The 72089-nt window shown below is 37.5% G+C and overlaps 1 protein-coding gene and 1 long non-coding RNA gene across 4 annotated transcripts; both read left to right on the top strand.

The window, feature by feature from the left end:
* Nucleotides 1-11318: 11318 nt before the first annotated feature.
* LOC135447260 (uncharacterized) lies at nucleotides 11319-15796 on the top strand. Its single transcript, XR_010440043.1, has 3 exons — nucleotides 11319-11353; nucleotides 14984-15010; nucleotides 15738-15796. It is a non-coding gene; the product is annotated as an uncharacterized LOC135447260 (long non-coding RNA).
* Nucleotides 15797-32569: 16773 nt separating this feature from the next.
* On the top strand, nucleotides 32570-68068 carry GUCY1A1 (guanylate cyclase 1 soluble subunit alpha 1). 3 transcript variants are annotated; one of them, XM_064710798.1, is made up of 9 exons: nucleotides 32570-32727; nucleotides 54823-55217; nucleotides 57802-57863; nucleotides 59467-59525; nucleotides 60321-61030; nucleotides 62089-62574; nucleotides 63096-63239; nucleotides 65079-65233; nucleotides 66402-68068. In XM_064710798.1, exons 2-9 carry the CDS (start codon nucleotides 54969-54971, stop codon nucleotides 66601-66603), a joined length of 2067 nt encoding a protein of 688 aa, XP_064566868.1. In that variant the 5' UTR covers nucleotides 32570-32727; nucleotides 54823-54968; the 3' UTR covers nucleotides 66604-68068. The 3 variants fall into 3 exon arrangements, with proteins under 3 accessions (XP_064566868.1, XP_064566870.1, XP_064566871.1); XM_064710800.1 differs by lacking the exon at nucleotides 32570-32727 and adding an exon at nucleotides 32898-33161; XM_064710801.1 differs by lacking the exon at nucleotides 32570-32727 and adding an exon at nucleotides 53814-53833.
* The last annotated feature ends 4021 nt before the right edge of the window (nucleotides 68069-72089 follow it).

The following is a 72089-nucleotide window of genomic DNA, read 5'->3' as shown; positions in this document are numbered from 1 at the left end:
TTTACTTCTCATTATGCTGCTCTGATTTTGATTGGTAATAAGGTCTATTAATTTCCCCAAGTCAAACCTGCTTTGCCCATTATGATAATTGGTGAGTGATCTCTGGCTCTCCTCATCTCAGCTTGTGAGCCTTTTGTTTTATTTTCTCTCGCCTAACCAGGTACAGAGGGAGTGATAGAGTTGGCTTACTGGGTACATAATGTCCAGCCAGGGCAAACCCAACACACAGCACTTGCTCTCTTCCTGGATATTAGTTTATTGCTAGTATTGATGATCAAGCACCAGTATTGTCTACAATGTTTATCTTTGCATTTCGAATGAGAACTTTGCAACTCACCAATATGATAGCAGAAACAGAAACTGAGAAGTTGGTGCTTTAGCCAGATAATATTCAGCCTTTTCATCAGTTACTCTAGCAAGTATTTCCGCTGCCAGCCTGTGCTTTGCAGCTTTCCTTTGGATTTCTGCATTTATCCTGAGCTGTAGCAAAGGTATGGGAACACAGTCCCAGCCATAGCTGCTTTTCACAGTGCTCTGTCCAAATTTACAAGCTAGCTGCAGTATCAAGAACCAAGGCTTTCACATTTAACTCTACTTTTCATAGACTTTGAATATCATCCATCCTGTCAAAGACAGCAACTTGTATTTTTTCACTGAATTTCATTATTCTGAATATATAACTTGATAAAATGCCAATATTCTGCTCAAGTTTGGCTGCAGTACAGTGCAATTACTTTTGTAAAGGAATTACACACTGAGCTCCCTTCTATTTAGTATAAAGATGTGCACATCCTGGGCTGTACACATGAGGTGACAGTCTAACATATTGGAGCAAACCTGAAAGGACTTATTCAATATGAAGATGAGTATTAACTTTCCTGTCCCAGACCCTTTAAGATTTTTCCATGAAGCAGAAAAACAGCTCTCAAAGACAGAACCTTATAAGAACCAAGTTCTCTCATGCTGGTCATGAACATATATTTTTCTATCAACAGATACAACAGAGTTCTATTTTTACTTGGTGGAAGGATAAAAAATATACTTTCTTGCCTTCTTTTAGCTTTAAAACTCACACACACAATTCAGTTGTAAAGGTTGCTGATGGTGGTCATTTTAGAATATTCATCCCCCAAGGATGGTAAAAAAATGCCATTTTTTGATACCTTTTGCCTGTGACATTCTCCAATATTGATACTTCCTTTGCTTATTTTTTTTTTCTTTTTTAAAGTGAAACTAATAACTGAATCTGAATGGTAAGATGTTAAGTAATGATAGAAAGAGATTCATGGAGCGAGACAAAATCTGAAGACTGTTTTGAAGTGTCAGGTCTACCTGGCTGTCAGGTAGAGATAAATTAATAGATTCAGAGTAAAATTCAACAGCACAGGTCTCAAGCGTGCTGCTTTTAATCTTAACCAACATTTACTTCTGCAAGCGTAAAATTCTGCTTGTTATGCAGAATGATAAAACCCTGGATGTTTTATTTATACTGATATTTGGTAGTGAATTTAGAAGGCTAGTAAGTATATACTGCAGCTTGAGCTAATGTTCCATATGTGCCTCAGTTTCCATATGAGCCTGAGCACAACAGTTTGTGGATGGCTGCATAATCGGTGAGTTTGGCATATGATGGATGTGAGAACAAGCTTGTGAAACAGCAGAGATATGCAGGGAACCAACTCCTTAATGTACCAAGATTAAAACACATTTTTGAGACTGATGGAGTTTTAGTTATGGCATGTATGCAAACCTGGTGTCAGAATTAGTGATGGGATGGGCTACATGTCCAGGGAGGCATATATTAGACTGGTTCACTTAACTTAGCACAACAAAAATGGAGTGCTCTTTTTAGACATACTTCCTGATGTGTCATGGTGTACCAGGGAAGAAAAGAGCTACCAAAGTTATATGAGAGCTATATAAACAGTGTAGGAAAATTTTAAAAGCCAAAAACTTGCTCTGCATAGCTTCAGGAAATAAGACAAAAGTTTCTTACCATTTTCAGTAGCAAAAGAATGGGACAGTCCTCCAATCGGAGTTGTGCTAGGAAAGCAAAACCACCTGAATTGGTTTAAAGTCTCTTAAACTTATCAGCTTAAGAGGAATCACAAAAGTGTGTATCGTGCAATAGCCTGGTTTCAGCCTCCTGCTCCTCTTACAGCTCTGGGCTCCTTTGGGAGTGTATTAGCAAGGTTTAGAAGCATTTGAAATGCCTTTGTGGTGTAAGTGGCCAAACTTTCCCCAGGAGAATCAGAGAGGGCTGGCATTTATCTTCTCATATTTGATTGCCTGCCTCAGAAACCACGGAATAAAATGTGGCAGCCTTGAACCCAGTTCTGTTTGTTTTCAGAGTAATTATCACTGTTGGCAACTCTGACAGGAGAGGGAATGACTCAGAGTGAATCAATATGTCCACAAGCAAAAGCAGAATGTTCACAGCCTAAACAGGACACAACCACAGTTGCATAGGCACAGCTATACTACAGTCATAATAGAGCAGCCTATTATACATGATGCAAACCAGAGATCAAATTTGCCTGCCATTAACATGTCCAGTGCACGCCAAACCTTAAACATTATTCTATTTAAAAGTTTAACAAATAGCTACCTATTAATCTGGTCGAAGCGAGTGTAGCCTGCAAGCAATGCCAGCAGTTTTTACTGAAACAGATGAGGATTTGCAAATCTGAAAAATTTTTAAAAATCACCTCAGGACTAGAAATAAAGTTCTGGTAACTGTGGCCATGAGTTGTGAATATAATACAGCCCAGCATAAATTATTGGCCCTTGCACTTGGAGCAGTCCACATTAATCTACTGAATAATGTAAAACAGATTTCATCTTGGGATATTCTGATGCATTGGAGTTTCCTGCACTGTGGCTCAGTTCAACCAGGGGAAAAAGAATCTGTCTCAGATAGCAGAGGATATAGCTAGTGAGAATAGTATTCTAATGCAAAGAGGAAAATTTGAATTGGAATACCTCCAGATCCAGGATGATCTGACACTAGGTTGACTTTCTGGTCTCGCCCCTTGGCTATGAAAAAAAGAGTTATCATCTGCTACAAGACACATGAAAGAAGTGGCTGGACATGGCTAAAACCAGATAGATGTGGACTGTTGTAGCACGGCTGTGTCTGCAAGGACCTTAAAATAAAAAATAATGTGCAATGGGCTTGAGGGATTGAGCAAGTTGTTGGAATATAATAGTTAAAGACTTAGAGAGAATTTACATTTCTAGTTCCACTTCAGACCAACTCTCCTATCCCTGTGTTTTATTATGTAACTCTTATGAGCCCTGTGGCACTCATTAAAAATATAAGATGTCTGGTCTGCCCTGAATTTGCTGCAGGGCTTTGTTGCCTGCCACATTCCAGAATGCTCCTTACCATCCTTGGCAAGATATGTCTTAAGTAAGTCTGGGATAGGAGAGCTATGTTTCAAATTACTATTAAGGCTGTTTAGCCTTTTAGACATTTTAGAAGCAAAAGAAATTTACAGTGAGCTACTCCATCTAAAATGGCACACATCAAATATTTACTAAGTAAAGCACAATCTTAATGAAAGGCCATTTTCAGAGCTACTGCCTAACATTTAATATGCAGTGATGGGTGCATAATTTGTCAAATTAAAGGCTTAAATATCTTCACATCTTCTAATTCATCATACCATTATTGAGAGTTGAAATAAGGGTAATGCTTCTTTTTTGGTCTTTGTTTGTTGGTTTGTTCTATCAAAGAGAAGACAAACTGCTTGCAAAAAAAAAGGACAAAGTCACATCCAAATGAAATGTTGAATTAATGGTCACCAGGCACTTGCCATGAAATCTCTACTGATAGGAAAGCTCACATTGCTGCAATTTTTGTTTTTTTCGAAACCACAGATATTTAGTGCAGTGATCAAAAATAAACACTTCTATAGTGCTAACACTTACCTGAAACCTTGGGGTACCATTTTTCACACAGATTTCTTTTCTGAAGATGCTGTGAAGGGTTGGAAAACAGTTCTACCACCAAATAATTCTAAAGAATTTATAGCAAGTTCTTAACATATGAAGAATCCTTCATACTTTTGCTGTTTTGCTTTTTTTTTTTTGTTTGTTTGGTTTTTTGATTGGTTGGTTGGGTTAGTTTTTTATTTTTTCTTGTTTTGGTTTTGTTTTGGTTTTTTGTTTCATTTTGCCTTGTCTGTTTCTTCATTGTGTGGGGTTTTTGTTGGTTTTTTGTTTTTTGTTTTTGTTTTTTTTTTTGTTTGTTTGAGGAGCCCCAGCAATCTATGTGCAGCATAAAAGAAAGCTCAGTATATAAATAAGAATATTTTTCCTCCTGCAGTGGATGAGCACCAAAGTGAACTACAGAGCTACATGCTTTGACTCTAAAAATTCCTCAATGCACATATACATGACCCTACATCACTGCAAGGAGCTGTTGGCATGCATTACCACACCACTGAGGAATTGATCCTGCTTCTCAGAGACTGCCCTGGCAAAGAGGCACGTCCCAGTGGCACCACTCTTTCTTCTTTCTACCAGCTCAGCATCACATTCAACAGCACAGATGCAGATTCCATACAACAGGGCTTTGGCTTTATCTGACTCAATGTGATAAAAAAGATTCACCAAAAGAGGGAAAAACAAAGCACCTGGCCACACTGGAGATGGTCACATCACATTGTTGAAATGTAATTGCAGACTGCTCTGCAGACATCCTCTTCCAAGTGTATTACCCATATCTGCTTTTCAGTTCTCTGCAGTGGAGCTGCATCATTGAATCTCCACAGCCCTGTGTCAAGAAGGCCAGTCCCATGCAGGACAGAAAAAACACTCCATGCCTATGCAGCCACAGCTGGCAGCAGCTGATTGATAAGAAAACCTGGCCATGCCCATCCACCCCAGAACGTCACAAAGGCACCAGCTAAGGAGAGAAGCTTCCTTCAACCTCTGTCAACTGAACTGGCACCTCTCCTCTGCAATAATTTTGAAAGTAAATAGGAGAGGGTTATTTAAATCTACAGCATCCTCCTAACACTTCCTTGGCCAATGTGGAGTCCGTATTCCTCATAGGGGAATATTTCCTACTTCAGTGTTGTGCCTTTATTGCAATGCTACTGACCTTTGCTGTTGGCGAACAACCTGTTCCATAACTACACCATCAGCCTTTTTCACTGTCTCTGAACACGCTGAATCAATACCTAGGGCATCCCAAGTGAAGGAAAATGCATATTTTTGAATCTGCTTCCTATATCAGGTGACCACCTCCCATCAAAACCAGTGAGTGCTTTCTGTTGTCTTGAATATACTTTTATCAAGATGAGTGAATTGTCACCTTCTTGCTGGAAAGTCTGTTTCTTCCATGTAGAATATTATAGTTTTTAAACTTTGAATGATTTTAATGACTTCAGAAAAAAAAAAAAAAGAAAATAAAAGAATCCTAGCTATTTTTTGCACCTTCTTTTTACTTGTAACTCTGGCAATCTGGCAGCAAAGTTACAGAAAGCACACTGAAAAAAATGCTGTGGTTTATCTTCATTAAAAAAGTACAAATATGAACCTCTTTTTCAGAAATGCAGTTTCCACAGTGACCATGCAATATCATCTGCTGTTTGTCATATGGTGGTGTAAGACACCCACTTTTGCTTGCTGATGTCAAAACAATAAATGAAAACTGAGAAATCCTGGCATGCATTGCTACATATTCTTAATATAGATGTGAAAATAGATACCACTCACAGTTTTGTTTAGTATAATCATTTGATCCTCTGACAGAGAAATGTCATAGATAAATATATATAGCCTGATCATCAAAGTTATTTTATATGCCTTCTGCTATGAGCTTCAGTAGGATGTTTGCACAGGCAGTGGAAGCAGTTCTAGTTATATTCTCCTTATCCCATTTCCAATGCTTATTCTCTGGAATATGAGCATTGTAATGCTGGCAGTGCCCAACAAGGCCAGGCAGGTTCCACCCTGTACCAAACAGTCACTGATGAGCCCCATCTTTCCAAAGCTATCAAATGCATTTCTTAAGTTTCTTTGTAGATCTAACATCAAACTCATTTCTGTAAATAGAATTCCTGTATTTTTTGTGAACCAAATAGGGAAAAAAATGACCCTATGGGACAAATCTGCCTAATTTTTTCCACACAGGTTGGTAATTTTGTATATTCTTAGCCTTTCCAAATTACTATGCACCTCTCTCCTTTCTCACTGAGTTTTCACTTACTCATTGCTTTTATGACAGTATGCAACCTTTGCTATCAGGTGCAGCTATCCAGGATTTGTGATTTTGGAAAGAAGGTCCAGCAAATACCATAAATTTAGACATTAAACGTGAATTTTCTGTCCCTGAATAGCAGGGACATAGTTTTGCTAGACTGAAGATGTTGCATTTTTACTTAGTAGGAAAGACTAATTATTAGTAGGAGATACTGATTGGATTCAAATTTCCAGATATATTTGATCAATAACTGGAAGCAGAAAGTAAGACTCTCATATTTGATCCTCATTCACAGGCAGCTCATTTCCACAGGAACAGTCAATGCCATTTTTACATGAAAGAGGTGACAGCCCTTGCTGGGGGCTGGATTTAGTCTCAACAATCTTTGACCTGGTGCCTTGCACAGTGCTTTGAATAGTGCTCCAGGAATGAAACAGTCTCATAAACTGCAGGTATAAACCAGCCAATTTTATATCCATGCCTTTGAGGAGGCAAACTGCTTGCTTTTGGATCTGCCCATTACCTGCTGGGTTGGGGGGCACTTAAGTGCAAAAATAACTGTAGGGAAATGAAAATGCTATGTTTCTGTGCCAGCTACTTGTATTATTACATCTAATTATTGTGAAAACCTTTCCCCAGTTCTCAGCAGTAATTTTTTCACTGAAATATCATGTCATAATAGCTGCTATCCAAACTCTTTGATTCAACTATAGTTATTTTAAATTCCCTAAACCACATATGGAACTGTCTTGAGACAAGTTTACCGTGACATATGCGCTGCACAACTCTGTCAGAGGCAAAGCAAAACCTGACTCTATGAGTCAATTTAATTTTTTTTCTGAAACTGATTATACTGTCATGCTTTATACTATAGATAGGGTAGGAAATTCAAGTTTTAGTGCTAGACTTAGATGTTAAAGCCGCAGAGGACATGGACTTGCCTGAAGGTATAAATTTTTAATTGCTCTTAGTGTGTTTTCTTGTGCTTTGCCCTCACTTACTTCAAATACCAGCAGGCTTGTGGAAGTACTCAGCTGGTTACTATGCAGTTTTATTCATTTTTACTGAGACAATAACCTAGAAAGTAGGAGCTTGGCTTGAAAAAAATACAAGTTTCAGAGAGAATCAGCAGAAAATTTCCAAGAGACTTTCCATAAAGATTGTGAAGAGTTATTTAAATACCTGATATCCTCCAATGTGACCACCAGACTTGAGTTTCTCTTATGATATGATATACCTTTATTTCCCTAATAACTGAACAAGTAAATTATATGGCTGGTAGTTTGTTTTATTCTGAGCTGTTTTATGCATACTGATGATACTCTAAAATCACAGTTTCCCAGGATTTCACTCAATAGAATCCAATCTAATTGAGTCTGACTATTTTAACTAAGAGATGAATACTCAAAAAGCAGCAATTTAGGCAGGTTACAGACCAGGTCCAGAATAGGTTTTGAGATTTTTTTTATTTTTGAAAATTGTCATTTTTTATTCTGACTTATAAAAATGTAAATTTTCAGACTACTTCTAATGTCTTCTAAGAAGATAAAACCAGGTACAAATATATTGACTACATTGCAGTATATTGTTGCAGAAGGAGAGGGATTGTCCCAGCTTCACAGGGCTCCCAGGAAGGCAGAACACTCTTGCACAGGCCCCTTGTCTCTGTGCCCTGGCCATAGAGTCTTGCTCTCTTAGCCCTCGAGTTTTGGAATACAAAAATCAATGAGCTATAAAATATGCAGACCACCGATGACAGCTTTCTGTAGAATTAATCAAATTTTATGTTCCCATAGCTGCTTTCCTGCCATGTGTCTAGGAACTGTTAAAGCCTAACACTTCAGAAACAACCTAAAAGGCAGGTCCTCTATCATGTTTTTACAATCAGTTGCATATTTTTATATTTTCTCATCTTATGTCACCCATAAGGCCCTATATCCTTCTCTGACTATATATTGCTATATCAGCTTCAGTAAATTCTTTCCTTAATAGGCTCTACTACACAATATCTTAAGAAAGCTTCTGGATAGTCTCTCTCGGTCTGTCAAAAGGACTAATAAAGTTTACTTAGCAGTTTGTCAGATTATGATTATTTTTATGTGGGTTGAATGCTACTCCTGTTATATTTAATCATGTCATGTTTGAAGAGCTGCAAGTGAAAAATCCAGTTGTAATCAAGAAACAATGTTTGCAAATCTTGAATAAACAATTTATACAATTTAAACAAAACTGGAAACCAACTCTGGCATTTTAGTGCCTTCCACAGTGCTTTTTCTTTCTTAAGACAAATTATGGTTTCATAACTTCCCATAATCCAGAGTACAACAAGCATGTGAAATGAAATTTACTTTTTGTTATTATTTTCAGATTTATTCCACTGCAGACATGAACAAAAGACCAAAATACTGACACTGGTTTTAGAGGATGGCAGTGCAGGTAGCCATGGCAACAGAGAACTAACTCTGTGTGCTCCCTCCCAGGTGTTTCCTGGGTTTGACAGGCGATGTCAACATGCCCCAAGTTACTGCTGCCACAGGAACATTTGGTCTGTACCAAGGATGGTGAGATGAGCACTGACTCAGCCACAGCCCCTGAGCAGCCCAGGTGTACTAAAATCAAAGTGTTTTCTTCTTCCAGGACTCACAGTCAGCTGTGCTGACTCTCCTGTGCACTCTGATGCTCAGGCAGAGAGTAAGCTGCCCTAGCTTTATTGAAGGCAGTAGTTCAACCAGGAAAGCCAATACAGAGGAAATAAATTAGGCATTTGCTTCCATAACAAGATATCTGTTGCACCATTGCAGACCTCTCCCTCAGCCCTGGAAGTAGTGAAGTGACAAATGTTAAACATTTGGAGACAGTCAAATGAAATACAGTATTCCAATTCAAGTCAAACAATAGGAAAAGAAATGCAGTGTTTTGATATTCCCGATGAAAAATGAAAAAAGAAAGAGAAAGTAGTCTTTCTGAGCATAATTTCAATGCTGTGTTCTCTGGGTTTTGTTAAGAAGTATTATTTTTAACTGGGTAATACTATTTTTAATTATTTTCAGTTGCATTGTTTGTGTACCTGAATGAATGGAAATTTATGTGAACATAAATTTGTCTTTGCTGAGACAAAGGTTTTCTTGCATTTTTCCCTCATGCAAAGACTTTATTTTGCATTTGTCACTTCCCAGTGAATCACAGAATGGGTGGGATTGGAAAAGACCTCTGGAGATCTCTAGTCCAACCATCCTGCTAAAGCAGGTTCAACAGGTTGTACAGGATTGCATCCAAATGGTGTTTGAATATCTCCATGGAAGAAGATTCCACAGCCCCTCTGAGCAGCCTGTTCCAGTGCTGTTGCCCTCAAAGGAAATAATTTTTTAATTCATTTTCAGATGGAACTTTCTGTGTTTCAGTTTGTGCTTGTCACCCCTTATCCTCTGAGAGGGCACCCCTGGAAAGAGTCTGGCCCCAGTCTCTGAACATCTGCCCTCAAAGTATTTGTATGCCTTGATAAGATCCCCTCTTCTTCAAGCATCTCTTCTGGAGGCTGCACAGGCCCAGCTCCCTCAGGTTTCCTCTTAAGAGATGTCTCCAGTCCCCTCATCCCCTTTGTGATATGGTTAAACTCTCATGGTGAGACTCTTTCAGATGACTCTGAAGGTGGGCGACTCCTTTCCCTTTCTGGGTTGTGTCCAGTAAAACAGCTTTGAGAAGGGGCAGGGAAGGGAAGTGCTGCAAGATTGAACTGTTATGTTAATACTTGAAAACATCCTGCACTCCAGTAAAGTCTAACACATAAATTCTAAAATTTTGACAAATAGGAATGTTGTTTACCTGACACCAGGTGGTTTCCCAGGGGCACTGTGGAGGAGTTCTTAAATTAATGATCTTTGAATATGGATTTGAGGAAGATTCAGGTCAGTCATAGCTGTCAGTGTAAACAAAGACCTATTCATTTCAAGGCCAGGGGTATTCTCACATGAGTCAAATACTGATAGAAAAATCATTTGATAGAAACAGAATACCAGGTTGGAAGATATTAAGGATCATTTGATCCAACACTTCTTGGTAAATAAGGAATAAGACCCAATAACTGCCCTTGAACTTGCAACCCTAAATGAACACTAGCAGATTCAGAATTCCTTACCCAACCATATTCTTCTGTTTTAAATTTAGTATATAAGCAAATTAAAATAGTCAAAGGAGTCCTATCAATGATTGTGCATGCCATCCATTAGCAATATGACCAGGGGATCTGCCGATTTATTTTTTTTTTGCTATCTCTGAGGTCTGCTTCACAATTAGTCAATGTAAATAAAAGCTTCAAATTACAAGAGAAAATATTCAGAATGTGCATTGTTCAGCACGTCTCATTACCACAAATGTGCTATAGTGTTTTCCTTGCAGATTTTCAGCAATCACCATGAAATTTCCTACAGATTTATTAAGTAGCTTGTCTCAGACAACTCAGTGTGTGTATTCCAGCTAATTTGGTGATATTCTATAACTGTTCTCAAATACTGTCATCAGTATCCACTACAGACATGGCAATAGCCTAGAATAGATATTATATAGCTATTTAGCTATTATTAGCTAAATATTTATTGTATTTATTAGCTAATATATATTATTATATAGCTATTGTACTATTAGCAATTTATATAGCTCTATACACAGAAATGTACTTGGGGATATTAAAATGTTCAAAAATATATGAATATTACATTGAAATAAGTAAGTACACTGTTTTCTTAACCAAGTGACTTAAGGTGGGTTGTTGGGAGTTTGCTTTACTTTCTTTTAAATCATATTATGGAAAAGTTATTTATTTTAAACAGTGGCAAATATCCTAATATGTTGCAGAACTGCAAAAGTTAAAAAAACAAAATGGAAGTTTTAAGCTCATTGTTATTTTTAGTTATTTGTCAAACTGTATGAAGGATTTCAAAAGTTTGACCCTTTGGAGCCCCTTCCATCTACGTAAACCTCTAACCCAGTTTTTCAGTTCACAGAATGCATTTTTCTCTTCTGTTTTACTTGGCTTGAATTTCAATTGGAACTTCTCTTTCCCACAGTGTACTCTGAAATGTCAAATGAGAGAGAGAGAGAGATCAAGCATTTTCTTAATGGATGGTGGAGTCAGCAGCAAAGGTCTGTGACTTGCTAACTTAGAGTCAGCACCCTCTTCTGTAGTGTATATCCTAATTCATCACCATGCTCTTCAAATTTGCAAACACATTTATAATGTACCCTCAGGAAGCGTGCCCTGGCCAATGGGCTAAAGGAGGAGTGTGCACAGCAACCCTCACCCTTACTGCAGGACATCAGCCAGCCCTTGCAGGGTAGGACAGAAAGGCACCCTGTACTGTAGCAACTCACATCATCTATTTCTCATCAGCTACAGAGATTTCAGTAATGCCAGGAAAATATTCTAAATCTTTGCGCTGCCCGTTGGAAACACCTGATGAAAAAGAAGGCTTTGCGTGGTTCTATCAATGTCATTGTATGTGAAATTGAGGTTGGTTTATAAAATAAACTGATGAAAATTAATTATGTGGTTCACTTTTAACACTTGCAACAAGAGCAGCAAGTAATATGACAGAGTAAAAAACCTTATGTAGTCGGTTTTGGTCTGATGCAGTCATGCATCTCCTAAATAAAAGACAAAATGGAAGAAAAACAAGCTGCAACTCTGTAAAAGCACAAAAAATCACAGCTTGTATATACACATATATATATATTCCAAGGAAGAAGGATCTGACTGCATCTTCACTGGACAACAGTCTTCACCCTTTGGCTGTGAGAGAGTATTCAACCACAGAGTTTCTGTTTTTAAGCATTGCTCTGGAGAGCCTGTACTTCTAGCACTCTAGCTGCAACACTATCAAACTTATCTTTCTCACTATAACTGTAAATGACCTTGGACTATCAGCTAGCTGTTAACCTGCAGGAAGCCTCTGACTTGATCAGTGCTGTATGAATCTGCAATACAGACAATTGATTATGCTGCACATCAGTATCAACTGTGGGTATGGCCTCTTTCATTTTCTTAGCAAATTCTTGACACATATTATAACTCACATGTCCCAGACTGCTGTCAGGCATTCTGCTAGGAGTAAAACTGTGGCTCAGTAGAGCAGCTGACAAGTTGATGCTCATGCATAAGCACATCAGGTAGAAAGCCAGTCCTGCAGGATGCTGTGTGCTGTGCTCAGAGAGATATTTTAGTGTGTGTTTGTCTTTGAATGCAAGTGCAGCCTCATTATTTTTGGGAGCTGACTCAGATGTTTAATATCATGTATGTGTTGACCAAGTTGGCAGAACTGCAGCCAGAATGCTGTGCACTTTGCAAGGCTGAGCCCAAGGGGCCTTTTATCTCAAAAAACAATGGTTGCTGATCATACTGCAGAGTCAGCCACTCATTACTGTAACATGCTGAGCACCAGTCAGCTGCTCTACAAAACACATCAAAAAGCAGTTAGAATAAAGCTTTGCATTGAGATTATTTAACAATTTTTGAAAAATTCTAGGCAGAAGTGCTAAAAAGTTTGAACCAAATTGTAACATTATAAGTTTATAAACTTTCAATGACTTCATATAGGCTGACTCCAGTGTAGCCACATGCTTCACTCTTTAAGCAGAATTTGGCTCTTGACAATTTAAAGAACAAAAAAGGATTTCAAACCAGTTTGTGGATAAATACTTTGTACCAAAAGCCTTCGTATTTCAAAATAAATTACTTGCAACACTTTCTGATTAGACAGTATTTTTTCAAATCAAGTTATCCTTAGGAAAACAACCCCCTCCCCATATTTGTATTAAAACATGGGAAATGTTTTTGGAATAAGAATTCTAAATATTCATGACATACATAGCTATTTTTCATCTACTGGTGATACTTATGGGGCACTTTACTAATTTGTCTTTACATTCTGAGAGGAGAAAATTTGTTAGCAGAACTGAGACACTATAGAGACTGTTCACATAGTTTACATGTAAAAGATGCAGATGGGATATACCCCCCTAGATGATCACATCTGATTTAAAACTTTGGACCACACTCACTGTGAAGAGGTTTTTCTTTCACTGTCCTGTGTTTGATGACCTTGATTAAGTTTGTTTATGCTATCTTGACACTTTTTGCAGTCTGTACTGGGAAGATTATGGCTCCATCTCCTGTATAGATGCCCATGAAGCAATAAAGAAACCAGTGAGACCCTCATGAGCCTTCTCTTCTCCAGACTTAACAAATTAAAGTCTATCAGCTTTTCACACTATGTGCTCCAGCCTGCCAAATGTTCTGGTGGCTTTGCACTCCAGTTTTTCAATATCTTTGGAAGCACAAAAGTGTCATTTTCACACTTTTTTTTCCCTGTGAGCAGGAAAGGCTAATAGTTCCCATGAGATGGTGCCTTGGCAGTTCCTCTGCAACATCCTCAGTCTGGGTTTGTGACAAGCGACAGACTTCTTCAGATTACTTGTGTGTAGGTAAATTGACTCTTACATAACTGGAGTAGCACATACTCAAGATGATGATCTGTATTAATTTTGCCTATGAAAGCAGGCTCAGGATATCCCAGCACAGAGTCATGATGGCACTAGACTGGAAACTAGAAGCACTATAGCAACATTTCCATTGAAGATAATCCAATTGGAATTTTAATACACAAAGCCTAATGATGAAAAGCAGTATGTATTAATCCAAGCAGAAATCTTAAATAACGTGGCTTTATTCCTCCCAGTACTCAAGGCCCTCCTTTTGTACATAACTGGAAATTCTACATTGTACTGCAATGTGCAGTATAGACAGTCTTCAGCAGAGACAGCTGCATTCACTGTTACTAGAGCCTGAAAACTTTCTAATTCTACCAGATGGCATAGTTTTTACTCCTGACATAGAAATGAACTTATAGCTGGTCTTTAATACTTTAAAAGAAAAAGCATTTAACTCCCATTTTGAGATCTGTTTATCTGCTTTTTCAGTGCAGATAGTACTTCTGACAGCCCACTTCATATTAATCCTGACATCTTTGATGGTCTGATGGTCTGTTTCTACATGAAGAAATCGTATTTTTCTGCCATGCTGGCATTTCACATCCCACTGAGTTCAGAACAAAGGTGGTTTTGCTGTGTTGCTTGAATGTTAAGTTTAGAATAAGAGCTGACAATTTAAGACATGATTGATATGCAGAATCTGCACCAGATTCTTTAAAAAAGAACACTTCCCTGATAAAATCCATAGTGTTTTCTAGACTGGTGCATTAAAAGATAAATGTACTATTTACATCAATAAATTAACATAACATACATAATAAATTAACATTTACTATCAATAAATTAACATTGCATGCTGGATAACACTAGTGTTAACTCTCTTATAACAATTAGAAGAATGGTTAATACGATTCTTTCTACTTTATCCACACCTGAAGCATGTAATTTTGCTTCAAACAACGAAAATCAATCTCAGGAGGCAGTAAATACAGGAAACTTGAATGCTTTCTTTGTGCCCTCTTCTAACTCTACATGGTGTCTACATGATGGCTTCAGAAGACTGTAGGCATGTCAACCTGTACATATTTGGGAGAGAGGACCAGGAGAGATGCAAAACTTGTTTTCTTGGTGTTGCTCCAGCCAAGGACAATTCAACACCAGCTGAACTGCCAGTTTAAAGCTCATGCTTTAAAGCTTCTCTGCTCTACCATGTAATACAAAAGGAATATTATATTGTCTGCCTCACAACATATCTTACTGAGCTCTTTTCTAATCTGTTTTCCACAGCTTTGCTGGAGCAGTCATAGGGATTTGGTAGGTTTAATTTCATTCCTTTGAAGTTATGCTCATTTGTTGATTTTTTTTACTGTAATCAGCTAATGCAGGTGTTGGGATTCAACTGCAACTGTAATTATGGTTCATTTAAATGAAACTGAAGCATGGTTTAGAATCATGCAGCTAGTAGGATCAGCTTTATTCCAGAAACTTACTGCCTTTACTAAAGATAGGAAGTCTAACAGTTTATGTGCAATGTGTAATGTCCCTAAATGTTCCTAAATAGTATTAAAGATCATTCTCAATAAATTTTATGATGTTAGTGCAAAATTTACACATGTAAAAAATCTGTGTCTCAACAATAACTAACTCTGGTGCATCAGCCTTGAAATTACAATTTTTTTTTTTTTAATCTATTGACTTAACATTGTGTCACAGCATAAACACCAAGTTCATCTTTAAGCTGTAAAGATGCAAATGGGACAATGCTAAGTTCAATCCCCTTGTATGAAAAATTGTCCTCCATTTTATGAAAAAATTTCCTTTGTTATGAAAAATCCTGCATGTTCTGTTTCTTATTGTGGTGTCTCTTATCAATGAGACATATCAACATATAGCACTTGTAAGCAGATCTGATGAAAGCAATTATAAACAAACCAGACTGGGCATGTTCACCCTCACTGTGTTGTGTAAATTTAATTTTAGTAGTTTGGCGTTTTTTTTCTTTTTTTTTTCAGCTTTTTCAAGAAATTTTCTCATATTGCAGGTTTACAACAAGCAACAGACTGAAAGAGTTATATAAAGATAAAGACTCCATAAAAAGACATCGATGAAAATATTTTTGTAATCTTCAGAGTGGTATGTCTCATACTGGTGGCCCAAAAATACATGGCAAGAGCACACCACCCACACTGCAGCACTTCTCATGCACCAGGGTGGGGAACAGAGAATTATCCTTTAGTCATTCTGCCCATTTTGAGCAGCTGACATTTGTGCAGTTGTAAAAGGAGAGAGCTTTTTCATCTACTATGGGATATTGGATCCTTTAATTTATTGAAAACAGGGTTCATTTAACTTGCCTAAATGGGTTGGATACTTTTCTATACATAAACATATATACATATATTTATGAACTCTATACATAAATACGAAAACATTTTAAGCTTCTGTGTATCTTCCCTGGTTTGCAACACCAAAGAATTAATGAAGCAACTAACTTAGAAAAAACTGGTCCTGCAAAACTGCAAAAAGCAAGAGAAACAGTTCCTAAAGTTAAATGTTTATTTTGATTTACTGCTGAGAAATACAGATGAGAAGAATTTTGCTTGCCTCCTGTTCTCATAAATTACTAGGCCAGTTTCCATAGAAAAGTTAAATCTGATTTTGGGAGTAAGGACCTTGGCAAAACACATGCCCAATGGATTTGTATCATAGATTGTCACCCTATGGATGAACACTGAATGTTGCCACTGCAACAGATCCTTCTAGCAATATTTACTGAATAATGATGTGAATGCAACATAAAAAGGAATGCTGTACATGTTCTCCTGCTGTACACAAGAAGGGATATACAGACCCAGCTTTAATATGGTAAAGACAGGAGGCTGTGATGAAGCAGTTTTCCATTCTGATTACAAGAAACCATCATTCATAAACTGCCATTTTCCATTCCTGTCAGAAACTTTGTGGAAAAAAGAGATTTTCTGCTTAAAATCAAGTAGCCTAGAATGCTCCACTCTTGTTTGTGTGAGAAATACTCAGTATTTTAAGGAGCCTAGCCGAAAGCTTCCCATATTTTGTAAAACACTGCAGAAGGGTGATATTCCTTTTATTTTGCTTAGTTGGCTTATCCTGCTTTTTGTTATGGGCTGAAAAAACTTTCAAACAGACACATAAAAATCTAGCCATTCAAAATTAGGTCCTTAAAAATGTATGTATAAACCCTATTTATAGATATATGCATCCACTCTAATGATATACTGTTTCTGAACACTTAAAAATGGAAACAGATTTATACATGTATTTATGCAGTGTGAAAGTCTAAAAAACTAAATTTTATCTAGCACACATGATGAAAAAAATTTTAAAAGTATCATATTCATAAAGCTTTTGATCATCTTGTGCATTGATAGTTACCAAGAGTTATCTTCCAGGTGGTTTCTGAAATGAGTAAATTAAAATATTTCCAAGAGCTGCAAAGCACTAAAGGAAGGGAAGGAAAGAAAACCTCAAAAAGCTACCAAGAGAAACAAAGAGAACACAAAGAAAGACTCAAATTCAAAAAGAACACAAAGAATGGGCTCAAATTCAGCTAGCAATTCATTAATTCCTTGTCTCAGTGGTGGGAAATACTCAGAAATAAGAAATTCAGCTGGTTAGTAAAGGAAAACAGCAGCTAAAAGGCTTAGTCCAATGTAATACAACCCAGAACCGCAATCTCTCTCTTATTTTGGAAAGTCTTCCCCTTAAATAAATTGGAGTATATATTTTGCAAAAAATTTGTTTGTTTAACTTTTAAATAACATGGAGAATTATTTTCTAAAGCACATACTTCTTGAGTGGAGATCCTATGGTATTTGCTGAAACTTCATATCCAGTATTTCCCAGCTCTCTGAACCTTGATGGAAGTCAGAAAAATAGGAATTTTTCATAAATTCTTTTATTTCAGTTTTTATCATAACTTTACTGTACTGCAATTTGTAGCCTTCCTTCCTCTCTTTTATGCAGCCTTATTCAACAAGGCTTGACTTGTACATATATTATACTTAGTTATAACAATTGCTTCTTATAATCAGAGCAAATTACTTCTGCTGTAATTTGTCTTTGGAATCTGTTCTAAGTTGCTGAACTTTTGTGTGTTAATCCACAGCAGGAAAGCATGAATAATTCTGACAGGTTTTCAGACTGAAACAAACATTACCAAAATACACACAACACAATGTGTTCACAATTAATTAGTTTAACCAGGGCACTTTAATTTCTCATAGACAGAAATTTGAATGAATTCAAAGAAAAATAATTTAATTATAAATATACTTACAGTTGAGCATAATGGTGCCATCAATTTTTTAGCAGACTCCACATTACAGTCCGTGGGGGATCTGTTAAAATATTGATAGCAGGATATGGCCCATTATGAGGACACTCATTGTGTTCTATTTCAAACAGACAATTAATAAAGATTTGTTTCAGGAGGATGTAAGAAGGATAAACAGTAAGGTTTATTTCAGTATGTCACTGGAACATAGTAGGAAATCTGACCTATTGCCTTCCACTTTTTACTTTACCTTGTAGCATGAAATTTATTCAGGAAGGAAGGAAGGAAGGAAGGAAGGAAGGAAGGAAGGAAGGAAGGAAGGAGAAAGAAAGAAAAGAAAGAAAAGAAAGAAAAGAAAGAAAAGAAAGAAAAGAAAGAAAAGAAAGAAAGAAAAGAAAGAAAGAAAGGTGTGAACTAAAATACTTATATTACAATATATTTTCCCCCTCTATTATCAAATAAAAATTAGAGTCCCCATATGGACCCAAGTACTCAAGAAAGTGAAATTCTTTTATTTCCTTCTTGCTTTTATCTTATTATTATATCTTAATATTTTATATTATTTTTACCAGAATACCAAAAGATTTTTCCATTGTTCTGAGGGAAAGAAATAAGTCACCATTTTTAACTCAACCTCCTTGAAGCCTTACATAATGCATAACAGTCACAGACACTAACACAGCATTTCCTGTCTTTTGTCCTTTTCCTTCTTCCTTAGAAATAAATACCTTTTATAAATGCTGTCTAGTTAATACTTTGCAATGTTCAAAAGAGGAGGAGAATATAATACTGGTGACAACTTACTTTTTTCAATTTTTATGTGATGCTCTATTCTTATTTTTCACTACGTTCCCACATAAAACATTCACTCCTTCCCCTAATTCATTTCCTCTACCTGGGAAAGGGAGAGAAATGCAAGTGTAGTGAGGAAGCAGAGGATAATACAGACTGTCAAGCTGGCATAGTTCTCAGGACCCAAGAATTCAGACTGACAGTCTCCTTCTGTTCCTTGTACACTGGATTCATTGCCATTTTGGGGTAACCAAAACAACTCTCTTGAGACAAAAAGGAAATTTATCGCCTTCTAGACAAGGATCTTAAAAACTTATGAACAAATCCTTTATTTTCAGGTTTCATAGTTTTAGTAAAGTGGAAGCTTACATAACTTACTGTTACTTATTTTAGCCAGCACAGCACTATAGGAAGATACAGAAACAGCCAGCTGACAGTGACGACATTTTGGCCAAAGGAAGTTTTTGGCTTTCCCTGTTGGCAGGGCAGGGATATCTCTCAGAGCACTGATTAGGGGGCTTATAGCTCCCTTTAGCCCCCAGAAGGGATAGAAATTTGGAGTGTCCCAGCTGCCAAGCCTGATTTGAAGCTGGAAACAGTTTATGTCAGATCCCCTATGCAAGGGTAATTTGAATTTATAGGTCTTGGAAACACATATGGCATCTGTACAAATGCCAAATCAGCTCAAAATTGGTGAAATTATGCTAAATAATGAATAAAATAATCAAATTTGACTGAACTATCAAAAAAAAAAAGGGAAAATAAGTTTCCTATTTTCTTTTTCTCCATCTCTCACCAGTGTTCTCCCAGTCTATACTAATACAGAGGTCTGATCCTGATCTTGCTGACATCAGTTGCAGCAGGGCAGGAGTTACAACCTTGAACTTGTTCAAGCATGGCAAATGAAGAAGCTCCGGCTGAACTGCAGCTTTGTACAGAACTGAAACCAGCAGTCTCGGGGTCATCGAGTGCCTACAGCGCTGCATTTACACTTGGTGCAAGAAGGATGTCCCCTCCTGTTACCAAACAGGTCAAGAAATCAAGTTTTTTTGTTGTCTTTTTTCAATACAAGGCTTGAAAAAGTACTTAATTTTTGTTTACATGGAAAGATGTTTAGATGGAAAGGTCTTTACACGAAGCTCTAGAGCTTTGCATCAGGCAATATGACAGGGATACTCCTTCCATGACAGGCCATGTTTTGTGGACATGTGGACAGCATGAAAAGGGGATTTTAGGAGTTCCAGCACTTAGATAGGGAATAAAAGATAAGACTACCTGAAGGAGAAAGCATTAATCTCAGAAATCCTTAACTTCAACTCCCAATAGGATCTATGGAAATTGGAGACTAATATTTCTTTCTATACTCATCAACATTTTTACAGGCATAAAAATGCATGTTAATTAACCTATAAATAGATCAACAAATAAAAAAATATAACGAAATTTGGATGGCACAAATTTGTTTTCACAAGTTTGCATAGAGAGAATATATCTAATAGCCAAAATAATTAATTTTCAATTTTGCTTTGTAACAAAGCTAATTTCTGCAGCATTTGTAAACTTTTTCCTTAATATTTAAGGTAAAAAGCTAAAAAAAGCTGTTGAATAAGTTATTATCGAAGAGATAATCTTTCTTGTGCAGCATCCATCTATCCCGGGAGTTTTCCCTTCCCACTGCTGAAGGGAATGAAGAATGGCATCCAGTAGAAATCAAATAGTGAGAGTAGATATTAAATTTACATGTTGCCTTACATCTGCCTTATCTGCGTATGTCATGACTGCCCTTGAAGCCAGCATGCCAGCAGAGTGAAGAGTTTTGCACCTCAGCTTACTGCATTTCTTGCATTTGGATATAGTGATAATGGTAGCTGAGTGTGAAGCTAGGCTACTAACATGAGCTCAGTTCATAAGCAGCAGGTTTTTTCATGTACCAGAAATTTCTGGTTTTTTTTTTCCAAAACAGCCAGATGGAAGTAACAAGTGATATGTTATATTCACTGTATTTCATGTGCCTGCAATGTCCAGAAGAGCTGCCTGAGAGAGAGCAACACAAATGAAGGGTCCGTATTTATTACTTTCAGTATGTAGTGTCATTACCTGAACTGAGGCCACAAAAATGGATGCAAAGTTCCTAAGTGAGGATCTAAAGCTGCAGAAATTAAACAGCAGCCAGGGTGAGCATTTGGTTGTGACACAGTTCATCCTGTGCTATAGCTCCCAATACCCACTCCTACACATCACACCAGCAATATTACATTGTTCATTTGTGTATACAATTCATTTCCAAAATACTGAGCAATATCAGCATATGTACTTCAAATATGTTTCAAGTTATTCCACTTCATATGATAAAAGCAAGGGTTTATCTACATTAAGGACTGCAGAAGTAAAAATATTTCCTTTGAAACAGCAAATAAATTATTTTTTTCTGCTATCATCTAGGGACAGGAAAGTTAAATTGCTTTAGACAATGCCTGTCAACCCATTGCATAAGATAAGCTACATTCAATCCTGTGAAACATTCCTTTACGTAGAAAAAAGCACATTACAATGTGCATATTTATTCTCATGCATAAAAAATGTAAACATTGCTCCAAGTCAGTGCATATGAGAGTAAGACACAGTGAATCACCTTTTGGAAAAACAGAATTCATATGGAAAAATTGTTTTACTTGGAACCTTGCTGCATGATATTGCAATATATGATACTGTTGTCATGTTGTATCCTATTTCTCTAGAGGAAACAAGGGAGAAGAACATTAGTCTTTCACCCGGACAAGATGAGAAATGTCTGTGAAGATGTGGATTGGAGGAGGAGAATGTTCCCCTGGTGGGTAGAAGCCTTGAGAGGTGCAAGGCAAGGGAGAGCAAGAGGGGAACAGAGCAGCCAGGGTGAGGCAGTCACAATCACATGATCAATCCGCTGCATTGTAAAGAACCAGGATTTGTCTCAAATGCACAACTGCATTTCCTAAACTTCCATGACACAATTGAGTGTATTTCCCTAATCATGTTTCAAAAGCAGTTGCCTATGTGCCATTCCCTCAGGAGGTTAGAGATGGAGCTTTTCTAATATGTAAGAAGTTCAGTGACCATAAAACTATTAAGCAGCCCTTTCTCAAAAACATTTCAAAATATGTCTATCTATGCGTTAAACTACAACAGGAAGCAAAAATTACAATAAATCCCCTTTATACATTGTATCTATATTTAACCCATGTTTGCTTTCTTCTTTCTGTGACATTTTATACATAATTTTTCTGCTGGTGATATTTGACAGAGTCAATAGAGGAGATGAAAGAGTATAACTAAAAATAATCAGAATTATTTCTTCTCCTCCCTCCTTTTCACACTTCCCATTTTCTGTCAGTTCTGTTTAATTTCTACTTTTTCTGCTTCTAGTAAATCTGTGTCCTTTTAAATTCAGCCAAAGCTCTGACAATTATACTTTTTTTGTTCTGGTGTACCAGTGATAATAAAGATTCTGCTGGATAAAAATTTCTGTTACTTAACAGAAACCTAAGCTATGACTCACATATTAGGTAATCAGTATTTTCCATAAAACCTAGTATTCTCTATAGGTAAGACACAAAGTTTGTAAATTTCAGAGATCAGCAGGCACATGCCCTAAAAGCAACACTGATTGCTAAACTTTCAGTGGTTTGTAATTTGTTTTTCTTTCAGTCTGCAATATGGGCAAGATGAATTGCCTGCAAAAAGGCAATATGAATAACTTTCAGAAAATTTATCATGCTCTTTAAAATAAATTTCTTGTTGATTTATTATAATAACTACTTGAAATTAAAAGTTCTTCTATTAATGCATGGTATACTAAGTGATAATATATTCGATGGCCACAACAATTAGCTCTTCTAATCCTCCAGAAGCTTCAATGAAGAGCTTTGCAGTAGCCTGGCTTGGTAAAGAGACTTGTATTGGCCTCCTTCACTAACAAACTCTTGAAATGCTACAATAAACTCCATGTGTGTGAATAGACCTGGTAGGAATCCTTGGTGTTACTGAGAATGAATAAGTCAGTGCCGTGCTTGGACCCAGGGCAGGAAAGTCCATGTGGATGCTTTGAGATTCCTCCAGAAGCCAGTGAGTCATTCCAGCGATTGCTTTACAGACCTGCAAAGAGAGGCTGGCTCCCAACTGCACACCACAGCCTACTCTAGTGACCTACTTCAGAAGTCTCCCATGTATTTCTACAACAGGACACCAACACCTCTTTTTCTGATATTAAGAAGAGGCTCTTTCATGTCACAAATGAGAAAACCACCTGTGGCACAGCAGCAGTTTATGCATTGAGGTGATTCATAAAACTGAAATAGAATTAAAGCAGATGGAGGGAAGTTGACTCCTGCTTAAATTCCTATGCATATGAGTTGTCTAACCTTGAGATCTTTTTGTTATTGTCAACTCTTTGACAACATTAAGATTGAAAAAAAGAAGAAAGGCAGAAAAGAGGAAAAAAGAAACAACACCTCAGTTTTGGCAGTTCTAAAGCTATGGCTGCTAGGAAAAAAGGATGATTATGGTAAATGTTCAGATTTTCAGCTCATTCATGAAAGCAGTAAGTAGATAATATTTTTACCCATGAACATTTAGAAGCTGTTATAAATAATCTATATTGACTTGTCCAGAAACTGGATTGTCTATCTGTACTTTGAGTAAAGAGACAAGAGCTTGGCTAAGTGTATGCTATACAAACAGGGAGAGCAGATTTTGTCAGGCTTTTTCCCGAGTGTAGGTAATATACTATTTAAATGGTAATCACACACAAGCAGGCTGGCTTGTAAGGTTGCCTAGTTCAATCAGATGTTAACTAGAAAAATTCACAGAGTAGTTACAAACAACTTAAAAATGCAACCAAAGAGTATAAATAAAGCATAGAGTACCTGGGTAAAATGAAGTGGATAAAAATTCTCAAACTACTTTAGAAAATATTTTATTTCAGCTATTTCAGTATACAATCTAAACACAACAATACAAAAATCTCTTTTGCAAGAGGACCAGGTCCAAACATTTCAGACCAACAGCATAAGTTGTGGCCATTCTTTATACCAAAACAAGCTTTTTTTTTTTTTTATCAGAACAATCCCTTTTAGCAAGTCCAGATTTTTTTTTAAATTATCATTCAAGACATATGCATTTTTAGATTTCAATACAATGAAACATTTATGGCTTAATTCAATTTGCAATTCAATTACATATTAAAACCAGAAAAAATAAAAATGAAATCAGTGACAAGGTCATATTGCTGCAGCTGTTCAAACAGATGTAGGATCACCTCCAGAACCTGTGAAGTTATGTTTCATTCCAAAGCTTACTACATTAAGCAATTTTTTAGAAAGAATGGCAGGTAAGCAATCTTTTGAATCTTTTCTCCCTGGTCCTGAAAATTCTTCCTTTTTTGGATGTATTTTGGACAGGCTTATTAACAAGGTCTATTTTAGTCTTTTGACTGAAAAATCAAACTGAAGGAGACCAGGACAGACAGATCAGCACCATAAAATAATTTTTATCTTTTTCTGGGTTTCTTTTTTGTTGTTGTTGTTGCCTTAGCTTTTGATAGTTTGTTTTGTGGGGTGTATTTGTGCTTTTCTTAATCAGGAAAAACAATGAAATACACTTCTGAGGTAAGAAAAGCTTTTATAAAGAGACAGATTATAAAGAGAATCTTTAACACGCCACCACAATTAATACTAGTTAAGCTACAGTGATATTTATATAATTCCTGTCTAACTGAAAAATCCATAGCTTTGTAAATAACTTAGTACACAGAGATGCTGCCCATGATGTCTTTGAAGCATGCTCATTTCCTTAGAGGGAATATTAACAACTGGAAACAGAACAAACCCTTCCTGAATACCCATCAAAGGGTTTTTCCACCATCCACATTTTCACTTTTAAAACAGGTTTTAGAGTAAATAATGTTTTGTTTGTTTGTTTATTTTTAATTCAGACTCGTGGTGAAGGAGCTGTGGTTCTGTTACAGGAAATGTCACTGGTGATGCTGATGGCAGCACATGGGTGTGTAGGAGGACAGTGAGCATCGGTGCATATGTCTGCAAAACCATGCATGTGCTTTGTGGGATTTTGGTCCCTAATGTTCAGTAAGTAATTTAAAATTTTTACAAATATATTCAAATGTACTTTTGACTCTGATTTCTTAATATCTTGCCACCTAAGGAACTACCTCAAGAAAATCATGTTAAACCTAGTGATACTGAATAAGTCCTAGGGGAAGTGATGAAGCTAACAGGTGCACATGATCTTTACTCTTTCAGGAAGAATGCCTTTTACTCTGTTGGCTGAAGGATATTTTTACTTCAGATTTAAGGATGCATATGATCCAGCTGTGCAAAACTCCTCTATCACAGAGCTCTAACTTTCAAGACCTTTCTCATAAACTAGTTATTATAAGAATAGCAAAATCAAAAACCACTTTATAAGCTTTTAAATTTCTCCTCATCAACTTTATGAGTGTTAGTTTGAACAGAACAAGCCTAGGCAGTGCTGGCACATAGTTATTAATGCCTATCTGGCAGCAAGAGCAGTGGCACTTGGTGTAATCTAGCAGTGGAAATTTTCACAGAACAGCTAATAAGTATGGACTTGGAAATTCGGGGGCAAAAGAATAAAATCACTGAGTGGAGCTTCTCTTTTATGAAATTCACAAATTTTTTTATTCTTACATATATTTTTTTTCTTTTGCCAGGTAGCTTTTTTGCTGGCTTTTCAGAACATGGCTTCTTTTCTCTTTTTCTTATTCTGTTTCTAGTCATTGTATTAAGTCAATTTCAGATTTCATTCTTTTGTTGTCTTATTATCATATTTAGCTATTCAAAACTGAGAACATGCTACTTTGTACTGATTTAATACAAAGAATCTACTCATAGACTTATTCCATGGAAAGGTCTACAGAACAAAAGGAGTGTCAGGCTCATTATAGGACAATATGCTCTGCAAGGAACTAATTCTTTGTTATGAATACAAGTGAGAGGTGAAGGGATAATGACAAATGTTCTCATTTAACATAAGATAGAAGGTTTCTGCCAAGATATAGAAAAAAATTACTGTAGGAAGTTTAAGAGTGATGAAAAAACACCCATGTATTTGGGGGGGAGGCAGTAAGAAATCAACATTTTACTTTGTAGGAAATCAATTCTAGATATGCTTAATATGACAAATTCAGGTGATAATTGCCTGCATGTGTGTAGTCCTGTAAGAAAGAGGTTCCTTCTTTAGTACTTTTCTACTTTTCCTAAAAAAAACACAAACAAAACCAAAAAACCAAGGCAAAACAAAAAAAAAAACCAAAGAAAATCCCGACATGAAAAAGACAGAACTGTTTTTTTTCTCCCAATGAATTTTGAGCTAAGTTTTCATTTTCTAGTCATGATTTGTCTGACTACATAACTTGAGATTAATGAGGTCACTGTAGCTTAATATTTATTTGCATTTATTAATATCAAACAACACAGTTTAACAGGGCAGTGGAGGGGAGGTGTTGCAGTCTTTTTTATGATGAATTAGAGAGCCAACTACAATCAGTTTTTAGCGGCATGATGAGTCTATTCAAAATTTCCAGAATTCAGTAGCAACTGCTGAGAGCTAGATTCTGATGATGATAACACCTTTGCCCTGTAAGTAGCCCATTATATTTTAACTCTGTGCAGATCATGCTAAGAAGTTGCAAACCAAAATGATCCAGGAATAAAATCTAAAAAGAAGAAACCCATACCTACAGTACTGGTTTGCCAGTCAGTAAGCATTTGTCATGGTAAGTAATTAGAATAAAAGAGAAATATTTATCTATACAAACTAACATTTGCAAAGCAGTGGTCAAAGTAATTTTATTTGCAGATGTTCTTGCTTTTCCAGTGATGAAAATACAGTACTATATTCCATTTTCTTTTGACACTGTAGGATTTCCATAATAGTGTCCCTTTAACTACTAACAATAGTTCCTCACAAAATCAAGGGTAGATCCAGATGTTTGCATAACAGTATCTAAAAGAGGAACTTCCTGAGCTTGTTCAAGAATATTTTCATGAGCAATAATTTCTATAGAAAATGGAGAGAGAATATGCATAGGAACTAGAATGTTAGCATATATTTGTCCTCTCACAGCATCCAAACAAGTAAAAAATGGCTGGAATCCATCATACTTAACATAATGCAAAAAGAACCTTCCTAATGAAAACAAACAATCAATTTTTATAATTACATAGTTACAAAACTTTATCTAATTTAGAAGATCAGAGACTGAAATATTGAATGAGAACTACTTTTATGCACGGGAATTATACTTGAACTTATTTTCAATATTGCTAAAACAGCATATAATTTGAATGCCAATTTCTGCACAGGGTTTTTCTTCTCACATCATTTTCACAGCTGAATGAAGCTCATATTCAGAAACTGTGAAGAAAGGGTAGCAGAGAAAGTCCACAGCAGTGGACTACAGTATATAAATCAAACATTTCACAAAACTGAGCTTATTTAGTTATGAAACTTTTTCTAGATTTGAATTCCTATGCCTGCAAGAATCAATTCCCTAATGTGATTATAAAATGTGAAAAAGGCTAAAACATGCTGCAGCACACATGCACTTTATGATGTTTGCTCCCTGCACTCCTGCTCCCTGACTCCCAGAGCTTGGTGCTCCCTTTTGACGCACTCTGCAGCTGCTTTCCTGCTGCCAGCCTGCCTGCCTGCCTGCCTAGGCTTCCTTTCATGGAAATCAAGCCACAGTGGGAAAGAATCCTTTTGCAGAGCTCATCCATGACAAAGTCAGGGTGTTACCATGTCATGCACCTGCAGCAGGGAACTTAAAAGTTATTCAGGATCACACATCATAAGCATAGCCAATGTTTAGTACAACACAGGAAAAAGATTTCATAACAACTCACTCAGGACAGGAAGGATGCCATAACAATTTAAGTTAGAGGAGAATGCAAAGATCTTTTCAATTATCCAAGATGGATCTTGTATTTAAAATTGATAGTTTCCTAAATATGACTTCATAAATGAAATAATTTTATCATCTGGCCAAATATCACTGCTTCCTTGCCTAAAAAGAGGTATTGGGATCAGTACAAACAAGCATTACACCCATCTTACAACTAAAAATAAGAATGTTGGGCAAGAAAGCAAATCCAGCTGGAAGATGTTTTCTCAGGAAGTCTGACTGCCTCTATCTTCCAATGAAAATGAAAACCAAGAATCCTATTTATCTGTCACTGCTGTTACAACTTTTGTAACATCCCTGTGACTCTCCATGGTAATTTACCGTGAGAACTTCACAAAATTGTACTTCTGTACACAAGATACAGACATACTGTTAGAACACACATAGTAAATCTAATCTACCCTCCAGGAAACAGCAGTTTACCAAGAAAACTTTCAGTAGAAACAAAAAAATCCTTTCTATCTTCAGAAAGTTTGTGTTCCAGGACAGCTTGCTTGCAGGTGTATGAAGTCCATGAAAGAAGAGGGAACCTGTGCTTTTATTAATTAATTGAAAAAACTCCTCTTCAAGGCAGACTTGAAATTGTGCAAACCTTTCTTTGTTGAAAATACAGACATTAATCCTGGTAAATACTCAGATCTGACTGATCATGGCTGAATAACTGTGAGAAAATGACAGGTACTATTTGAAAAGGGAGTCTTTCAGTGAAAAAGACTGAAGGTAAAACATCTAACATTGGTACCCTTTTCAGATATTTTCAAACAGCATGAGACACATTCCTGAAGAAGGAATTTATGAACCTTAAATAAAAGTGATTTCTAACTGAGAGGATTTAATATTGTCCAGAAAGGGACATATTGAGTTAGGTGTAGATAAATCACTGAAACCTCTTCTGAATTTGATGTAATTTGGTAAGATGCCTTTAGATATATCAGTGGTAGTATGTCCTCCACTGTGTTTTCAACTTCCTATAGCAAGAACCAATAAGAGAATATTAACCAGGTGGCAGAGATATCAAAGCTCCACAATTAATCTCAGTTCATATATTTTTTAGACAGTACAACACTAAATTCACTCTTCAGCTGGCATCACATCTTTTGGCACCTAGATTGATCTTAGAAGGCTGTTAAAAAGGCACAGTAAATGATATAGAGTTTTTTTCAGTTTTTCAAATTTTCATCCATCTTCAAGCTTAATTCTCACCTCCTGTTGTGTAACCCCTGATTTGATTAGTAGTGCCATGGATTAGGTGACTGTCACCTTTCTGTGTTGTGTGCATCTCCTCTGCACTGGAGTGGAAAGGTAATGAGTTTCTCATGCGAGACTCCAACAAACACCATTACATGGCAGTCCTGAAAATGCATCATTACACAGTGGGATAGAAATTAATTACAAACAAGAAGCATGATTAAAAAAAAAGAAGAAGAAAAGAAAAATAAAAATAATCAAAGCTACAAAGCCAAGCATTATAGTTAAGGCAAGAATTAAGTCCATGCCTTGAAAAAAGATGCACAGCACAGCCACATCACCCCTTTATTATTGATTCAATAATCCACCAATTAGAGGTGAACTGAGCCAGGGAATCTATGAGGACTGTGATTGACCACATTGACTTCACAATGAATGAGCATTACAGCCAAGCAGACTTCTACCTGGAGCACTGCACGTTTGCAGCAGTGCAATTTCTCCTGTCAGTGGTAAATGCAAATAGGATCATTTTAGGCTGCCATAAACATTACAGAGCCTGCATTAGGGAGAGCACAGCCAGCAGGTGGCAGGAGGTAATGCTTCCCCTCTACTCAGTACTGGTGGAGAATCTGAATTTCTGGGTCTAAGCCTGGGCTCCCCAGCACGAGGGAGAGACATGGACTGACTGCAGCAGGTGCAGCAAAGGCTGCTGAAATGGTTAAGGGACAGCAGCATCTGATGTACAAGGACAGGACACAGCTGTGGTTGCTCAGACTAAGGAAAGGGAGGCTCCTGGAGATCTTATCCACAGGTATAAATATCTAATGGAAGAGAAAAGAATAGGGAGCTGGACTCTTCCCAGTGGTATCCTGTGCAAAGACAGGAGGATGTGTATTTCACAAACTGAAATACAGGAAATTCCTTTTAAATATGGGAAAATAATCCTTTTTTTATGTGAAGGTTTTCAAACACTGCAATGTGATGTTTAAAAATGTTTTGGAGTCTTCATCCTTGAAGACACTAGAAATTTGGCTGGACACCATGCTGAACAATGTGTTCTAGTTCACCCTGCTGTGAGCAGCAGGGTTGGATTAGCTCAAGTCCAGAGGTAACTTCCAACCTCTCTCTTTCTGCCATTATCTGCCAGCATCTCCAGCCCCACGGTGCCTGAAGCCATCCGGGCTGAGCCATCAGCTGCTCAGCACCACAGCTCTGGGCTGCAGCTTTCTGTATTTTCAGAAATTTCAGTTGCCATGGGGGAGATGATACATTTGAGAGGTGCTTCTTTGAAGACATCTGATTTGGGAACTTGAATTAAATACAGCAGATGCAAGTAAATGGCAGTTTAGGAGTGCTAATTATGCTCTGAATTATGATGCCCTTATATTTGATTATACATATATCTTAGCACCATTACATATATTACAATCTTTCCATCTTGTTGGTCAAAAAAAGAACTTGATTTTATAGAAGAAAATTAAGAAAATGTTGCCATTTTTAAGTGTGACATAAGTGTTCCTTAAATAAAACGTGATATCTTTTTTGGTATTTGTAGGATCTTATGGATCTTATGGAAGGAATTTATCTAATCTAATTTTGTTTGGAGCACTAACTTTCCAATGACTAAAGTAAAATGAATACTGCCTTGTATTAATTAATACTTTAATTGATATAACTTGAAATATTATTCTCTTCTTTCAAATACTCACTGCAAAGTTCCTATTCCTAAGCATGTTCTTTGTTTTATTTGGTGCAAGTTTGCAAGTCACTGCTAGTACACACATAACAAATGACAGGGATGAACAGTGGCTTTCCAAGAACTTTGGGAGACCTTGGTGTGCTGATGATTCAGCTCCTCACCAAATGTCCAAATTCGCCGTTCCTGTCCAGCGTTTGTTTGTCCCTGGTCACAGCAGGATTACACTGCAGTGATCATCATATCTAAATCTGCATGGCACATCCTGGAATAGCAATTCTCTGTGCAACAGAAGCTCTTACTCCTTTTGGTACAGAAACCTGTTAATGGAATTCACTTATATCAGTTGCTCAAAAACTGTTTCTACTTTTTTTTCCAGAAATGTCTGGTTCCCCGAGGCAAGAAAAGTGAGACTGAAAAGTGAGAGTTAGGGTAGTTTGCAAATGAGGGCAAACATTAGCAGGGCCACACCTTGCCTTGAGACTAATTTTTGTTTTTGAAGGCAAGACTCTGCATCAATGCATTATCTATTGATGCAATAGTTTTATGAGGTACACAAAGTCTTATGCTATTTATCACTCAGGTTTCATATTGCTTGTCAATGACTTCAGAAATGGCAGCAGACTGGGCTCTGGCAGATTATTTTCAGTTGACTAACTGGTGGCTGAAGGAATTAATCACTTCTTTAGCTGACAGATTTCTCTTCTTTTTACATGGCAGGCAGGGAAGTATGGTGTGAAGCAGATATATTTATTAAACCATCTTCCAGTTCTGACAGGGAAGAAACAAAACGTTCACACCTTAAGTTTGATACCCTCTATTGCGTGAAGTTGGTCTGTTCAAAACCACTTGGAGATGCGCTACTTTTGTTTTGGTTGATTTTGACACTTGCTTTCACACAAGCTTATTACAGTACAATAGTCAGTCAGCCACAAGCCACTCTTCCCTTGCTGTGTAGGTATGGTCCTGCTCCAAACTCATCCTTCAGCTAACAACAGCCATTTTTCCTGGTGAAATTTTCTGTTTGTTTCCATGTGACTTACTAAGGCAACTGTTCCTACTGTGAACTCAGTCAGTATTAATTGTCCAAGCCCGACAAAATTATTTATTCTCCTGGGCTTACAAAAAACTATCCATTGGTTCCATCCAGTGAATCTACCATAAAAATGCTTTGGTAAAGATTTAAAATTTGTTGATTTATCATTCTGGTGGCATGCACAAATTAAGAGCACAATTTCAGACCTGGGCAACTCTACAAGGAGCATTTTATGAATTTGTACTCTAAATTCAAGTTGGCCATCTGATATGCTGATGTTGTGTAAACGATTCTTTTATTCTGTGCTTATCTGGAAAGGCATTTCCCTTCTTTCACTGCTTAGGTATGAGCTTAAATAGCAGCACTCCAAGGCCACAGTAAAAAAAGGTGTGTATCACATATTGCATGGAGTATCACTAGCAACAAGTAAATATAAGCCGTGGTAGAGGAAATGCGAATAAAACAAATATGGCAGCACACGTTTTCGAACAGGAGGGTATGTGGAAGGATCCTGGTGTGGAAAAGACGTCAGTAAGCACAGCGCCGTGCCCCCAGTGACACAGGCTCCCACTGGCGCGGAAGGCGCAGACAGGAGCTCCCGGCTGCGCAGGCTGACATTTCTCCGAGCCCAGACCCGTGGGGGCCGCAAGGCGAGGGGGCACCGGCGGCGGGGGGGTACCGGGGATCCCGCGCCCCGCCCGCAGCCCCCGCCGGTCCCAGCGCAGGGGCCGCTCCGCGCCGGCGGCGCTCGGCGGGTCTGGCCCGGCTCTGCCCCGGCTCTGCCCGACCGGCACGGCCCGGCCCGGCCCGGCCCGGCCCGGCCCGCGGGGCCATCGCACCGCCCCCGGCCGCCGCCCCCGCCCCGCCGCCGCCCTGATTGGGCCCGCGGGGAGGCCCCTCCCGCCGAGCCCCGCCGCCGCCGCGCCGCGCCCGCTCCCCAAATACACCTTGGCGGCGCCGGGGAGCGGCAGCGGCGCCTGCCCAGAGCCCCTCGGCGGGGTTGCGGCCGCGGGCACCCCGCGCCATGGTGAGTGAGTGACGGAGGCAGGCAGGGAGGGAGCGAGCGAGCGAGCGGCGCCCGGGGCGCGGAGAGGGGCGGCGGGGACCCTGGACAGCGCTGGGACGGGGCGCCCGGCGTGACCGCGGGGCGCGGCCGGGGCCGGGGCTCTCTCCGGCGGGGCGGTGGTCGGTGTTGAGCCCGGCAGCGGGCGGGGGCGCGAAGCGCTCTCCCCTCAGCGCCCCGAGCCCCCTGTGCGCCGTGCTCCGAGGCAGACATGGGCGTGAGCGGAACAGGGATCGATTCGGGGCTGGAAGCGCTCGGGGAGCCCGCTGAGGGCTCCAGCCACGGGCGGTACTCCGGCGGCCTTTGTGCATTGTGAGGCTTTCTAAGAATTCGCGACCTGCCGATGCTCGTCGAGCTAATTAAACCCATTCAGGCTGGCGTTACTGCCTTATGCTTAGGTAAGGTTTCTTATCCGGTTTTCAGAGCAATTTCTATCATTCCACCTCATGAATGAGACACCAACCTGATATTTCATCACATACTTGATGATCTAACAATAACTTCATCTCTGCATCTGCTATTCCAATGTTTCTTTTTCCTAGGAAGAATAAATGAACCGCCAAACTGTGTTGCACTCATGATGATTAGCAGTTTTTCAGTCAATTTCCTCCCTCTTCTTTCCATTTCTTCAAGACTTTAGGCTCATAATCCCTTTTCTGAGTGAATAGGTTCGTTTCTGTGGCTGAAGCCCAGTGGGCATTACTAGCCTACGTTTAGTATTCCCTTTATAAAATCATCACTATCTATAATCATGAAACACTTGAAAACTTTTTCTCTCATATATAAGGGAGTGCTTTTGTACATCTTTCCTGCATCTTTTAAACATCTTACGTCATGTCTCAAGCTTGATCTAATGCTGCCTCTAAAATGGCTCTATTTTCAGAGCTGGTCACTAATTCTGGGGATGTAGTAAGATGGCTTTCTAAGTTCAAAGGATGATTTTACAGGGAACAAGTCATAAGCAAGGATGCAGTGTGTCTGTATTGCTGTATTTGGGCTTTACACATCCACTGGACTACAGGTTACGCTGTGCTGCATGTGGGTTGCTCTAAAGAGAGATGACCAGACATTTGCTGTTTGGAATACTAGTAGGAAAACCAACATTTTTATTCACTTGGATTTTCCATTATTAAGTCTGAGAATACAGAGCTGCAGAATAATGTAACAGAGGAATTTTTTTCATAACAAGTGTAAGAGTTTAATTATATTTGTATGAATAGAACAAAGTGTTTTACTTATTTGGAAGTGATCTAATCTTAGAATTTTTCCTAAGACAAAACTCCCAATGGAGCCACTCCCTTTTCTTGTAGTTAATATTGAGATGATTTGTTTCCAAACTACAAAAAGGAGTCGTAAGGAAACATACACTTTAAATCATATAAATGGGTCCACTACTTTCCTAGGGTCAGGAACAAAAGGTGGTGACAGGCTGTACTGGGAAGAGATTCCTGTAACAGACCATTTTGCATAATTAATCAGAGAAGATAAGCAATTCAGGCATCCCGGGAATGTGTGCAAATGTGTTACAAATGTTCTCTTTGTAGGGAAGAGAATTGTAAAGAAGTTTCTTGCTTGGGTTGTGTTGCTCTGGGGTGCTACATCCGGCCATACGTTCTGATGACTGTTCTTTTTGCTTTGCCAGTAGCAAGAACCTTAAATGAACCAGGTGATTGTAAGGAAGCAGGAGGAGTACTGTAGCAGTGATAGAAAAACTTTGTGCTTCCATTCTCAAAAAAAAAAAGGCATTTGCTGCAATCATGCTGATCCAAAGCAGGCAGGAAAAGTACAGAAGGAGAGAGAAGGAAAGCACATTTTCAGATTTCCTGGTTGTACTTCCTTTTTCTGTGGAAATATGTAGCTTGCAGCTATTATGAGTCATGAAAATGCAAGATCATGAGGCAAATATTGGAGGAGAAGGTAAGGAATTTAGTTCTTCAGTGGTTTTTATTCCTTTTTGACATCAATAAAATGTCTCACCAAGGTCTCGCTTCCACTGGTTCACTTGCTGAGTACTCAAATTAATCAAATTTTTAATAAAACACTAAAAATGAGAAGTCAGGGTCCATAAAAGTAAGTACTTGAGTATATTTATCTTACTGGGATTAATGCTTTCTTTAAAAAAATCTGTTCTTAGCCTTCTATGACAGTCTGTTTCAAAACAGATCCCATAGTGAAATCAAAACATAAGTAAGAGTTGATAATAAAATTTAATATGCCAAATATCAGTAGCAGTCAAAACCTGGTTATGTCATGCTATAAAAGATAAAATATCAGTGCTATTATGAGTATGAATGCCATCTGTTTCAAATTCTAAAAAAAAAATTACCAAGACTCAAAATAAGTTATCCAAGAGGCCAAGATAGAATTTGTAGCAAACACAGCTATTTTCCTCTTAACTGAAATGAGTTTTCAACAAAAAATCCTGTAAATCGTGTTGTACTTTAAAAAATCCCCAAGGACTAAAATTCAAGCACCTCAGTAATCTAAGCAAGCATATGCCATGTTGTAAATTATCCACAAGGAAATATGTGCAAGGAGGTACTGGCTGTATTTTGTATCTACTTTGCAGACTAGCAACAGGTTTTTATAAAGAAAAAAATATATTTTTTCTTTATAAAAGCTTAGTCATTTAAGAAAAGTTCTGCATAAGGAAAAAGAAATCTTATTTTAAAAAATTCTTGGAAACTTCAGGATGTGATTTAAAGTATTTTATTGTAATGTTATTTAGAAATCATTGCATTTCAGATGGCACATTTTATTAACAAATGAAATTTGGGCCATTGGAGACCTGCCATTAGAGTTTCTTTGCTGGGAGTCCTTGCACTTTTTGTACTATTTAATTTTTAAAGACCTTTATTGTCTACGTGTCCTAAAATTTACTGCATTTATGGAGATGTTTGCCATTACAATTAAGATTTTTAGCATTTGAAATTTAAATTAGGCCAAATCTCATAGTTGGCATTACTTTGAATATTCTTTCTAGCATGTCTTCACCATTTGAGATATGGCTGTATGATATTTGTATATTGTATGCTTGTATGTATGATGTATATTCAGTGTGTCTTCCATGAATAGTTGTATGACAAGTAGAGATTCAAGTTTATCATTAAGCATATTATATTTTTAAGTCAGTTCAAGGCATTGGTTTTTGTTCAACAAAGCAACACTGCTCAGGGCAGAATGTTAGTATCTATTTAATTTTAAAATTACAATAGGATTTAAGCATGTGCTTAAATTGACTAGGGCTTCTAGCTATGGTGTAAACAACAAACTAATTTTTACTAATGAAAGCAGCAAAATTTGCTAGAAAAAGCAGATTTTGTGTAAGGTTTTTGTTTATAGATTCTCATGCTTTGAGACAACTGAAAAAACATGTTAATATCTATGGTTAAGCCTTTTATTTGTGCCATAGGTACTGACTGCAGCTCATTTGGTGATGTGCTTGTCTTCTATAGTTTTGGTTGTCCTAATCGGGTGATGGCAGCTGTAGGTCAGTGCTAGGAAGTGGCTCACCACACAGGATATTTATTTCTGTAGATGTGGTGTTGAGAGCAAGCTGATATCAACTCCCTTTTTGCAGGAGTGCACATTTCGCTGTTCTGCTGCTTCATGACCTAAGCCAGAGCAAATATGCTCCCTACAGATTAATTTTACTTCACCACAGAGAGGCCTCACCACGTCCTGTTCATGGATTCTGACCCCAGGCACCTCTCTGAGCTTCAGGGCCTGCACAGGCCTTCAGTCTCCAGGAGAATTCCACCCTGTCAGAGCATAGTATTTTGTGACATTCACTTCCAGTTGTTTTTTTTTATTAATGTTTCCTGTTATATGATAGTTTTGTTAAGTGGAATAGATGCCCTTGCTAAGAATATTACTGCTTTCAGATTTAATTGAGATTAATTGTATTCTAACTGACATTCTCATTTGATTCAAATGCCCCCTTCCATGGTTCAGGCCTTTACTGCTACTTTTAAGCACTCTCCCAGTGGCAGTATTGTGGTACACATTATTCTTGATTTTACTGCTCTGACTCTTTAAATTAGTTCCTTTGTATTACTTAAAGTCAATTTGTGAATTGATTTTCTTCTTGCATATTCACTATTCACACTTGAAGTAGCTGTTCCAAGAGAATGGTGCCCTGTTAGCAGAGGCATTCAATTGAAATCCCTTGTGCAAGTCCACCCCAGGAGGGTAATTCCTTCCAGGGAGGGCACTAAGCCCAGATGATAACCAAGCTGTGACCTTGTGTTATTTCTTAGAGGGTATTTCCTTTATGGGAGCCCCCATCTCTATTTTCTGTGCATATGTATCTGCTGTGAACAGAGTGCTGTGCTGCCCCTGCTTGAGTGACAAGGCCACTTTTTCTGTGCCCTAAGGCAGGGGGAGAAATGCCTGGAGGCTTGCACTCCTGCAGGGGCTGTGGGGCATGGAGCTGTCTGGAACCCTCCCTTGGGATGGTTTGGGGCTGTGGGTCACACTCTGGAACCCTCCCTTGGGATGGCTTGGCTGTGCCTTGCACTTCACGCTTGGCTATGCCCATTGATTGTTTCAGCTAAGTCCATATAGAAAATAGGTCAGCCATGCAGTGGCTCAGGAAGAGAGCTTCAATTGTGTAGTTGTAATCTAGAAACAGGACGTGTGCATCATCTTGGAGGAGACTGGAACCACTTCCAAAGATATTATCAAGCATTGTGGAATCTAGACCTTGGACAGCTATTTGTGTTAGAGAGCTGCAGGGAATACCCCATGCAAGTCATCCAATTGCCTCCCTGTGAATAAAGTTTAAATATTTTGTTAGAAGGTTGCATGCTAAAATTCTTTGATTATTTTCCCCTCCACAAATGGAAATTGAAAGAAACATACAATTATGAAGTGAATCTGTTCCTCAGCCCAGTTCAGAGTTATTCAGAACAAAAATACATCATGCTTTCGGGGAAAATGTATTTTGTGGGAGTCCTCCTGGTGTAATTCTTGAATGTCATTGATTCCAGAGAGTGCAGTAAAACCTGTGGTTTCTGTGATGCCATGTACATTAGTTGCTGCAAAACTCTCAATTTTTAATAAATGATAGTGCAAAACCAAGTTTCTCAATAGTATATTAGACAGAAATGTGTTGTGCAGCGATGACTGCCTTTCTAATGCTGACCAAAGTAAATGTGTATTTAATTTCATTTTAACCTTGCATTTCACTTGGCACTTGATACAGATGCAGACTGGCAAAAATTGTTCAGGGAAAGCTGATTGCCATCCTCAGCAAATGCAGAAAATCTTCACACACAAAAGAGCATTAGTAAAAGCCTGAATGCAGAGAGACACCTCAGCAATATTTCTAGTTTGTTATTGGGAAAAATTGGGATTTTATGTTTGTTCATGATGATTTCTATGATTTGAAAACACAAGACAATATGCTCAGGTGCTGCCTTCTGGTTAATAGGGAGGGGCATCTGCTTACACAAATAGCTGTGTTTCTCCCCAGCCCTGACTGCTGGCATCCAGGACCCTAAAATACTCGTTGCAGTTCCTGTTTTAAATAGAACTGCTAAAAATGGCAAAATTTCCATGTCTTCAGAGAAAGCATGTATCAATCTAACTTTAAATCTCCTTTTTTGTTGTTTTTGCCGAAATTGTCTTCATAGCTGTCTCTTGTCTCTTTGCACTGGCAAGCTGAAAGTGCAAAACTATTTGCCTTCATGATGAGAAAAATCTTTGGCAGACAGATAAATTTCTGAAATTTTAGTGAAAATGGAGTCATTAGTCCATAGAGCTCACGAGACATATTTAGAGGTAGGATTTTAGAATTTCCCCGTTAGAATGTTATGAAGGGAGAGAGTCTGGTGGCTTAAGTAACCTAGCAAGGCTTTTGGTCAATGGGGAACTGATTTTTTTTTCTCAAAAACTGTGGCAGAAATAATTACAATTAATTATAGATTGAATGAAATGCTTATTTTGATACAGTTAAAGTTCCCAAAAAAGTTGCATGATATTAAAAACCAGCCAAGGGGAAATGCATTTCCTTTAAGGAATTATGAAGCCTTCAGAAGTAAGAGAATGACATTAAACCTGCTGTGTATTAGCCATGTAGTTTTAGTATGAGGATACCTTCCTTGCTCTGCATGTGTATTTAGCCCCTGCATCCTTTCATGAATCCTATTTTCAAAATCTGTTAGAATTTTACTGTGTAAACTGTTTTCATCCCACTGTTGCTTTTAAAATCTGGCTGCCAATTTTTATAAGGTCAAACATAACTTTTCTAAATCACTCAGATCTAGTAAACTGCCCAGCAAACTTGTGCAATCTCTTAACTTTTGCTAAGACATCTGGATACACTTCTTAGCTTGGCTGCTGTGTTCCTTTTGTGATCTCCAGCATGCTTTATTTCCCCATTTATAAAGGGGGCATTGTTATGCTCCTTTCATATCCCATTTTTCTGTTTTAGCCATTCAGAGGGCAAACCCTTCAGGTTAGACATCATCTTTTGCTATATATTTCTGTATGGCCCTGCTAATAATTGGAGCCTTCTGGGTTAAAATAAGCACGTAATAGGCCTACAACAGCAACAGAGAGAGAGAGCAGTATGCAGGGTATCAGTGGCACTATTTCTCTGCTAAGCAACCTGCCCAAGGATCACCTCACAGAAGGTTAAATACCAGTATTAAAGTGTAAACAAAAGTTCTGTGAAAATTTTCGCAAGTTGTGATCTTGCTGACTAAGTAGTGAGACCTTCATGAATGTTGGAAGGTAATGAAATATTTCCTTTTGCAGACAAAGCATTTGGCTGTGTAGTGGCAGTGAAATAACAGAGAGGAGACCAGTCTTCATCTCAAGTTAGGCACAGTTTGCAAAACCTTTTGATGTTCTCATGAGACAGAGACCACATTTGTAGTGTGACACTGAAAATCTGTTGCTGATCTGAAAATTAGTATCAGCTTCGATCAGGGTCGGACTTAGCCCTGAATGTCGCATGCTCCTGATCTGTGGGAGAGACAGCATGATTGTCAGCTATATGTGGAAAAAGTCACTGACCATAACAACAGTAAATTTTAGAACCAACAGAGGCATGGCTAGTCACAGTTGGAAGTGTGCAGCTGTACCATGCATGAGATAGGGGTGGGTGGGCATCATGTCACTGACTATTCTCGTAGCAGATTAGAGACAGGCACTCAGAAATGCCAATAAAAACTGGCTTTGATGGTTGCCTAATATATGAAATGTGGTTTCATGGTATCTTCCTTTGAGTTTCTCTTTGAAAATTATTTGGAGTTCTAAGCAATTATAAGTTCTAAGCAAAAATGGGTTCAAACGATAGAGGGGAATTAAAAGGAAAAAGTATCTTTTCAAATAGGCTTTGGAACAGTGAAAAACAAGGACTACTGATAGGATACAGGGTTATGCTTTACCCGTAGCAAAAACGAAAACAAAATGTCTATCCCTGCCTGTGTTGTGGACAGAATTTTGTTAGTAGGAAATTGGTAGATGGAAAAATAAGATGATAAATAAAAAAGTGGGAGTGGCAGAAAAGCATCTAAAAATAGTTAGATTTTATTGCCACTGTTGTAAGCTATTATATTGTAAATGGCTGATCAGTTTAATGCTGGAATAAATATGCCAAAAAAGGCAGTTGTATGGGTTTATATGACAAATACTCAGTGTTTTCTTTCCCAGCTGTTACACTGCAGTAATGGAAAATGCTCATGATCTTTAGTAAAATATTAATAAATGCATTCTGATCTTTAAACTTAGGTTTGGCACTCTGTATTTTAGCAAAGAAGTTGCATTACTTAGGAATGCAATCCTAATGTCAGTTAAACATAGCATGGACATCGTGGGATTTAGGTGCCTGTTATAAACAGAGTTGAAAACCCAGAGCAAAGGTTTACAACGTGAATATACTGCAATGATACTTGTGATACTGTGAGAATTTAATTTCTCCACAAGATACTTGTAAAGTTAGTGCTTGTGTCTCGTTAAAGCTTGTCAGGTACAAGTATTTAAAATAAATATTTTGTATTTTCCACATCACCTAAAGTGTAAGCAGAAATGTCAAATATTTCTGACCCCATACAAAGGAAAACTATACACAGTGCTGCAGCCTTTCTTTCCTCCCTTACGTGTTGAGAGTGCACTCTGCAAGATTCGTGCTGCTTCAAAATGCTCTGGAATGCCAAAATGCTTAAAACATTTTGTCTTCATCTTGGCAGGAAATTCCTTCTGAAGGAGATACTACTTTTCTTTATCCTTAAACTTAAGTCTGTGGTTTACATCCTCCAGGAACTTGTGCATCACATTCCCTCCCTCTGCCCCAGCTATTCTCATGGCTTCTCAGCCTTTACTCCCTTGGAAAAGGGGAAGCTTGCTATGTAGCATTCTCTTTCTGAGCACATAAACAAATACAGAGCTGGAACACATTATTTGTTACATGATTTCTTTTTTCAAGGGTCCAGTGAACAATAATTTTAACTGTCCAGGCAAAGGAGCATATCTCTTCAAGATAATATTCAAATAACATTCAAAACCTATTTGAAGTGCTACTCTTGAGTACCTATCCACTTGATATGGCTGGAATTTGATTTTCGTTCATTTTTAGCTTTTCTGCCTCAGTTCACTAGCCCGTTGCTCTGCTCTTTCACCTCAGAAACAGCTGAACTGTGTTCTTTTCTGTTTGGAGCTGTTATTCACAGAAGTAGTATGCAACACAGCAAGTTGGAGACGTCCTGTTAGGTAGCTCCATTTTTGAAATGAACGTAATTTCTTAATATCACAAAAGAAAACAGGTGCTCAGTGGTGGATTTCCATTTTACAGATTTAAAAAAACAGCACATGTGGAATTCATATGTTATCTGTTAACATTTTGGTGGGAAATTGTACTTGAAGGACCTTTATGGTGGTACAGCCCCCACACTTCAAGTAAGCCTTAGGTCTCTGGGCAGCTGAAGTGTTGAGACAAAGATGTTTATCAATAACAATTGATTTTAGTTTGGGTTCTCAACAAAGTAAATCTGAGATGACTCTGTTGCTGCTTTTCTTTGGCTCCTGTTTGGGAGCTCCTCTAGACCAAGATGTGTTCTGTGCTCATTTTGCCTGAGGACTGAAGCCCAAAGCCTCCCAGCACTGAATCATAAATTGCCACACCTTGAGCTAAGAACTGGCTGCCCGTACAGTTCCTTCCCTTCTGTGGTGGCAGTGGGAGGAAGGTGTGCTTGTGGTTATGGGTGGTTGCTGACACCAGTGCACTTCCATGCTGCCTCGCTGCCATGCAGGTCAGGGCCTTGAAGGGAGCAGGTAGGTAATGCTTCCATCCTGGCATCTCACATACACGTGCAGCACTAACCAATACTTCAGAAGGCCTGATGGAGAGAGAAAACAGGCTTCTTATAGAAACAAAATGTCTGTGTTGTACAATATGGACATATTGTAGAACACAAGTGAAATATCCTTAAAAAAAAGAAAATGTAAAATTATGAAATGAAACCTTAAGTCAGTAACAATGGACATCTAACCTTTATGTTCGAAATCAATGCCATTTAAAACAAAATACTAGAAAATAACACAGGAAGTTTTTGCTTCTTTATTAACACAGGGCAGCCTCATTAAACAATCCTGCAAAACGAAGTATGTCATTCCCAGCCCTCCAATAGGTGCTAGTGCAGCGAACCAGTGAAACTAGAAATTGAATCTCGATGGCCAAATCAAGGTAATAAACACGTATCTTTCCTTAATTGTGCATCAGAGAGTAGTACATAGCCAGGAGAGTTGGTTGAAACACAGAAACAGCAAACAAAAAATTTCTCCTAAAATCTAAAATACTGCTGGAAAGCTCCATGAAATTGGCATGTCAACATGTTCTATAGGCTATACTGACAGATTACAGAAAAATTATTTGCATAAGAACCTACCAAACTTCAATGGATTTGTAGCAGAGAGAAAGCACTTTATCAGTAAGAGAACTGTCCATTCCATTACAAATAGTTTTGCTCTATTGGCTGTGTTTTCCTTATGGATTTTTTGATCCTCATGTTTTTCTATAGGTTTTCTTCTGTTCTTTTCTCCATGATCCTTTATTCTGTCTGCATCTCTCTTTTCTTTCACATAATAAAGAACAGCAAAATAAATTAGAAAATATAGTAAAACCGCAATCCAAAGGAGTGGAGACAAGCTCTGATCTTTCAGACTTCAGTAAGAATACTGTGATGTTAACATCATTGCAGCCAGTGCAGTTATACAGGTTGTGAAGTGAAGAAATGTGGGTGATTCTAGGTACCCTGCCTGGAATAAGTCCAGGAAGATTACCCTCTGGTTCATGCAATGCACAATATCTGTATTTACCCAATGAGAGAAAGACCTGAGGACCTTGCACAAAAAGTCACAAAAAAGCAACAGAAGAATTACAGTTAAAATATATTTCATTTGCCTCAATAATTAAGCCCTGTATTTGTGCCTTGAATTAGAGGCTGGCAATTGATACATCTGAACAAATTTTCTGAATTGTTCTTTGTTAACCTTTTCTTGGATTTCCATTTTTCAGTATCTCTTAAACTGTTTAATTCCTGTCTGAAACACCTGCCACAGAAATTGGTGAATTTCAGTGGAATTTGCAAACATTGCAAGCTAAGCATCTATTTCATCTATTTCTGGAAGTGCCAGTCTGTAACCAGCACTTGGGCACAAAAATATCCAAAACTGAAACAGAGTTTCAAAAAACTGGATGGTATTATTTTTGTTCTGTTTGAATATTCAACTTTGGTATTGTTACAAAAGGCTGCAATTCAACAGCAAATGTACTTGAACCTGTATAATGCATAGCTTGAAACATGCTAAATCTTTCTAAATGTATCTGTTCTAACTGGAGGAGCAGCACTGACCAAGGCTTCTACTATTTTAAATGTTTTACCTATAAGGATGTGTCTTTTTTAAAATTGTTTATCACTAGTGAGGATTTGGAAATGTAGCATTATAAATGTTTTCTTTTCCTTGGTGTCATGATCAATACCTCAATGATCCTCTGATTTTCACTGTGTCCATTATTAAAACAAGAAGCTACCTTTTAATGACTTGAGAAGTTTCTTTATAAAGGAGCTCACATTTCTACATCTCACTAGCCTTGCTATGATTTAGATATATCAAAGCTGAATCTCCCATAAATGTTTTCAGCTTACTTTTTCATAGGGCCACATTTTCCCCTCACACTGCCACCAGGGCCAAGGGGAAGATATTACAGAATACATGGTGAGCATGGCAGTTCTCTCTGAGTTAATCTTGCATTCCTTCTCCCTGCTGCTCTCATTTATATGTGCTGACTTTTCCTGTGCAAAAGTAATCTGAAAAACACTCTGTGCAATTTGATTTCATTCACATGCTTAAAAGAAGTGTTGAATAAATGGAACGGAAGGATTTGAAAGAGCAATAGCTGTGGTAACTTCAGCAATTGCACTGGAGACAATAACAAGCATCTCAGATTGAACATTCAACAGGAAGCCAAAATCTGCTTCTGGATTTATTTAATCTTTAGTTTTGTTACACACATGGTGTACACTAACAACAGGCTAATGTAAGTCATTAAGTGCTTATTTGTTGTGATTAACAAGATTAATTTCTCTTAATACCACACGTGCAAGCTCAGTATTTTACAGAAGCTCTCATCTGTACTCAGCTTCATCATTTTAGTGAAAAGGGAAGCCTGTGTTTTTTAGGACAATATAAATTCTTATATTTACCTAGCTTTCTCTGCTTTAAATGCATTTCTGCTGTATTTTGCAGAAGAGTATTAGAAAGCACCTAAACAAGATACTCAGAGTGGTTTTGTAATGTATTCTTAGAGCATTCAGTCTCTCTGGATGTGCTGATAATCTTTTCAAAGGTAAGATGCTTTTGTGTATTCAAACCTTTTTTAGAAGAGCAGATTTTGAAAGAGGTGGGCTATGAATAACTATATGAGCCTGTACCATTGTGTGCAAAATGACAGGCCAATCAGTGACATAAAAAAGGAAGGTGCTAATTTACAGTGCACATGGGCTAAATCAGCAATTCCAATTATTTTTAAACATGTTTTGTAGCAGAAACCATCTGTAGGCATTTAATCAAAAAGGAAGGTGCCTCTTGGTCCTGCTCTGCAAATACCATGGAAGAGAACAATTGGGAAAGTAGCTGATTTCTCTGCTCCTTCAGAGCTGCTTTTTTTTGCAGGGACCTACCTAAAACAGAATCAGTAGCTGTATGATGGCTATGAAAACAGCCCTTCAGCCATCTATTTGGGTTGATTACACATCTTAAATTAATATTTTCTTTTAGAAAAAGTACAAGGACATAACCTCAATGCTGCAGGACAAACCATTTTTGCTAATTACAAGTTCCTGTTATTACCTTCCCATGCACAGTTTTTAACCTTTCTGTAATCTCAAATGACCTCAGTTCTGTGATTATTGCATCTGCACACTTAGCTGCAAAAACCCAACATTAAAAAGCCAAGGTCATATTTTGGTTCAAAAATAAGAAAGCATGCAAATCAGTATTTCAGTGACAGCAGTGACAGACCTTTTAGGTTTAATCCTATTCCTGCTGTATCCAGAAACCTGCTGTTGACTTCAACAGGAGTTGGCATGAGTGCTTAGCCCTGAATAAATATGAAAGGTAGTTGTCAGTGATTTTCAGCATGAAAATGATTTTGAAGACATTGTAAACAGAAGTGACAGGTGGCAAACACCCAGTCAGAAAACTCTGCAACTGAACTCTGCTAATGAAACACTTTTCTTTCTACAGACCTAGTTTTCAGACACTTCTCTAAGATCTGTGGAGTCCATGGAAACTTTTAGTACATTTTATTTATAATACTTTTAGTACTTTTATTTATAAAACTTGCTGTTCATTATAATTTAAAGCTGGGAACACAAAGGGAATATTTAACTATATGCACTGTCTTTAGACACTACAATCAATGTTTTATATTGCTCTACCATGCTCCAGTGTATTTGGGAAAATAATATTTATGCAAGCCTGTATGTCAGTTGCGTAAACTGTTACATCAACTTCAGCAAGAATACGTGCAGGTACAAATCTCAGCAAGACAAGTGTCTTTCAAGAAGTAGAGGAAATTTTTTATCATCTCTGAAAGATGCTTCACAGTTAATCCAGAGCATGGTACTCAAATGAGAAGTTACTTCATGCTTTAGAAATTTGGAGTTGTTAAACAGTTTGTTGTTTCATTTATTAAAAAAGAGATGCAGCAATGCTGGCTAAGTCATGAATGCTAGCTGAAGATTCACTAATGGTATGGGATAAAAGGTTACTAGATTTCACTTTAATCACAAAATAATTACTATTATTTTTTAGCTTATTTGCTCCTTAAAGGCATTTTTTGGTCTATGAAATAAACAAAAATCAGATTTTGCAGACATGTAAAGTTAAAGGTCAAGTTAAATAGTAAAGTGCTATGCATTGCTAAATTTGAGAGATTGACCTGTAAGTAGGCATTTGGAAGGAATCAGTAAGCACAACAATTAACAATGACTTCATGTTCTAGACCATCAGTGCTTCTCCTTTTGTGGATTCTAATTAAATTCCATTGGCTGTGGGCAACACTTTGATCTTTACATTTAACTCCTGCAGACTGTCGTGACCACTGCATGTCCTCAGGATGAGTTTTAATTCTTAAAAAGAAGATACAAATTTATTTTTCATAGCTTTTCTCTTACAAGTTTTATGGAAGTATTTTACTTTCAGGGACTGCAAATGTAGACTATGCTATATTTAAAAATATATTCCTTTAAAGTCTGAGAATAATTTCCAGATGCTTTGCATTGCTTGCCCTCACTGCAGCAGGTCCTCTCCTTCCAGTTGTTTCTCAACCTGGATCACTCGAGGTCTCGTCAGTTTGTCAGTTCAGTATCGGGATTTCTCAAAACAGCAAAACCAAAATGCAAGCCCAAACCCTGAGTAATGCATCACGGTTACACACAGCAGGTCTCTAGTTTTTGTTGAGGTATCTTTATCTCTGCCTCAGTGCAAGTGGCCGTGGGCAGAGCAGCTCCAGCGCTCCTGCAGTGCAAGGGGCCGTGGCTCTCGGGGTGTCTCCGTCAGGGATTGCTCAGCTGGGGCTCAGCCCTGCAGTGGGCCGGGGGTGCGGATGTCTCACAGTCCAGGGCTCCTTCTCATCCTGAGCAGAGCATCAGGTGCTGTGAGCCTGCCTGCTGGGCTTGCTGGGGACTGTTTTCACAGAGGTTTTGACTCACAGGAAAATAATATTTTTCCCACGCTGCCTTCTCAGCATGCCTCCCTGTTATTTGGTCCTAGCATAGGAAAATATTTACCCTATGAAAGTACTTAATGTGATACTTAAAATGGCAAATATGTATTTTATCAGCAGCATTTGGGAATTGGTTCTTCCTTTAGCTACATGCCAAAACATGGGTGTAGTAATTAAGGTTCCCCCTGTGCTTTTAATTGGAGCCAGAGATGTGGCTGCAATATAACTTTCACATCTGGAGTCTGGGGTTCTCCCAGGGGTATATTTGGATCCAGGGACTTGCTTCAGACCATTTCAGGGAAATGAGTCAGTTGCAAAACCAGTATAAGAAATCTCAGTAACTTTAAAATGAGGGTTCTGCCCTGTATTCAAGAACATTAGTTTCAATATTAAGGTATAGTGTTTGGTGTTATTACACAAATGCTAATATTGTAAAGCAGCAGAAATGTCTGTCTTGTGACCTTAAAATAAGACATATTAGTAGTTTTGAAGTTGACATGTATTCTGTGAAACTTGTTTTCGAGATAGATTACAAGATAGAAAAGTAGATAATTTTGTTTTTTCTCAGAAAAGAAAAGTAATTATTTTCTTAATCTCCTGGCTTGGTAGCTGTCTAATGTTGCAAATGGCAATCTATTCAACTTGGAGCACAGAGGAAACATTTGATTGTGTTTCTCTGCCTCTTAAAACAATTTATACAGAAAAAAAAAAAAAAGGTAGAAAGGTGAGGAAATTCCACATTGTGTGGGGAGAAAGATTTCTTGTAAGCAAGGTCTAGATTTTTAACTTGCCCTAAGCAGTCATATAATAATATAGGACAGTCACTGGGATTGAATTGGATTTACTAAAATGTTTGGACTGTTAAAAAAATGATTGATTGGTGTGATTTGTATTATTTTTAATAGCTGCTTTACTATATTTTACTTTGTTTGGTAATCACTGTAATTTCATTAATTCAGTAAATTCTGTGGTGTGCTGTGGTATTTCCTTATTATCGAAGGTATGCTGTGACTTACAGAAAAATTTTGTCTCTATTTGTATTAGAAATAACCCTAAACAGAGGTTGAGAGCCCTGGAACTGGGCTTGCACAGCACACAATGGCAATTTTAGTGCAGTGAAGAAAAAATGGTAAAAGACTAAAGGACTCTGAGTTAAAGATGGATCAGAACAAGGATTGACGTGAAAGAAAGGAGGGTGGAAATTTTGGCTGAACAAGCAGGAAAGTTAATGCCTGGCAAAGCATATTCATTTTGGGAACTGGAGTGGAGTTTGAGATTGCTGATTCTAGTAATTTCTTGGGCACCAGTAAATTATTGTGGAGTCCACTGTTCCATATCGTGTCTGATCCTGATCTGTAGAGAGGATAACAACCTTTTCATCAGTTTTTGCCTTTGCTCCGGTAGCAGAAATATGTGCTGTGAAAAAGCCTAGAATCTTTCAGGAAAGGAAAGTACCGCTTTGTAAATGAAGTAAAGCCCATGTCTACACAAGGTGGTAATGATTTAGGATTGAATGGTCACATTTATTCAGGGGTTTCTAGACCTTAACTCCTTGGCTTTGCAATATCCAAACAAATTAATGCTTTGAAGGTGTATGTACCCAGGACATGTTTAAACTAACAGTGAGGCAAACAATGAAAGGTTAACTTATTTGTACAGGATTTAATAAGATAAAAAATACTTGCTTTGACTTATTAAAATATGAGCTTATATATTGATGTGGACTTGAGGTGCTTTCTTCTTAGTATTTTAGAAACAACCTCAGGATCTTTGGAAATGGACCAATCACCAGGGCTTTGATTTTGTTGCTACCTACAGCACTTGTAGTAGAAAAACTAATATGCAGATGTTGTGCTTAATATTACTAAGAAAAATTATAATATTTAGTTATTTTAGCTGTGTTTGTCAGCTGATAGACACAGCAGCTAAAATAGAAATGAGCTGCTACTCATGATAGGGAGGGTGCTGGATCCTTACGTGTCTCACTAGAAGCTGGTTGCATTTTGCCTGTGCATAAAAAGAACAGTTCCTGCCTTGCTCTCTTCAGAGGCACTGATTGGCAAAGGGCAAAAGGCAATGATTTCTGAACCCCACGGAGATTAGAGCTGAGTGGGAACAGCCAACCCCTTTCTTTCATAAAGGCAGAAGTTAACAGCTGCTTCTGTGGAGGCAAAGGCTTCCACACCACTCCTGCAAGTGCTGCAATCTCTGTCGTACTAGAGAAAGTTAGATTCGGTCAGTGATATCTTTTGACTCTGGCAAAGTGGACTGGTTTTTTTTTAATTATTGCTCAACGTGCAGCAGTTCACCTAACAAAGTGATATGTATGATTTAAAATTAAAAAATGACATACCATCATACCATATTCTGTCTTACTCTGAGTGAAGGACTCTGCTTGTCACAAGATAAAAAGTATTTAATGTTGCTTTTAATTTTTGTGCCATATCCATAAATTAAGATTATAAACTACCTTTAGCTACTGTTGACAAGTTGTATTGCTTAATTTTTATAAATGGCTGTGTTAATATTAGGGATTTTACTATATGATTGATTCTTTGATCTGTATTACATGACAATGTCAATAAATGTTGTAATAAAGGAAGTATTCAGTAGCAGATAGTAAACATAAACATAGAGGAATGTGTTTTTGACTTTGAGACATGTATAGATGTAAACTTAGAAATGTTTGTACAGAGCATTTTGAGCACTGTTAAGTTATTCTGCAGCTATACTATGTAAAGTCATCTTCATTTTTCTGAGTGGCACAGTGCCATGTTGTACTCAGTCAGACACTAAATAAATTGGTTCCTTGTAGTTTGATCTCACAGCAGATTATTTAATTTTAATTTTCAATTTGTTTCCCAAGGTAACTACAACATCAATTAATATGCCAGAGATGGAGAATTCACATTAGACACTGCTACTCCCCTGGGATGAGCTCTCTCAAACCATGTTTGGAGAGGAATCAAAAACAGAAATTATTTTCATGTTTCTTTTTGGTTTTTTTTGTTATGGTCAGAAAATGTCTAAAGACATGGTGAACAGTTGGAGGGCTGGTGTTCCTCATTCCTGAAACACATCTGCAGATGTTTGACTTAAACTGTGATGTGTGGTATCATGTTTTTCGTACCTTTTAAAGGTCCATCATGCTGCTGAAATTCCTTCTGTAATCTCTGCACTGGGAATTCATTATCTTTCTCCTGTCAGACCTTTAACATGTCTAATTACTATATGAGTGAGACAGATTTTCCTGTAATACAATAGACTTTTTTTCTGAACATTACTTAAATTAAGTGCAAGATGCACTTAGGGTACCAGATGCAAACTTGATGTTTTAATTAAAGAAGACAGAGTTTTTTTCAGTATTTGAATCCTCTAAAGTGTAATGGATTTAGGTTTTCCTCTTTGTTTATTTAAAGATGTGATTTAGGGGGTTTTGTCATTGCAGAGGTCAGGAAGAGTTTTGAACTGACCACTGCTTGAAAATAGTTATACCTGTTAAATTGATAATGGTTTTGAACTGGGATCTCTCTTATCAAAGAGCCATGCAATTTGTTTCTGGGAAAACAAGAACTTCAGGATCCTTTGAAAATGGTTCTTCAGAAAACTCTATCTATGTCTTCATTATTTGGACTTTAAAGATCTGGTATTGGTTTTGTACAACAGTATTATTGCTAGAAACATCATGGATATCCACATTCTTCCAAATCAATTATGATATGTTCATAAATAGCAATTGGCAGGAGCCCAAAGTAGTGTTGAGATCAAGGGCAAAGATTCCAGTCCCACCAGGGCAGGACAAGGCTGAATGTCGGTGTACTGCAGCACACAGGGTGGCTTCACAAAAAGAAGCTGCAGACGCAGTAGCTGCATGTCCAGCAGCTTTGTCAACTCAGGGATCTTCACATTAGTGTCCATTTTGCCCCTGACAGTGTCTTGTCCCATTACCATCTTCTGGGACCTCTTCCCAAGTGACAGCTTGTGGAGACTTTTCAGGTGTAAAACAATGGCATCACTTCCTTTTCTGAACTGATTCTACCTGCCTGGATATTTTTCCTATTGCAATAAATGTGATATAGTTAAAATACTGTATTATAGCATGGAAGTGAACCCCAAATACTTCCAGATTATTGTTTTCTAAAAATAGAGAAATAACTTAATCAGTAGGAAAAAATCCAAAGAAACTGAAAACTCATTGGTAACTGATGGTCATTCACTTTCTTTGTTCTTAGGTTAGTGCAAATGCAGTACATATCTGTTGCTGTCTAATCTAGCCATTAATTCACTCTTACATTCTTCACTCAGAAATTTTTTTAAGTCTGTTTAAATAGCAGCATATGCATTTGCAGTGTTGCATTCCCTGGGAGATATTTAAAATGTTTAATTCTACATTCTTTTCAAAAAATGTATTTCAGAGTCTTTTTTTCCTTTCAAACTGCTGATATACTTGACTTAAGAAATTTTAGTGGTTATTTTGTAAATTCAAAATTTATCTTGAAATTTAAGGCCCGAATCCAGCAGAGCATCTGAGTATAAATGTAAGACCCATCAGAGCCATAATTTTTTTAGGTTTGACAATTGTGCATGTATATATGTATGTTTAACTTCAGTACACACATCAGTCCAACTACATAAAATATGGTTCTTTTCTGCTTTTATTTCTTAGTGTAGTAATATTGGGTATGTAATGGCTTCTGAATAAAAATATCCATCTATGTATCCATAACAATGCTTACACTATAAAGTATTATGTATATTTATGTATTTGGAGTATGGTTCTTGCTTGAAATTTTTCACTGCCTTATTTGCCACCCAGTGTTATTCAGCAATAAAAAAATGAATTATTGCTGATGTCCATGCAGGAGAAACAAATGAGTTTCTGTGTAAAAACTGAAATCAGAAATATAAAATGTTATGTAAACATTCTTCAGCCTCTTGTTCTTAGCATTGTGTTTATTGATTCTTAAAATAAGACGTTAATTTTGATAGATGTCCCCTAGAGCCTGGCCTGACACCATCAGTATTACAGCATGCTTTAAAGGGGCTTTTCTGCCAAATATTTTTCTCAGCAGCAGGTCCAATCAAAGTAGCCCCTGTCTGTTTCTCCTTTTTTCCGTACCATTTGTGCTGTGTCTGCAGCATTCTCCTGCTGTGCCATTCATTCCAGCTGTTTCAAAAGCAGCAGCTGATAACCTGTATCAGGGAATTAGTTATTTTTAACTCTGATACAGTTGCCGTGTGACCCCAAATGCCCTTAGGGTGTCTCAGGGGCAGAAACAAATGGTGTCATCCACAGGCTTATTAAAGCCGTAGTGCCTTTGAGAGAAGTAGTTGTCGTATCTCCAGAGAGAAAAATGTAATACTTAGCTGCTTCCAGAGTTGCCAGAAGCTCTCGAGGATTATTTTTTAAGAGTATTATATGAGGATGAGAGGATCTGATTCAATGAGATACAGTCAATAGAAAATTAAAGAAAGAGCCTTTTTCAGACTGCCTAACTGAAATAAATCATCTTCACTAAACCGTGTCCCTAAGTGCCACATCTACACATCTTTTAAATATCTCCAAGGATGATGATTCTACTGCTTCCCTGCACAGCCTGTTCCAATTTTTGTGCACCCTTTCTTTGAAGAAATGTTTCTTAATATTTAGTCTAAACCTCCCTTGTTAAAACTGGAGGCTGATTCTTCTTTGACATTTGTTACTGGAGAGAAGAAACTGATCCTCAGCTTGCTACAGCCTCCTTTTAGAAGCAGTAAGGTCTTGGCTGAGCCTCCTTTTCTTCAGGATAAACACACCCAGCTTCCTCAGCTGCTTCTTATAAAACTTGTACCTCAGATCCTTCCCCAGATCCATTGCCCTTCTCTGGACACGCTCCAGTGCCTCAGTGTCCTTCCCGTAGTGAGGGGCCCAGAACTGGATGCAGGGTTCAAGCTGTGATCTCACCAATGCTGAGTACAGAGGGATGATGACTGTCCTGGTCCTGCTGGCCACACCATTGCTGATCCAGGCCAGGATCCATTGGCCTTCTTGGCCACCTGGGCACACACAGGCTCATGTTCAGCTGCTGTTGACCAGCATGCCCAGCACCTGGTCCTTTTCTGCCAGGCGATTTTCCAGTCACTCTCCCTCAGACTGTAGCACTGCATGGGGCTCTTGTGACCCAAGGGCAGGGACAATCACTTTGCTTGTTGAACCTCATATGATTGGCCTCAGTGCATAGATCCATCCTGTGCAGATCCCCCAGCATTCCCACCCATCTTTGTGCTGCCTGCAGACTGACTGAGGGTTCACTCAATCCCCTTGTCCAGATCATTGATAAAGATATTAACCAGGTCTGGACCCAATACTGAGCTGTGGGGAGCCCCACTAGTGACTGGCTGCCAACTGGATGTAACTCCATTCACCAGTACACTCTGGGCTTAGTCATCCAGCCAGTTCTTTGCTTGGCAAAGGACATTCTTGTGAAAGCCATGAGCTGCCAGTTTCTCCAGAATGTTGTGGGAAATGGTGTCAAAGTCTTTAATTGAGTCTGGGTAGATTTTATCTTTTTTCTTCATTCACTAAGCAGGTCACCTTGTCATAGAAGGAGACCAGACTTGTCAGGCAGGTCCTGCCTTTCCTAAACCCATGCTGGCTGTGCCTGATCCCCTGGTTGTCCTGCATGTGTTGTGTGATGGTACTCAAGATGATCTGCTCCATGACCTTCCCTGGCTGACTGAGCCCGACTGAAGTCAGGCTGTAAGGTGATATCCTCCCTCTGACTTCTTGTGGATGGACATTATCTTAACGGACCTCCTGTCAACTGGGACCTGCCCAATTAGCCAAGACTGCTGGTAAATGAAAGATTATTTGGTGATCTCTTCTGCCAGTTGCCTTTAGACCTTTGGGTGAATCCCATTTGGCCCCATGGGCTTGTGTATCTTAAATTTTGTAGCTGGTCACTGACCATTTTTCTCCTGATTTATAGGAGCATCATTCTGCTCTCTGTCTTCTCTTGGTGTCCTGAGAGCAACTGTTCTCACAGTTAAAGACTGAGGCAATGAAGGCATTGAGTACCTCAGCCTTTTCCTTGTCCTTTGCCACTATGTTTCCTCCTGCGTGCAGTAAAGGATGGAGATTCTCCTTAGCCCTCCTTTTGTTGCTGATGTATTTGTAAAAACATTTTTGTGTTTTACAGCAGTAGTCAGATTTAAGTTCTAGCTGGGCTTTGGCCCTGTAATAAATGGAACCACTATTAAAATTAAAAGTTTAATGTGTTGTTTGGAAAATACCACCTTCAAAAGCATAAAAATCCCTTAGTGTTTCCAAGCAACTGCAGTTGTGTGGTCAAATTCCCAAGATGTGAGTTGTCACCAGTCAGTTGTTTTTACAAGAGACTCTAACCTTTGGTCTTGGTTGGTTTACTGTTTAAGTACACACACTAACTTAAGTCATATGTTTCTCTGTTACATAAAGGATATCTTGGACATCAAGTAAATTTAGATTTAAGTATTCATAACTAATCTGTTTCATGTGAGATAGTTTTTAATAGTTACTTATAAAGAATCAAAAAGGTTTCCTCGTTGGAATTCAACTTTCAGAAACCTCATCCATCAATGTGACCAAATATGTGTCGGGTAAGACATGCACTAAGCTTGAGTTACCCAAAGCACTAAAGTCAGTAGATACTACATGCTTAAAATGGGACAAGAGTAAGTGCTTTCCTGAGCTAAGTCCTCAAAAAGCCATTATTTTAATGCACTTAAGATAAAACCAGCACATCGTCAGAATTTAAAAGAGAAAATAAATGTTTGTAATTCTTTTTTTCTTTCTTGTTTTGTAGGGGCAGAAAATTTTTCCTGTGGTGATTTATAGCTACCAATAACCTTCCACAGCGGTTGCCTTATCAACTTATTCTGGCATCTTCTGCTCTTGTTAGTAAACACAGAGCTAAGTACTCCTAATCTCAAGAGAGAGACTTTGTACAGTATGTTCTGTACAAAACTGAAAGACTTGAAGATCACAGGAGAATGTCCTTTCTCCTTACTGACTCAAGGTCACATTACTGAGGAACATGACAAGGACTGCACAGAAAACAGCTCTAGAGCAGCTTTGCCCATCTGCAAAGAAGTCCATGAAAAAGATGGTCAAGGAAACCTTCCACAAAGGAAAACGAGCAGAAGTAGAGTGTACCTGCACACACTAACTGAAAGCATCTGCAAACTAATCTTTCCTGAGGTAAATAGGTACTAAATAAAACTTTAATAGCATTTAACTATAAATGCTAAAAAAGCATTCTATGCCTGCCTTTAGATGTAAGCCCTTAGAAAGCTGCTTTGACTTAAAAGTTTGTGTTCTTTTGTAGTTCTCCCTAGTTTAAATCCACTTCCATTCCTTCTGGACATAATCTTGCCACAATCTGTGTCATAAACATCATTCCTTCCACTGTATTTCCCTTATTTTTGCCTTGCATTTGCACCCTTACACTGATCTTTTTAATTGTTCTTTTTAAATCCATCTATTTTTGTACCATTTTTTAACATAGAGATATAGTAGTAGTAATTCTGCCTTGTTACCTAATTATGTAAATTATGTGGTCATCTCATCAGTTCACCTAACTGAATCCAAACTGCTAAGTGTATTAGTCATTATCACAAAAAAATTAAAATAGATGTTTCCATCTGCTGTGATACTAACCTCCTGTCATGCTATTTTTAAAACCATTACTGTTCGTATTTACCACAAAGATATTCTTGTGTCTCTGCTCAACTTAACTGAAAACAGGCCTAGGCTTGCTTGAGTGGAGATGAATACCATGGTTTATCTCTGTAAAAAGAAGATGAAAAATGCAGCTCTCTGACATCCAGCTCTTGGCCTTGTCTCAAATTCAGTGGGAGGTTTGAAGGAACTGACTGACATATCGGGACTGGAAATAGCAAATGGACAATTCTGTACACTCATTTAATTACAATTCCATTACTTGGACATTTGGTGTATCTTACTTAAAGTGCTGGAGTTTTTTAAATCTATTTGCAGATCTGGTTATGCAGATCTTTTTACCTCTGCTGCATTTATACAGATGGAATGCATCCCTTTAAACCTTTAAACTGATCTCTAAATTTATAAAGGAAAATACTCGTAACCCAAAAATGAACTGGCAAAGCACCCTTTCCAGGATGTCATGATTGCTGCATTGCTTTTCTAGTATATAGTTGTTCATGGGATTTTTAATAATTGGTATTTTAGAGTGGTATAAATGTATGCAGTTGTCTATTACATAATTATGATAGACTAGTTCATCATCTGGGACAAAGCTTGGCAAAGCAAAGATATTATGACCATGTAGCCTAGGAACCACTGAAATTCAAGGTTATCATTGTTATTATTTACAATCATTCAAGTCATATGCATCAGAACTTTGTCCAAGTCTGTTCTCATGCTGATTTAGGTTCAAGCTCTAAGCATTTTCCTAATCCTATTTTTCCATAAAAGGGCCTTGCTTGTTTAGAAACATATTTTTCATTGCTTAGAAAATTTACCTTACCTAAATGTCATTGAGTAACATCATCTTCCTTCCAACTGGAAGCTCCAAAACGGAGCTGCATCATGACCCCTGTTGAACTGTGAGCTTCTCATGGAGACAGTGAGCTGTGCTTGGAAGTCCAGGACAAAGTGCATCCAGACAACTTTTTGATTAAATTTGGGATATAATGTAGTGCATGTTGTTGTTTAATTTGCTTCTTTCTTTACAGAAATATGGAGAACATTGCTCATTTATAAGTAATGGATTGGATGGCGTTCCACTTACTGTATTGGTTTCTACACAGATGTAATTTATGTTGTGTTCATATACATGTTCTGTATATTCATATATAGATATGTATATATGCATCTAATTCACTTTAGATTTTTCCTTGGAGAACATTTACAGAATATGTCTTTCTTTCATGTGATATTTTCTTTGGTTGTGCAACCTTTCCTCCTGGAAATACAAAATGTAAAAGATGCAGTAAAAGCTGCTAGTTTCTTTAGGGAAAGACAAGCAAAGAAAAGCCAGGCCACAGGAAGCCTCACAGCTGAATTCTGTCATACCAGTATAGTACTATTCTGTGACCCTGTCTGTGTGGGAAGTTTGGGGTTTGAATATCAGAGACTACATACATGTGACAGCTTTACTGGCCCTAACAATTTGAAATACACATATTTGGAAAAAGTTCCATCTGTTCCAATTAGGAACTGCAAAAAGGATATGGAATCATGGGATTGAAGTATTTTAAGGCAAATATTCGTTATGCTCTAAAGTTTCTTTTATCAGAGAATCCTTTAATAAAGGCTGTCTACAATGACTAGATTTTCATTTGGAGGATGTCGTGGCGTACACAGCAAAAATTATTCTTTTCTTTAAAATAATTTTGTATTCATAGTACTTTGTGGTTTTTTGGGGGGTGGGATTTGTAATAATAGAGAGCTGTGTTAGTTATTTCTTAGCAGCACTGTCTTTACTGCCACCTGAAAACTTGGAGCTGAAGAACATCACTGTTTTTAAATACACTACCACTGGTGCACATGAAGTGAGGGGCTTAATTACTGAGGGGCTTAACTTTTTAATTTTAATTACAGTGGTACTGGAGCTGAAGAGATGAACATAAAGTAAACCCCATAACCACAGAAGTGACATGCTGTTTCTAACAACAATACTGTCTTGAATAAAAGTTGTTAGTCCCAAGGATGGCAAAGAAATTCTGTGTATAAAAATGTTACCTCATGATTAAATTTTCAGCAATGACATATATACATATGACATACTTATTTTTTTCCCCAGTTTGAAAGGCTAAATCTTGCACTGCAGAGAACACTTGCAAAACACAGAATAAAAGAAACCAGGTATGTAAGTGTAATGGGTTTGTAACTACGCTGCAATAATGTTGTATCAGTGTAATAATGTTTTTCAGACAGGAATGGGGTGGTGACCGGGAATCAAGACTTCTGGAGTTTATATTCAATTATCTTGTCAAATTGGTGTGTAACATTTCAAGTAAAGTAAGCTAGTAATGATTTAGTTTATTTTAAAATATTCACAAAGTTGACTTAATGGACAAATTGTACAGGGAAGCAAAGCAGGCAAGGACTTTGGAGGAGCTCAGAGCCAGCTTGGCATTGATGGAGCAATAGATTGGTTGTGTATGGATCTAGCCCAGTGTTTCTAAGATCCCAGGGAAAGATTCTGAAATACAATTAGTATTATACAAAATAATTTGGTTTCTGATACAGTGAACACTCTTACACTACAGACTCTGACTTGGATGTTTTCCTGAGCTCACTTGGCTTCTGGTTTCTGTTTCTGAGGAACTCAGCTCAATTTTCAGCACTTCTTAGTATCCAATATTAATCATTTGAGCCTTGTAGGGAGTTAGAATTTCTTTCTCCCTACTCCTTGTAGGGAGTTAGAATCTCATGATACTCTGATGATTCTGTTTATTGAATGCATCTGAAAAAAATAAGCCCATCAGTTTAAATCTGCTTTCTGAAGTGAAGAAAAATAATCAAGTTGGAAACTACACTGTTGCTCACCATGATAAGAATAGATAATTGCAGTGTATCTTTTAAATTATACTTGATATTTTTAAAGCACTTTACATACATTGACTGAACCAAAGATAGCGGGTCAGATGTGCTTTGCAATTGCTGACTGGCTTATTGCTATGAATGTTTTCCCATTCTTTAATTATGTGTTGCTTCCCTGGAGTATCAGTTGAAAAGAAAAAATTACTGTGATATTCTGAAGGAGGCAATAATGCCAATGTAAAACAAATCTAAATGTCTGTGTTGTTTTTGCCTATAAATATACCTATGATATTCCAAGTGAAGAAATTCAGAAGGCATGTATCAGGCATTTATTGCTTATATGAAGATTAATCTAAGCTATACGTCTTTCTCATAACTTGGAGTCAAACATTCAGTTTGACATTTATTGTCCTCAGAGAACTCAGAGGGCTGCAGTTTTGTGTCAAAAATCTTCATTACTAACTATGAACATGTAATTTCGGAGTTAATAGTTGTTATTTGTTTTTCCTCTCAACGCAGAAATATGTTCTGACCTCTTTTGAATTAAATACACTGGAATTCCAAAAAATGCTTGAATATAAATGCCAATTATATTTTACAATGTGTTAGGAAATTTAGTTTTGGCTTCAAGATAAAAACACAAACCAAACAAAAAACCAGGACTGTTACAATGACAGGCAATAGCATTTGACTGAAATCCACAATTTGAGCTCAGACCACAAAACTTTTAATTTACCAGAAATGCATAGGATTATCTAAGATCCTACCAAGACCCCCCTTTTGAATTAATTAAAAACTTATTATTTGATCAGCAGAACTGAGTCTATACACTTTAAAGACAAGGTAACTTCTATACTTATTGTCTTTACCACATTTATCTTGATAATTCAGGGGTTTTATTATATTTTTATGATCTTTGCAGAAAAACTGGTGATAGAGAAGATTTTGAAAAAATAATCAGTGATCATGCTAATGCAGCAGGTAATTTAAGCTTGTTTAGTAATATATATATAAATAAATAGAGTGTCTATTATATAAAATATATATTTTATATAAATTAGTCTTGTTACTAATATGTTACTTCATATTCTGAGGACTGTTGTATGTCAGAAGCGAACTCTATAATTTTTAATATGTAACTCTGGCTACATCTGTAATAGTAAATTAACATTTCCTGGAACTGAAATACGGTCTTCTGTACACTTAAACTGTTTAACTGGTCCAGGCACACAGCTGGTCTGTGAGAGACAATACTTTTTCAAAGGGTTCCCAGTAACAGTTGGAGAAATGGAATATTTCCAACAGTCAGTTTGCATGCAGCTATCTGGGTAAAACAAATTTACTAGCAATGATGTGAGCCATTCAGTGCCAATTGTCCTCAGTGCTCCAGAATATTCCCAGGGTTATTTAATGTACTGGATTACACATAGTACTTAGATCTGCAGATCCCATTTTATTTGTGTGTTAGTTTTTAAACTTCTTATTTTACTCCTTTAGATCAAACTAAGGGAGTTGAGTTAAATCTTGTACCAAAACTTGCATCCATTTTGTCTTACATCTCTACAAAGAATACTGAATCTTGGATCTTTCTAAACCACAACCAATCATCCCCCCATTTCCAGGCCTTGTTTCCAGGACTCCTAAATGAGAGTGCCTTCAGGTGTCAATGCTGTATCAGGGAAGGATATTGATTGTTTGTTTTGGAAAAAAATGGGGAGGTTAGCCTGTGATTCAGGATGATGAGTGCAGCTCTGACTAAAATGTGGTTCTGTGCAGGTGTTCCCGTGGAGTCTCTACGGGAATCTCTTGGTGAAGAGCTATTCAAAATATGCTATGAAGAGGATGAACACATATTAGGGGTTATTGGAGGCACCCTTAAGGACTTCTTGAATAGTTTCACTACTCTGCTGAAGCAGAGTAGCCACAGCCAAGAAGCAGGAAAAAAGGACAGACTTGAAGATGCCTCCATATTATGCCTGGAGAAAGATCAGGACTTCTTAAATGTTTATTATTTCTTTCCTAAGAAAATCACAAGTCTTATTCTACCTGGTATCATTAAAGCAGCAGCTCATATTTTGTATGAAACTGAGGTGGAAGTGATGCTCATGCCTCCTTGTTTCCATAATGACTGCACTGAGTTTGCTAATCAGCCTTATTTGCTGTATTCTATACAAGTCAAAAGTGCAAAACCATCCTTATCTCCATGTAAACCACAGTCTTCACTTGTGATTCCTGCCTCTGTGTTCTGTAAGACTTTCCCATTTCATTTTATGTTTGACAAGGATATGTCAGTTCTTCAAATTGGAAATGGGATAAGAAGACTTTTGACCAGGAGAGAATTCCAAGCTAAGCCAAATTTTGAAGAGTATTTTGAAATTCTTACCCCCAAAGTAAGCTGCACTTTTAGTGCAATAATGACCATGCTAAATATGCAATTTACTGTACGAGTTAGAAGATGGGATAACACTGATATGAAACCATCCATGGTAAGAGACTTTTTATCACCATTACTTCTATCAGGAATTTTTTTTTCTTCAGATGGAGTTAAAATAGCCACAAAACATGGTGCATTTTGCATTATCTACATCTGATACAACTGCATAATAATGATTGAATTAGTGTAGTCAAATGTTATTCAGATTCTGAAGCCAGTGTTCAATAAAAACTCTGCTTTAGGACTTTTACAGAAGTAAAATCTGACTGCAAATTTGATTTATTTCAATATTTTGAAATACTGAGATAAAGCCATGCTGCTGAGAGTAAGGGCATCTTCAGCACAAAGACAGTGGCAGGAAAAGCTTTAACAAAATGCCCCTGAGTTATTTGGGAACAGTTCTAGGTTTGGGGAAAATAAACTGATGTTTCCTGTGCTCATTCAGCCTTTGGTGTTTTGGAATCTTTGATACTCTGATGTTTTCATCAGATAGAATCACCAAAGGTTCCACTTAGTTTCAGCTGATGGGATTACAACTATCTCTGCTGAAGCTGGGTCTGTGACAAATGACCTGGGACAGTAAAAAACATCTCATATCCAATGACTGTTTTTATTTATTCCTGGTCCCAGATAAATTCCAGCTTCTCTACACCTGAAGCACTCCAGGATGAATTACCAACTCAGACTCAACACTCCAAAAAATTCAATGAGGAACAGTTAGGAAGTTTTACCCAGTTACTAATGTAGCTACTATTAAAATCTGTAGCTACTTCATCTTAGATCCATTTCTGCACTAAAATGGTTACAAGGGGTAGTAGAGTTGGTTTTGATTCTGCATGTACTTGCATATGCAAATGTCTATTAGTAAGGAACAGATTTTATTAAACAAGTGGTCTTTCAGAGCCATGTTAAGCTAAGCTCTGTAGCACCTTTTACATTACACAACTGAATGCAGAAGGGACATAAAAACACTTCACATAAAATATTTTTCCTTTTTAGACTATTAAAATTGGATATTCCTGCCATTTCTGCCTTTAATTTTAAATTTCAGTGAGTACTGAACATCCTGTGCATGTTTTGCGTGAATTCTTGTTTCTTTAACTGTTTCAGGTAATGGATCTTAAAGGCCAAATGATCTATATTTTTGAATCCAGTGCCATTCTGTTCTTGGGATCTCCCTGTGTGGACAGACTAGAAGATTTTACAGGACGTGGATTGTACCTCTCTGATATTCCCATTCACAATGCTTTAAGAGATGTTGTTCTGATAGGAGAGCAGGCCAGAGCCCAGGATGGACTGAAGAAGAGGTTAGGAAAGCTAAAAGCAACCCTTGAGCAGGCCCATCAAGCGCTTGAAGAGGAGAAGAAGAAGACTGTAGATCTTCTGTTTTCAATTTTTCCTGGAGAGGTTGCTCAGCAGCTGTGGCAGGGACAAGTTGTACAAGCCAAGAAATTTAATAATGTCACAATGCTGTTTTCTGACATTGTTGGATTCACTGCCATCTGTTCCCAATGCTCACCTATGCAGGTTATCACCATGCTTAATGAGCTTTATACTCGCTTTGACTACCAATGTGGAGAGCTAGATGTCTACAAGGTACACCATTCATTGCTTTTCTTTGGGATTCTGGGGCAGGAAAGGAAATTAAGAATAAGTGGGACAGAAGATAATGGAAGTCCAAAAATTATTTTGCTATAAACCTTTTTCAAATGAGAGACAAAATCACAAAACAAACAAACAAAAACAGTGAACACAAACAGCTGTTCATTCAGCCAAGAAAAAAAAACCATCAAAACTTAACAGTTAATTCTAAAAATTAATTTGAATGACAGTGCTGTGACTCTGGAGTAAACAGGTGTTTAATGTAGCTGGGGGTGCCTGACTGTAAATGAAAAAAGAAAACTATTTTAGAATTATGCTCAGCAATAAATAAAAGTTGTGTAATTTTTCCTTTTGCATGATACTGCAAGATTTGTCCAGTACTTAAATAATTTTGCAGGAAAACTAAGACTTACTCAAGAATTATGTTTTACTACAATTCTTACTGAAAGAACTTAGGCAGTTCTTTTATATTTATCAAACAATCTAAGTGTAAGGAACAAATATGTCTGTTTTAGGTGGAGACTATTGGAGATGCCTACTGTGTTGCTGGAGGCTTGCACAAAGAAAGTGAAACACATGCTGTTCAAATAGCACTGATGGCCCTGAAGATGATGGAACTGTCAGATGAGGTGGTGTCTCCCCATGGAGAGCCTATCAAGGTCATAAATTTTATTGTATTTTATTTGGTAAACTGAGCTCCTTTGTTTGTTTAATTGCTTTCTGGGATTTTGTCTCAAGGAATTTTCACATCATTGCATTAACTTAGGGAATTTGGGGAATTAAGTGACTGTGGCTGGAGAAGCTGACTTTTTCAGATTTGTGGATGAGAGTTTTATAGAGTGGTAAAGGTGAAATAGAGATCTGAAAATCAACTTAAAAGACAAATGCAGTGAAGTGAATAGGTGCAATCTGACATGCTGCAGTTCTTGTCTCAGTAGCAATAAAACTGTCAGTGGCATGGAATAGTCTCTTTTCTAAGGAAATGACTAATCCTCTTTCCAAATTAGACTGCAGGTCTTTTGACGCAGAAGCTATGAATATGAATGCCCAAAGACGTTCTGATTGTAGTAATCCACACAGCTTTGGAGGATTCCATTGCTGCTCTTGTTTCACAGTCAGATACTGAACCACCATAAGATAATGGTGTTAATGCTGTCAAAGCAACTGTTAAATTCAGTGGTAATTATATTTATGGCTTCCTTTCAGTGGGAACTTACACATGTACTGAAATTTTCATATAGGATTATGTCTTACTGAGAAAGAAAAAGAAAGGTCTGTGTGCATGAAAAATTATGTGGACCTTCAATGTAGTTCAAATGGCCTGGAATAGCCATCCTATTATTTTTAATAGAGGTGTCTCAGTTCATTATGTCTTTCATTTCCTAATTTTTAACATCTGGTCATTGTTCCTCCAGAAAGCTTAGTGGTTTTCGTTTTGTTTTTTTTTTTTTCTTTTAATTTTAAATTAAGGAATACTTGTATTCCAAGAAAAAGAAAATGGTTATTAAGAGGATTATATGCTCCACATTTATCACACAGAACAGCAGTATTGTATTATAAATAAATATTGTTCTTTTTGTATTTTGCAGTATCAAGTTACACTTAAAAAATCTGGAAACATTCTGACAATGTTATAACAGGTGTATAATTTACATGCAAATGCTAGTGCTACATTTTTTAAACTATTTTAAAATAAGGATAAAATGTAATATTGTGTAAGTACCTAACCAGAAGCTTCTTAGAAAGAAACTGTATTTTTAATGAAAGCATGCATCTATTTTAATTAAATGCTTCATGAAAACATTGTATATTGTGCAAAGCAATACATTTGTCACACAATCTACTGTCATTTTCCATATCAATTGCCAAGAAAAAAAGGTGTGACTGCAAATGGCATACTTTGAATCAGACTTGCATTTTGATGAACATATTTCAGCCATCTTTTCAATGTGGGTGGATTTTAGTATTGTTGCAGGTTTTTCTACTTTTACACTCGAAGTTAGAAACTGCAACTTCTTTGTACTGGTATGATACTCTCTTGGTATGTAAAGAGTAGTATACAGAGTAGACATACAAGGTTCCTGGCATCATACCATTATTTAGTCAGAATGCTGTTCTGAAGAAAACACCTCTACACATGTATAATGCACATGAGAAAAAGAACACAGCTCAGAAAAAAACCTAACAAAGAGAACCATAAAAAAACAGCAGCAGCTAAGTAAGAGTCAAAGATCTGAGTATGAGCTAAGTTCACAGCAGTTCACATTTAGATATGGTAGGATTATTGACTAAAAATGCAGAACAAGATAAACTTCAGCTAGTTCCCTCTCCATGAGCAGTAATGACCAGAGTACAGATATTTTAAGGAGACTCTGCTAACCCTGTTTATTTTAGTAGCTCATTCTTTCTTTATATTTTTTAATGAAGAATAATTTATAAAATTGACTTTACCAGTTCTATTTTACCTAAAAGTGCTGTTTTCTTTCTTTTGTTTAAAGATGCGTATTGGCCTTCATTCTGGATCTGTCTTTGCTGGAGTTGTTGGGGTTAAAATGCCTCGTTATTGCCTTTTTGGAAATAATGTGACCCTTGCCAATAAGTTTGAATCTTGCAGTATACCTAGAAAAATAAATGTCAGCCCAACGACTTACAGGTACAGTGCAGTATGTAAAATGTCCACCTGCAGTAGTTACTGTAGTAGTCTGTTATCTTCCTGTTGGCTTTTTGGCTGGGGAAAATAAGCAAAAGTATAAATTATTATTACTTTTAAGGAAGCTCTGCTACCCTCACTGTAGCCTGGACTGTGATCTGTTTTTCTTACTTAGCTTGTACCCCCTGCCACATATCTGATAATGCCTTGTGGCAAGGTTCTGCATCCAGCATCAGCCAGAGAATTTGGCACAGGATCTTTCCTGACATCCCCTGCAGCATGTGTTATGTGACATAGATGGTGCCAAGCTTAAGATGATTTTGGATAGGTGATTTAGAAAAAGCAGCACAGGTATTACAGCACAGAGAAAGTAGCCCTTTTGCTCATGCCCTCTGAAAATGCAGAGAGAGCTTTAGCATCACCAGAGCTTGTGTATGTCAACATAAGCAGTGCTGGCCAACAGTGATTGTTTTTCCATTCCACTCATATGGAAAATCATTTTGAATCATACCCCTAAAAAGTAGGCATGTTGATTAATTGGTAAACCATTGTTGTTGTGGAGTTTCTTTTTTTTTTTTTTCTGAGTGAATGAGGTGTTAACCTCCTTTTTGTTTGGTGTATTTTTAAAATTTTGATTCATTCACCAATTCTAAAGACACATGGATAACATTTTGGCACCTTGCACAACTGCTGTATATTTCAGTGATTGTTTGAAAGCTTTGGTATGAGTTAACCAACATTTATCCCTACAGAGAGCCGTCTCTGTTTCAACATGTGAAAAAGCAAATAATATTAGAATTGATAAGAGGTCCTGAATAGCTTAATAAGGTTCACAGTATTCCCTTCTTTGAAATACTAATTATGGTGCATTTGATGTGTGGATGTGAGCAAGCTTTTAGCACTGAATAATTCTTGAAAAAAATTACAACAAACATAGCACCTATGCACAAAACATTACCAAGACAAAAAAAAAGAGGAGAAACTGTTATTTGCACTGATGCACACTTTAATAGGTTTTCAAGGTTACCAAGTAAACACTATTTTTTATATTTCCAGTAAATAACTGTAAAAATTAAATTGGATTCTCCCTGCCATATATGAAGAGTTATTGAATATCTGCAGTTCTTAGTGACTGGTTAATTTTAATCAATATGTTTAATTTTTGTTTTAGGTTATTAAAGGAATACCCAGGTTTTGTGTTCACACCGCGCTCAAGAGAGGAGCTTCCACCAAATTTTCCAAGTGATATCCCTGGAATTTGCTATTTTCTGGATGCTTATAATCAAGGAACAAACTCACAGACTTGGTTTCAAAAGAGAGATTTGGGAGATGGCAATGCCAATTTTTTTGGTGAGGAAACAGGAATAGACTAAATTGTACATTCACAAATGTATAGAATAAATTTATAAATATTTGGATTTTTTTTTTTGGTACAAATTGAAAATTTTTAAAACTGTATGAAACATGAAAGCACTTTAGATTGTTAACACCTGAAAGCCAGTATTAAAATTTCAGGAAGTATGTCACTGACTACTTTTTATTTCTCCTTTGCATAAGGAACATAATCGCTAAAGTAATGTTGCAATGTCACTGTTGGAAATGCTACTATAAACTGTATTTTCCCTGTGGTAATTTGTAAGTGCTACAGTTCTCTCTGTACTGAGAATTCTAGATGTATTGTATATGCAGTTTGTCAGGAAATGTAATGTGCAAGTGATGCAGCCACATGCAGTGTTGTGAGCTGGTGCTTATCAATGACTATGAAAATGTATTTTCTTAGAGATTCCATAAGAAAATGTCCATTAAAATATTAAAGTATGTCACTGCCATCACATACTCCTTCTAGTGCATCATTTGGGCCCCATCCTAGAAGGCTGCTGACCATCTTCTCACACTGGCTGGTCAAAGTATGAGGGTGCTCAGCATTTTCTGGATCAGGCTGATAATTGTAGCTAATACACATGCATAGCAGAGTTGCTGCTTACTGTTTCATGAACTTTATTTTATGTATAAAATGAATATAGATTAAAATACTGTATAATCACATACTAACATCTCTGTAATCATCAAACTATTTTAGTTCTTAGGGTTTTTAAAGTACTTAAAAATAATAATATCCACTTGTTATTATGTATTACAGCAATAAATGTTTTCTTTTTGTTGTCAATTAAATTTGAAATGTTTTAACAGAAGTGTAATAAAATATGCTTTGGAATGTTTGCTTAGAAATGGAATTCCAGTTAGACTGTATGGAATGGAAGCACACCAGCTTAAATCCCTGATCCTTATCTGAGGATGCAGTGTGGGTGTGAGGTGCTATGGAAATGCCCATAGCATACTCGGTCTGAAGTTGCCAGGGGAATTTTCAGGTGAAAAGAGATGCTTTTAAACATCTGAGCACATTTACAAAGATTAGTATTACTACAGTACAAACTTTTCTGTTGTGGCTGATGGAATATGAGTGGAGAATCCTAAAGGCTTTGCCTGTGGAACTGGCAGAGTAGAGTTAGTTAAGAGTTCTGAGTTGAGGATTCTGCCTCTGATTAGCAGATCCATCTGCCCAGAAATTCCTCTGTGCTGTACAGTTTGATCCGAACTACAGGCTGGAGAACTGCATCACTTATGCACATACTACTACTCCCATTTGTATCAGGTATTACTATTATGACTTCTTCAGCTCCTGGGGTTTGGTATATCAAGCCATAAGTGTCTCTTCAAACCACTAAATCAGATTTTGGTCTCTTAATATTTACAGGGAGCAGTTTTATTAGACTAAGATACAATTTTGTTCATTTTCTGATCTTGACTGGTACATTCTGAAGCTCAATAAACCATTTAATCCTACTAGTGCTTGGTAGAAACTCATACATGTGGCATCAGAATCTTGAGAAAAGACCTTAAAAGAGACTAGAATTAAGAATGTTTTAAAGACGTATTTCACTTCAGATTTCCTGTAAGGAGCATTTGAACAAAACTTGAACCATTGAATCCTTTCTCAGGTCTACTATATCCATCCAAGATGCTTAGAAATAGTTCTGTGGCACAAAAATGGAACCAGAAAATTCTTTTTATATATACACACACACACACACACACACACACACATATATATACAGGCACATGTATTTGTAACACTTTGGACCCCAGTGTTTCAAGGAAACAAGAACTATGCAAATCTTGGAAACTGATCTTTCCAATATTATATTGGTCAGGTAGTTCTACAGAGAAATACAGAGAGAAATACCCAGAGGTTACGAGCAGTCCTGTGTGGGTACCCCTGGATATAGAATATGGGGGAGTATTTGACTCCTGACAGTTCAGTAGGCTTATGTTATTAAACCAGAAATTACTGAGGTCAGTATGAATCTATCCATCCTGGTTAAGAAATAAGTAGACTTTTAAATAAAAAGGATTTATTTCACAGACTGAATGAGAAGTACGTTTAGGAGGGAATTTCCTTTTGTTCCCAGAAGACAACTATTGCTGACTGGATGAGGGCCATGCTCAAAGCCAAATTCCATATAAATCTGTCATCAGCTAGGATGCTCATCATGGCAGTTCTTGATAACCTTCCTTAGGTGACAGCCTTCCAGGAAAAATTCTGCTGAGGTGCTTTAATGTGCACAGAAAGCAACATACTTGAGTCTAAGGGAAGTAAACAGGATTTAGGCACATACTTAAGACAACGATTCATGAAAGTGCTTTAAAAAGTGCTTGTGTTCAGACGTGTTGTACAATAAATCCTTCATAAGTCCATTTAGCTTTAAACATAATTTAAGAATTTAGGTCTCACTGAGAGATCTAAATTAAACTGTTCCTCTGTTTAAAGTCTTTTGCAGAATAAATATGTATTTAACAAGGGCCAAATATTTTAATTGATCTTTTCACTTAGATCTAAAATATTCCTTTCACCTTTTAACTAATAATTTCATTTAAATTGAACAAAAGGAATCAGAAAGCTAATGAGCAAGTTGTTGAAATAAACAGAAGGAAGGCAATTTAGCTGACGCAATACTTGGACATTTTGGAAGAAAATAATAGAGTTGTTTTTAAGTTGATCTCTTCTGTAGTATAGTGTATGATATTGTGAAAATATTCAGAGACTATGCAATGCTATTTATATGAATATAAAAATACCTTAGTATTATGTCCAGAAACAGTTTTGTTATGCGTGAAATTTTATTTTATTAGTTCATGAAGATTCTGTGTAGCTGATTCCTGTTCACACTTACACTATGCGATGGAAGATACATTTTTATCACGGCAGTTTCTTTGCCAAAGAAGTATAAATGGCCCTTGAAATAAAAAGTGGGTCCTTTGAATCTTAACACTGACATTGCTAAAGTGTAAGCTATACCAAAAGAATTCAATTAATTTTATTTCATTCAGGCATGACCTGATAAGATTTCAGGGGGATGTCAGAAAAAATTTGCATTGCTGGTGTCAGAGGAAGTGCAATTAGTGTGGAGCTGATGCTTTCCTTCTCTCTGAACTACTGTGCAAAACCAGAGCAAAGGGAGTCAGGGAAACTGACAGAACAGTGAAGTGCACAGATAATTGAGCCCCTGGGACAGATCTACTTCTTCCTGGGAAAACTTGTGAAGGCAGAATTGAGACCTGCCCCAAAACCCAGTTTATTTCTCCCAAGATTTTCTTTTGCAATCTTTCCAGAAACAGCTGCAATTAATAGTACAGGGGGCAAAATCAGTATTTCCAACAAAAGGCCATCAGAATTAAGGGAATTGCTCTTGAATCTTGGCAAGGGGACCCTTTTTCAAACCCCACCCATCCTACAACCTACAGGCCACTCCATCTGCTAACATTTTTTTTAATGCCTGCCCATTGTTCTGCGAAAGCGGTGGGAGATTTGCTTCCTGCAACAGCAAAGACTTTGTGGCTGTTTGCCATAGAGTGTACAAGGTACTGAGTTGCTTTCAAAGCTCTGCTCCAGTTTATCTTAAGTCAGCTTGGCAGAAACCAAATATAACTTTCTAAAATGAGAGCTAGGACTTGCTTTCCTGCCTCTAAAGTCTGCAAGGTGTGTGCCATAACAGTCTTTTGAGACTTCTAAAGCCACCTCTGATTGTGTGGCTATTTACAACTGCATGGGAAGAAAATAATCAGATATAAGGTTTGTTTGGTTTTGGTTTATTTTAAATTTTCCAGTCCTATTTGCATATGTTCACTGGTAGTCCTTTTCTGCAGAGCATGGAGGGAGAGTAAAAGCTACTGCCTTAGGTTAGTGACCATTAGTCTGATACTGAAACACAAATAAAAGAAGAAAGATAATCGATGAGTCTGGAACCTTTGCTATGTCCAGATGTAACAGTTTAAAGATACATATTCTTCAGAGCACAAGCAGTAGGATCTGAATGTTAAATATGCAGTTAGGGTGGAACATAATCTGGAAAGCCAGTCAAAGAAGTCATAAACTGTGAAAGAATCTGAAATGAAGTAAACAACCTTATAAAGTTGTGTGTCTCATCTGCTTCGGCAGACTTTTGATGCTGAAAGCAAAGTCAAGCCAGTGGTTTCCTAATAGAAATGTAAATGAGCACATTGCTTTGCAGCCTCGTTATAAGATGGCCTTTGAAGATCTGTGCTAAAATTGCTTCTCATTTTTTGAGCAGTAGAAAATTACAATTTTTTGTGCTACTACAGCAAATGCATATCCTGCACACACAGCAGCACACAGTGGGGAAATAACTGAGAGAATCCATGCAGTAGCATCCCAAGGATGTGAAAAGAGCTGGATTCAGACACAGAAACATTTCCACTCTTCTGATTTTTCAGCCCAAACAAAACCTGCCAAAGAAGTATCAAGGACAAAGGCATTCCCAGGGGCTTTGGACTACAAGCACATGAAAATGAACAGAAATCTTTCCACTGATTGCAGATGATGTTGGGGAAAATTCATACATATTATTAGTTCACTCTGCATGGCTAAGATTACATTCCTCTAACAGGAGGATGCAATAGAGCTCTCTGTTTCTCAAATGTACACATCTTATTGCATTACAGAACAGCATAGGAATATTTAGGGCTGGTTCATCATAGCTTGTCAATAACAGGACTGAAAAATTAATGGAATTGTATAGGAGAACACTATATAGTGGTATAGTAGAAATAATGAATCTTGCTGAAGTGAACTTACAAGGGTGTTTCTGCACCTGAAAAGTATTGTTATGACAATTCCAAGTGTCAGGTCTCAGACCATAACTAGAAAATACCTAGAGTTCAATCCATGTCAGTAGAGTAACTCCATCTTCAGCAAGAGGAATCCAGCAGTACCATATAAGGCAGTCTTTTTATTCAGGACTTCAGTAACAAAATAAACTGTAAAAGCAAAGTCCAAAGTAAAAAATGCAACTTATTAAAATACTTCCTTTGTTTTATAGTGCTTGTGCATTAACACAAACCATATTGAGCTGAATGTTACTGTCTCAGCAGCTGCCTTTTCACACAGCATAAAAGGATCTTATGCTATTTTTTGCTTTCATGAATCTCAACAAGAATTGCCAGATGAAGTCAGCATCTCAAATCAGGAAGAAACATATTAAAATAAAACATGTATAGCATGTACCTAGTGCATGAGGGTCACCAAATGGGAATTTGATTGTATGCTATAATGGAATAATTTATCTTATTGACATTGAGCCTCTCCTTCAGATGAAAGCAAATCTTCTTGCCTAAGACTTCCAGACAGTCTTGACTGAGCAGGTATCTGGAATGGAAGCTTGTCCTTCTCAGCAAATCACTTGGTTGAATTCTTTAATTCAGCATCTTCCAAACGAGACCTGTATTTTAGAAAACTAAATCAATGACTGCCTGCTTTTACTCTGACCATGCCATTTTCGCT

This window comes from Zonotrichia leucophrys, chromosome 4, assembly GCF_028769735.1.
Source record: "Zonotrichia leucophrys gambelii isolate GWCS_2022_RI chromosome 4, RI_Zleu_2.0, whole genome shotgun sequence".
NCBI lineage: Eukaryota > Metazoa > Chordata > Aves > Passeriformes > Passerellidae > Zonotrichia > Zonotrichia leucophrys.
The sequence above is the reverse complement of the archived record's forward strand: the minus strand, read 5'-3'. Positions and strand labels throughout refer to the sequence as shown.

Bases quoted from the DNA above. Each gene is read 5' to 3' on its own strand.
- GUCY1A1 (XM_064710798.1), top strand. From the start codon at position 54,969: ATGTTCTGTACAAAACTGAAAGACTTGAAGATCACAGGAGAATGTCCT. The intron at 59,526-60,320 runs GTAATTTAAGCT...GGTTCTGTGCAG, and splicing joins TGATCATGCTAATGCAGCAG to GTGTTCCCGTGGAGTCTCTA. The intron at 63,240-65,078 runs GTCATAAATTTT...TTTTGTTTAAAG, and splicing joins CCCATGGAGAGCCTATCAAG to ATGCGTATTGGCCTTCATTC.